Below are 72089 nucleotides of genomic sequence, written 5' to 3'. Positions count from 1 at the left end.
AAAGTTTAGTTCGATCCTTTCTTTTTGATAGTTTGCTTAGTGATATATATTTTTAATCTTGTGCGAGATATATAATAAAGTTTAGTTTGAATTTTGTTTTCTTTACTTTCTTGTTGCAATAAAAAGAAAGGAAATAAATGAAAAAGATCATATGCTAATCTTATGGTAAGTAATGACATCACATAAGGAAAAGTATAAGTAGAAAATTTTATTCTAGATTGACAAACATAGCATTGGTCAATGATGCAATTCATGAAAGAATTAATAAGGGAAGAGAAGATTCACATGCAAATACACTATCTTGGAAATCTTCTGTGAATGTGAGCCCCCATCAAAATATTATATGCCAAAACTGTGAAGACAACGTAATAATTTATGTTTGTTCATATTCACATAGAAGTTATATTGTCATAGATCCTTCAACATGTGGTGTTAGCCCCCCATCTTTGCTAGCCAAAAATTCCGCACCAAGTAGAGATACTACTTGTGCATCCAAAAACCATCAAAACCCAAATTTTATTTTCAAGAGACCACCATACCTACCTAAGGATTGAGTAAGATCCTTCAAGTAAGTTGTCATCGGTGCAATAAGGCAATAAAAATTGCTTCTAAAAGTGCTAGATCAATTAGTGTAAGAGAAAATTGAGCATTGTACGAAGTTGTGATCGCAAAGAATAAAAGCGACAGACTGCATAATAAAGGTTGCCATCATAAGGGGCAATATAACGTGACGTTCTTTTGCACTAAGGGATTGAGCATATAAACAAAAAGCGCATGGCAACCTTTGCTTCCCTCTGCGAAGGGCCTATCTTTTACTTTTATGTATTTACTTTCATGCAAGAGTCAAAGTTTTTCTCTCCATTCCTTTTTATTTTTCTCTTTTGGCAAGCATCATGTGGTGAGGAAAGATCTAGGCACATATATCCAGTTGGATGTGGGTAGCATGAGTTATTATTGTTGACATCACCCTCGACGTGAGTATGTTGGGAGGCGAAACTATAAGCCCCTATCTTTCTATGTGTCCGGTTGAAACGTTTTGCTCATGTGTATGCGGTGAGTCTTAGCAATCATAGAAGACTATATGATGGTTGAGTATGTGGACTTGCCTAAAGGCTCCGATACGTGACCCTTCCTGAAAAGATGATGAATTGTAGTTGCAAAGTTGACTGAGAACATAGTTTATTGGTTCCTAATAGAGTTTATACTTTATACTTCAATGTTGTGATGATTTGTTACTTATTCATGAGAAGTCTATGATAGAAGTTCTATGATAAAAGTTTTATGTTAAAGTTTGTTGTTGTTATAATAAATTACATGATGCTGCTATGTCCGTATTTTGTTTTTATCGACACCTCTCTCTCTAAGCATGTGGACATGTTTATCGATTTCGGTTTTCGCTTGAGGACGAGCGAGGTCTAAGCTTGGGGGAGCTGATACGTCCATTTTGCATCATGTTTACCTAATGTTATTTATGATGTTTTTATCCATAATAACAATTTTTGGAGTAATTATAATGCCTTTTCTCTCATAATATGCAAGGTACACACAAAGAGGGAGAATTCCGGCAGCTGGAAATCTGGACCTGGAAAAGCTACGTCAGGCCACCTATTCTGCACAACTCCAAATGAGCTGAAACTTCATGAGGAATTTCTATGGAATAAATAAGAAACACTGGAGCAAATAACTACCGGAGGGGGGCACCTGGTGAGCACAAGACACCAGGGCGCGCCTGCCCCCCCAGGCGCGCCCTGGTGGGTTGTGCTCAGCTCGGTCCACCTTCGGTGCCCATCTTCTGGTATATAAGTCATTTAGACCTAGAAAAAATAAGGGGAGGGCTTTTGGGATGGAGCACCGCCGTCTCGAGGCGGAACCTGGGCAGGAGCACTTTTCCCTCCGGTGGAGCGATTTTGCCTAGGGAACTTCCCTCCCGAAGGGGGGAATCATCATCATCATCATCACCAACAACTCTCCCATCTTGGGGTGGCAATCTCCATCAACATCTTCAACAACACCGTCTCATCTCAAACCCTAGTTCATCTCTTGTGTTCAATCTTTGTACCAGAACTATAGATTGGTGCTTGTGGGTGACTAGTAGTGTTGATTACATCTTGTAGTTGATTACTATATGGTTTATGTCACGACCGGTTTTTGGGATATTAATTTCCCAGAAAATGGCCTTTGTGCTCACCAGCCCTAGGATTACTGTTAGCTGATGAGGCACCAACTTGATACAGGAATTCCAAGCAAATTACAAAAAATATGTAGTACAAGACCATTGTGGCCTATGAGTACAACACTTGGTTTCTACTGGTTGATGGCGGAAGCGGTTTGTGGTTCATCTGCGTCTATGGGACTCCATTTCCCACAGGAACAGCTGACCAGGATAACTCCTATCTTCGCGAGGCTGCTATCATCACTGCGTAGGTTCCGGGGCTGTCATCACAACGCTCCTCTCCGAGCAAGAAATCTGGCCAAGACAATAGCCAGGGACAAGCCAGTGAGTACTTTGAATGTACTCGCAAACATTATGAACACGGGTATAATATAATAGTGGATAATCATGCTCCGAAAGATTCTACGATCATGACGTCTGTCACGAAATAAACGAAAACCATGATACACGCATGCGGGTAAAATATGAATATGCAATTACGGGAGTAGAAATATAGAATGCACCGATCGAGTGTCTGAAGCGACGCCTCGAAAGGATAATAAGATAAAGCATGCCTCATTCGGGCGTCTGAGCGACACCACATAAAGGGCTTATAAAGAATAAATAAATGGCAAGCATGCCGCAGTCGGGCGTCTGAGCGACACCACATAAAGGGCTTATAAATAAAAGAAATAACAAGCATGCCACAGTCGGGCGTCTATGCGACACCACATAAAGGGCTTATAAATAATAGTAATAACAAGCATGCCACAGTCGGGCGTCTGAGCGACACCACATAAAGGGCTTATAAATAAAAGGAATAACAAGCATGCCACAGTCGGGCGTCTGAGCGACACCACATAAAGGGCTTATAAGAGAATAGTCACAGTGAGTATCCAGGAGGTAGCACCGTCCCAGGGATACTCAATAATTCAAACAATGTAAATGGTTAGTCCACAATAATAATAATCAAAATCCTCATATGTCACAGGTCATAATCAAAGTTCTAGTTTAGCCATTTGTCCATCCGAAGACCGTCACTAAACCCATCTCAGATTGTAGTCCTTACCCATGGACATGGCTATCCGAATAGATTTAACCTCTGCAGAGGGTGTACTCCTTACCCACGAGTAACGGATTTATTTAGTCCATCGGGACTAATTCCGCCTACGGTCTTTTAATTGAAAACACACCTGACCCGCACACACCAGCTTAACTTACCGGTGTATGGAATCACCCACGACACCTGTCAAGCAAAACTCTAAGTGGGGAGGCTACAACCTCGACGTAGCATGGGATCAAATTTATATCGCGCGCTCTAAGGGGTGCCCCCCTCTCGGTCCCAACCGGAAACACCCATGCCCCCGGACCAGGTGGCATGCCTACCGGATGCATCCGGTATCTTCCACCATGGCCTCTCTGTACGGTGTGTGCTAGGAAGGGGTTGACAACCTACTGAACCGTACCCTACCTGCGGCAGGGACAAGTGGTAGTACGAAACAAGTATGGGGGTTTACTGGAACAAGACTCGATCTATGGCCGACTCAGGAGGTTCAAGTATTCCCTGTAAGATTAGCATAACAAATATATTTCAACTAACAGACAGAATCACCGCTCATCATACCTCATCATGCCATACCGGACACACTCGTCTCGACGAGGAACTAGGGACAAGCTCGTGTCTACCCAAGACCACGACTTTCCCGGCTTCCTGCCGGTATGCATGAAAAGCTCACGAGGATGATCACTATCACCAGCATATCCATTTCTAATGGCAAAGAATCTCATTGTGCACTCATGCGTATGATCGTATCGTCACGTAAAATAACGAATACTCCATGTCATGGTGGTGTTGTAACCGTATCAACAACACCCAAAAATATTATGCCAGGGTTCAGAATGCTTGCCTTCAGGCTGTGGAGAGGAAGTGTGCATTCCAAAACTTTTTGAAAGTTTTCTTCTCTCTCCATTTCCTATTTTGAAAAAAAATATTCAAATAACACATATTTCAAAAACAGTACAAAAGTTGTCCTAAATATTTTTGAAATAAATCTTAAAATAAACTAGATGAAATTTGAGAGAGGTAGGAAAAATAATCAACTCATTTGGAGTTTTATTTTAAAAGATATAGCCAGTCAAAGTTCTGTTTTTAATAAAATCAGAAAAAGAAAACGTTTCGGGGGAGAATACGCTTTCGAAGCAGAGGAAACGTACTTCAGGGGTTTACGCGACCACTTAAACACGTGGTGGCGGGGCTGGGTCACTGACAGTGGGTCCAGGGGGCCCACTGGTCAGGTTTGACTAGTCTCTTCTCCCTCCTCTTCCTCTGCCCGAACGGAGGCAGGACTCCGGCGATTGCCGTCGACGAACGGCGCCTCCCCACGGGGTCCTGAGGGCGGGGATGGATCCGCCAGTCTAGGGCGGTCCTCCCGGTGGGCGCTAGGCAGGTGGGGACGGAGGAAGTCGCCGGCGGTGAGCTCCGCGGCGGAGGAGGCTTCGGGTGGTTTGGGGGTTTCGAGCTATGGTGGTCCTTGGTCGCGTTTGAGAGTCTGGGCGACTCCGCGAGGTCGAGGGGAAACGGGTGGTGGTGTTGGATGAACGGGGGAGGGTCTGGTTGCGATGAACGGCCCCGGAAGGTGGCGGCGGCCGAACCGACCGGAGTCGAGGAAGACGACTATCATCCGCCGATTGCTGGCTGAGGGGGTGCTATGGGGGTGGCCTGGGGTCGCCTGAGTGCTCGGAGGAGCTCGGGGGCCTCCTTTTATAGCGCGACGGGGCTGGTTCCGCGGTGGTGGATAAGAACGACGGCGAGTCGCCGTTCTGTAGTGGCCAGGGCGACGTGGCGGCGACGAGCACTAGCAGACGGGCTTGAGGATAGGCTCGGGCTGTACAAGGGGGCAGCTGGCGCGCTGCTGCGGCTCGGGCGGCACCGTCCATGGCAGAGCCTGCTCTGGCCGGCCGCTAGCCGCCGTGGCCGACCTGACGGCGGCACTGTGGGGCTCCAGGGGTGGCTCTGCGGCGAGGGAAGGGGCGAGCGTGCTGGCTGCGGGTGGCCAAGGGCCAGAACGGGCGCGGGGAGGGCGGCAGTGCGACGCGGCGACTCGGTGCACGCGCGTGCAAAACGTGCGCTCTGGGCGCACCCAGAGCACGCACGGGACGTGCTCGACATAATGCCAGGGCAGCCTAGAGTGCTAGAGCGAGGCTGGCAATTAACAAGACTAGGTTAGAGCTAGCAAGGGGGTTAATGGACATGGTGGTTAGGTCAGGGGATCAAGTTCACAATGCAAGCTAATAACCATGCCAAATCTGCCCATGCACACCAAGCGTTCGACAGAATGCTAAGTGCATCTGGGCAACTTTTGGAGTGGCCAAAAACTCCAGATCAAGGTCTCCCTAGATGTAGGTGATGATGGCAAGATCATTTGGACAAAACCAGAAACTTGCTAGTGCAAGTTTTGCAAACCTTCAGTTTTGGACAGAAAGAAGAAGGTCTTATTGCATGCAATAAAAATCCTCCAATGGGTCCACTCTCCTGGGCTTAAGGGTTTTGTAGGGAGGACTACAAGCAGGAAAAAGCTCATGGGCACTAGAGCAAAATAAATCAGGGTTGCGGTACAAATCACTAAGCTGGACCAGAATGAAAATGAGGTTGATTCACTCAAATATTTCAAAGAACATCACTGGGTTTTTGCATAAAGTTGAATTATATGCATCTACTGACATCTCCAAACACTTGGAAGAATTTTTAGGGAAATATTTAATTAGGTTGTAGTGCAAATATACCTACTGGACCAGTTTTGAAAAGTTGATGTAGAGCTCAAAATCTCCAATGGCCAAAAGATGTTTTTGCATAAAAGTGATGTGGAAACATCACATGACATCCCCAAATTTTGGTGAAAATTTTAAATGCATTTATCAAATGGTTGCAGTGCAACAGAGGCTCCAAATTTATGAAAAATCATTTTAAAAGAATAAAGCTCGGGAAAAGCAATTAGGCAATTAAATCCACTGATGAAGAATTGTTTTATAGAGAGAGTATACAAGTCCAATAATACTTTTGGAAAGTTTCCACTTGAGGTAAAAACCCACAACATTAAAGAGAAGAGAGGTTCTGAAATCAAAGATAAATCCAGACAAATGGAAAAGTTTAATTTCCTGGCAAAAACTTAATTAATAAAACAAGGTCAAAATTTTGGGGTGTCACCGTTTATTTGGTGGAAGATTATATGTTCAGATCCATTATGCTATTTAATACCCCTCTGATCTATAGCATGTTCATTACTTGTGAGTAGTTACTTTTGTTCTTGAGGTCACGGGAGAAATCTTGTTGCAAGTAATCATGTGAACTTGATATGTGTTCGATATTTTGATAGTATGTATGTTGTGATTCCCTTAGTGGTGTCATGTGAACGTCGACTACATGACACTTCACAATATTTGAGCCTAAGGGAATGCATTGTGGAGTAGTTATTAGATGATGGGTTGCGAGAGTGACATAAGCTTAAACCCTACTTTATGCGCTATTCCGTAAGGGACCGATTGGATCCAAAAGTTTAATGATATGGTTAGAATTTATTCTTAATACTTTTCTCGTAGTTGCGGATGCTTGTGAGGGGGTTAATCATAAGTAGGAGGTTTGTTCAAGTAAGAACAGCACCTAAGCACCGGTCCACCCACATATCAAATTATCAAAGTAGCGAACACGGATCGAACCAACATGATGAAAGTGACTAGATGAAATTCCCGTGTACCCTCAAGAATGCTTTGCTTATTATAAGAGACCATTTTGGCCTATCCTTTGCCTCAAAAGGATTGGGCTACCTTGCTGCACCTTTGCTACTATTATTGTTACTTGCTCTTTACAAATTATCTTGCTATCAAACTACTCTGTTACTTACAATTTCAGCGCTTGCAGACATTACCTTGCTGAAAACCACTTGCCATTTCCTTCTGCTCCTTGTTGGGTTTGACACTCTTACTTATTGAAAAGACTACAGTTGATCCCATATACTTATGGGTCATCACCACATCACAATCACTTTAAAGCAATGTTGATATCCAAGATAAATCATTATCCACTCCTAGCTACTTAAGCATGGCATGAGAAACTATAATATCTAATTGTCATTGCAAGCATGTTTGATCATAATATGCTGAATCATGGATACTAGGTTAAACATATTTACAAAAACAGTACAAGTTGAGTTCTTACCCGTTTCTCTCTGCCATAGCCAGTTCACCAAATATCGTCATTATTGCCTTTCACTTGCATGACCGAACAATTTGAAAATAATAATAGTGCAAGAATGTTGTGGACTAAGCTGGAACCTACAAACATTTTATTCAAAGGAGAAGACAAGATAATTTGGGCTCTTTGTTAGATCAACAATAATGCATATGAGATCGACTCAACATTTTCATCATGGTCTTCTCCTTGGTATGACTCAATAAAAAGAAAAGAATTTCAGAGAAACACACTGAAATATTTTTGGAGTTTTTAGTTTTTCTTGAAGAAGGCAAATCAAAAGGAAGAAAAACAAAAACGAGAAAAACTATTTACACGGGAAAACTCCCAACAAGCAAAACAAGAATCAAGAAATCTTTTTGGGTTTTCTTAAAGTTTTTCAAACACACGAGAATAAAGCGAGAAAAACAAATCTAAAATGGATAGTACAGTGAAAAAGTGTGGACACCGACAAATGGAATGAAACGTGTGAACATGAATATAATGTCGGTGGAAACACGTACTCCCCCAAGCTTAGGCTTCTGGCCTAGCTTGCTAATCACCACTCGTAGTAGCCATGTGGTCCCATGTTGAAGTGTTGTGGAGCAGGCACTTGAGCGTCCCACTCTTGAGGCTCCTCCTCAGCTACTGCTGCGATGAAGTCGGCAAGGCCAGCATTAGCAGCAAATTGTGCGAACTCTTGACGGATTCCAGCTCCATCCATGAAGGGGTTGTTCGGCCATTCGCACGGACGCACTTCCACCATTCTCCGAGTATGGAGGTATCTATATGATGATTCCCCAATGACTCCCTTAGAGTTCTTCTTGGAAGCAAACTTCCCAAAGAAACTCATCTATTCCTATAAATAAAATTCTGAAATTTTTAGTCCACAAAATTTTTGTCAACAAAACTTCACAAAAGATTGATAGCAACTACTCATAGAGATGCATAGAGGCCGTTTCAAGCATTCAAACTACTTAGAGCTCTAAGAATTCAACATGCAAGCTCATCTACAGTAGCACCATGAGTAGCTAATTATTCAAAATATTAACCACTAAAGCAAAAAAACTAATTGGACCAATGGAGGAGTCACATACCAAGTAGCAATCCCCCAAAACAGTTTCAGAAACGGAGCTTCGAGTAAGGAGATCGAAATCCGCGGTTTTGAGAGCAAGAACACGGGAGAGAGAGACAGCAATGGTGAATTTTCTCTGGAGGTAGGTGATCACATGGGCTAAAGAGATAAGTGAGGGGGGCCACGTGGGGACCACAACCCACCAGGGCACGCCTGGGGCTACTGGCGCGCCCAGGTGGGTTGTGCCCACCTGGTGCACCCCCCTCTGATGTTATTTGCACTAAAAATTCAGAAATATTCAGAAAAAATCATATTAAATTTTCATGGCATTCTGAGAACTTTTATTTTTGGGTCATTTTTTTATTGCACGGAAAATCCAGAAAATAGGATAAACATGGCATTTTATTTTATTAACTAAGAAAATCAAAAAACAAAAGGAAAGGACATAAGATAGAATTCATCAACTTCATACCTCTCAAAAGTGCTCCATTAATAAGGTTGATCAAGTCTTATTAACAACTACCTCTGATTAGCATGAAACCGAAGAACTTCCGTAAAACAATAAGTTACCTCAACGGGGATATGCATATCTCCAACAATAAGTATATCGTATTTCCTTTTAACATAAGGTAGAGGTAGCTGAAAACTTCCAATAGTGAGTGTCGGAGATTTTTCAATAACATTTATACCATTCACTTGGAATTGTTTCTTCAAAAAATGCACTGTATGCTCATTACCATTGATATGAAAAGTGGCCTTGTTTTATTGTAATCAATAACAACCCCTGCAGTATTTAAAAAGGGTCTACAAAGGATAATCGACATGTTGTCGTCCTCGGGCATCTCAAGTATAACAAAGTCAGTTAAGATGGTAACATTTGCAACAACAATGGGCACATCCTCAAAAATACTGATAGGTATAGCAGTTGATTTATCAGCCATTTGCAAAGATATTTCAGTAGGTGTGAGTTTATTCAAATCAAGTCTTTTGTATAAAGAGAAAGGCATAACACTAACACCAGCTCCTAAATCACACAAAGCAGTTTTAACATAGTTTCTTTTGATGCAGCAAGGTATAGTTGGTATTCCCGGATCTCCAAGTTTTTAGGTACTCCATCCTTAAAAGAATAATTAGCTAGCATGGTGGAGATTTTAGCTTTTAGTATTTTTCTCTTATTAGTGATGATGTCTTTCATATACTTTGCATAAGGGGCCATCCTTAATATATCAGTCAAGCGAGTGTGCAAAAAGACTGGCCTAAGCATTTCAGCAAAGCATTCAAATTCTTCATCATCTTTTTTCTTAGTTGATTTAGGTGGAAAGGGCATGGGTTTTTGAACCCATGGTTCTCTTTCTTTACGATGTTTTCTTGCCACATAGTCTCTTTTATCATATCTTTTATTTTTAGGTTGTGGGTTATCAAGATCAACAACTGGTTCTATCTCAACATCATTATCTGGTTCTTTATCATTGTTTGGTTGAGTGTCTTCATGAACATCATCATTATCTTTTTCATTATCACTAGGTGAATGTTCATTACCAAATTGAGTTTCATCATCAGAGATAGAAACATCATTAGTATGTTCAGGAGGTTTTTCTACTTTAGGTTCACTAGAGGTATGCAAAGTCCTATCATTTTTCTTTTTGTTTTTAGAAGGACTAGGTGCATCAGTGTTGATTCTCTGGGTGTCTTGTTCAATTCTTTTAGGGTGTCCCTCAGGAAAAGTGGTTCCTGAGTCATTTTACCTCCTCTAGTCATTACTCTAACAGCATGATCATTGATATTTTTGTTCATTTCATCAAGCAATTCTCTTTGAGATTTAGCAACTTGTTCTAGCCGAGTTTGAACCATAGAAGAATGTTTTCCAACACCTCTAACATCATTAGAGATTCTAAATAACAAGTCACTCAAATGAGCAATCATATCAGAGTTGTATTTCAATTGTTTCATAACATTTTCATTGAAGTGATCTTGTTTCCTAATGTAGTTATTGAACTCATAAAGGCATTGACTAGGATGCATATTATAACGGTTGTCCCTTTCATTAAATTTCATTAAAGAGTTTACCTCTACCACCTTGGGTGGTGGTGTATCAAGTCCATGTATCTCTTCAATAGGCGGTAAAATTTTAACATCCTCTGCTTTAATACATTTTTCCTTCATACATTTCTTTGCCTCTTGCAATTCTTCAGGACTGAGATATAAGATACCCCTCTTTTTCGGAGTGGGTTTAGGTGGTGGTTCAGGAAGAGTCCAATCATCATAATTTTTCAATATGTTATTCAATAATTCCTTAGCTTGCTCAACAGTTCGTTCCCTGAAAACACAACCAGCACAACTATCTAGGAAGTCCCTAGAAGCATCGTTTAGTCCATTATAGAAGACATCAGGCAAAGCATTAAGCAGTTGGAGAAGCCTCCCCCAAGCTTGTGGGAGACTCTCTTCTTCAATTTGAACAAAGTTAAATATTTCCTGTAAGGCGGCTTGTTTCTTATGAGCAGGAAAATATTTTTCAGAGAAGTAGTAAATCATATCCTGGGGACTATGCACACAACCAGGAGCAAGAGTATTATGCCATATCTTAGCATCACCCTTTAATGAGAACTGAAATAATTTGATGATATAATAAAAGTGAATCTTCTCATCATGAGCAAAAAGGGTGGCTATATCATTTAATTTGGTAAGGTGTGCTACAACAGTTTCTTTTTCATAACCATGGAAAGGATCAGATTCAACCAAAGTAATCAACTCTGGGTCGACAGAGAATTCATAATCCTTATCATCAATAGAGATAGGTGAAGTAGCAAACTTAGGATCGCATTTAATTCTAGCATTCAAAGATTTTTCCTTCAATTTGCATAATAATTTTTTTTTAGATCATCTCTATCGTTGCAAGCAAGAAATTCTCTAGTTGTCTCCTGATCCATAACATAACCTTCAGGTATCTTAGGCATTTCATATCTAGGAGGGCTAGGTCTAATAGGTGTTTTTCAAGATTTTCAGTTTCAAGTACTTCATCAGTTTCCATAATTTCATCGGTTTCCGTAATTTCATTCTCTTTAGCTTTAGCAATTTGTTCATCAAGAAAATCACCTAGTGGTACACCATCATCAAGCAAGGTACTAGCATCATCATGAGTAGCATTCATAAAAGTAGCATCATGAATAACTTGGGACATATCAGGATAAATAGCATGTGGTGGTGTTGCAAGTCTACTCAAAACATAAGGTGAATCAAGTGCAGAGTGTAATGGCAGTTCCTTACCTCCCCTCGTCCTAGAGGGAATGATCTTGGTTTTTGTATCCTTCAGATTCCTCATAGTGATAAGTTGATAATAATCCCAAGTGACTCAACAAATATAGCTATGCTCCCCGGCAATGGCGCCAGAAAAAGGTCTTGATAACCCTCAAGTATAGGGGATCGTAATAGTTTTCGAGGGTAGAGTATTCAACCCAAATTTATTGATTCGACACAAGGGGAGCCAAAGAATATTTGCAAGTATTAGCAGATGAGTTGTCAATTCAACCACACCTGGAGATTAATTATTTGCAGCAAAGTGATCAGTAGAAAAAGTAGTATGATAGTTTTGATAGTAGTACCAATAGCAATAGTAATGATAACAGTGGTAGCAATGATTTTGTAGCAAGTGAAACAGTAACAGCAGCAGTAGTAACTTAACAAGATCAATATATAGGAAAATCGTAGGCATTGGATCGGTGGATTCATTGGATGATATTCATCATATAACAGTCATAACCTAGGGCGATACAAAACTATCTCCAGTTCATAAATATAATGTAGGCATGTATTCCGTAAATAGTCATACGTGCTTATGGAAAGAACTTGCATGACATCTTTTGTCCTACCCTCCCGTGGCAGCGGGGTCCATAAGGAAACTAAGGCATATTAAGGCCTCCTTTTAATAGAGAACCGGAACATAGCATTAGCACATAGTGAATACATGAACTCCTCAAACTACGGTCATCACCGGAAAGTATCCTGAATACTGTCACTCCAGGTTTTACGGATCATAACACGAAATAGGTGAATATAACTTGCAAGATCAGATCTAGAACATAGATATAATGGTGATAACATAAATGGTTCAAATCTGAAATCATGGCACCCGGGCCCAAAGTGACAAGCATTAAGCATGGAAAAGTCATATCAACATCAATCTCATAACATAGTGGATACTAGGGATCAAGCCCTAACAAAACTAAGTCGATTACATGATGAATCTCATGCAACTCCTCATCGACCGGCGAGCCTACGAAGGAATTACTCACTCCTGGTGGGGAGCATCATGGAATTGGCGATGAGGAAGGGTTGGTGATGACGAAGATCGAAGATCCCCCTCTCTAGAGCCCCAAACGCACTCCAGATCTGGCCTCCCGATGAAGAACAGGAGGTGGCGACAGCTCCGTATTGCGAAACGAGATAATTCTTCCTCCCTGATTTTTTTCTGGAAAAATAGGTATTTATGGAGTTGGACTCAGGGTCTGTGGGGCCGCCAGGTGGGCACAACCCACCTGGGTGCGCCTGAGGGGGGGCGCCCTGGTGGATTGTGCTCACCCATGGGCCCCCCTCCGGTGGTTCTTGGCTCCAGTATTTTTCTTTTATTGTATAAAAATTCTCCACAAAGTTTCATTCCAATCCGAGAACTTTTATTTTTGCACAAAAACAACACCATGGTAGTTCTACTGAAAACAATGTCAGTCCGAGTTAGTTTCAGTCAAATCATGCAAATTAGAGTCCAAAACAAGAGGGAAACCGTTAGGAAAAGTAGATACGACAGAGACCTATCAAGTACAGAGTTGATCTACCTCGAGATCGTCGGATGTGGTCTAACTCTAGGGCTAGGTGATGGTGATTGTGTTGACGTCCCCTCTACGGGCTAAACCCTTTGGCTTATATACATGCCAGGTTGGGTATCTAGGGTTACAAGGTTGGTATTTAGGCACGGAGGCAGCATGAGAAGTCTTGGAGTATATGTCAAGTCTTCAGCATATGCGATCTTGATCACTGATAACCCACAAGTATAGGGGATCGTTTGTAGCCTTTTTCGATAATTAAGAGTGTCGAACCCAACGAGGAGCGAAAGGTAGAACAAATATTCCCTCAAGTTCTATCAACCACCGATACAACTCTATGCACACCTTAACGTTTGCTTTACCTAGAACAAGTATGAAACTATTTTCTAGGTGTGATGCTAGAACTACTTTACAAGAATAAAACTACGAGTACTTTGAAGAGAAACAGGCAATCCAAACTTCAAATGATATAAGTGAAGCACATGAAGCATTCAATAAAGCCATACTCAAAATATATGAGTGAAGTGCAATGAGCATTCTATAAATCAACCAAGGACTATCTCATACTAGCATGGTGCTTTATTAAAATAAAAATAAAAATCACACGATGCTCCAAGATTTACGCATATAACGTGAACAAAACAAAAACCAAGGACCGATACTTGTTGAAGAAAGATGGGATGTCTTCCGGGGCATCCCCAAGCTTAGACGGTTGAGTCTCCTTGAATATTTACTTGGGTTGCCTTGGGCATCCCCAAGCTTGAACTCTTGCCTCTCCTCCTTCCCCTCGCATCGAGACCTCCTCGATCTTTGAAAACTTCATCCACACAAAACTTAACAGAAAACTCTATGAGATTCGTTAGTATAATAATGCAAATCACTACTTTAAGTACTGTTGCAACCCATTCATATTTTGCTTTTGCATTATAGCTATTGTATTATAACTTCTCAATAGCTTATACCACCGATACAATTGATAGTTCCATCAAAACAAGCAAAACAATGGATCAAAATCAGAATTTGCCAAAAATAGGATAGTCTGTAGTAATCTGAACATTGACTATACTTCTGTTACTCCAAAAATTCTGAAAAATTAGGACAAAATAAAAATTGTGTAGCAGTACGATGTAAAAAATTCACGCACTACAGCCAAAGTTTCTGTTTTTGCACCGCACATACCAACAAGCGATCTAATCATCCTAGAGGCAAATCTTGCCACATTATTTTTATAATACAATGGATTTGTACAAGGGGATAATTATTTTTGTTGAAAAGTTTTGGTAATTCAAGATTCACAAAGTTTCCATGGGCATGAACAAAGTTCAAGGCATGCTCCGGCTTCCACGGTGCTCGTCTTTCTCACTTCCACTTTTCCTTTTGTAAAGTTTTAAGTTCCCCTCTATGTTTTTGTTTTTAAACTTTATAAAAGCACACAACAGAATAAAATGACACTCTAAAACTTCCGGGTTGTCTCCCTGGGAGCGCTTTCTTTAAATCCATTAAGCCAGGCATAAAGTGCTCAAGTGATTGATTCACCCGGATCCCAAGTTATATCAAAGCCAGTTTTAATTAACAATGCTTTGTAATTTAGTAGTGAGCACAAAGCAACATATATCATGCAATGACGAAGTCTAACTCTCTTCCTATGCCTTGGCATGTCATAAAAGAGCAATTCATGCACATCAAGTAAGGGCCAACACATAGCATATGCAGTTTCTTGCAATTTTATCGTATTGGAAACATAGAGAGGTGGAGATGTAGTTTCTCTCTCATAATAATTGCAAGTAGGAGCAGCAAGCACATGCATATTGTATTCGTCAAAAATTATCATGTGTAGTATTAAAATGCAACCCATGAATATAATCCTTAATAAGAGAAAACTTCTCTGATATAGTGTAGTTGGGAGAATTCAAAAAGATAATAGGACTATCATGTGTGCGTGAAATAGCAACAATTCCATTCTTAACATAAGGAACTATATATAGCATGTTCATCTCCATAAGCATAATTCATATTGGCATCTTGGCCACAAGCATAGCAAGCATCAAGTTCATCAAAAAGGGACATTTCAAATGAATCCAAGGGATCATAGCAATCATCATTGCATTCATTCTTCGATAAGCACGGAGGGAAATTAAATGATGTATAAGTTGAAGAGTTACTCTCATTAGAAGGTGGGCACGGGTAAGTAATCCGCTCTTCCTCCTTTTGTTCTTCGCTCTCCTCCTCGTCTTTTTCATCTAATGAGCTCACAATTTCATCAATTTCTTCTTCCATAGTTTCCTGCAAAATATTAATCTCTTCTTGGACAGCGGAGACTTTCTCAAGAAATACATCAATATCGAAGTTTTATTTATAATTTTCATAGCAATATTTAAGTATATCAAAATTTTCAGGTCTATAAATAGCATCATCAAAATCTTCATACTTTTCAAACAAAGATTCAATTTCATAAGCACCCTTAAAAGCAACAAATTCTTCTATTCGTTCCACATCGTAGTAATCATATCTATCATTAGCATAAGAAGACAAGGTTTCATCATCGTTAAATTTGCATAAAAAGGGAATGTGTGGAGCCTTCATCCTAGAGCAACAAGTATAATCATATCTCAAGCATAGATCCTGAGCATACCAATGCAACGTATGAATTCGATCCCATAACAGTTTCCCTTTTTGAGTCAAGCGATAATCCCTAAAGTATTCACATTGATCCAACGTGTCTCCCATTATCAAGTTGAATGGGGTTTTCTCCGGATTATCAAAGTAGTGTTTAACATTTTTCACATAACGAGCATCCAGTGTTTTAGGAGGTTCCCCATCTCCATGAGTAGCAAGTATAACTATTTTTTTGGTATTTCGTGTTCTATATCCATAACTAAAGATAGAGAACAACTTAGAACAAAAAAAATAAATACTACTTAGTGATAAAGCAAACAAGCACACACGAGAATATTCACCCCACGCTATTGCTCCCCAGCGATGGCGCCAGAAAAAGGTCTTGATAACCCACAAGTATAGGGGATTGTTTGTAGCCTCTTTCGATAAATAAGAGTGTCGAACCCAATGAGGAGCTAAAGGTAGAACAGATATTCCCTCAAGTTCTATCGACCACCGATACAACTCTACACACACTTTAATGTTTGCTTTACCTAGAACAAGTATGAAACTATTTTTTAGGTGTAAGCCACAGATATACATATCACATAAATGTGACGCATTACTGTGGGTGCTGTCGGGGTTGGTCTTGGTAGTTGCGCCCGAAATTTAAAAAAGCGACTGTACGCCAACGTACACATGCATAGCTACTACTCCAAAAAATAGGGGCGTGCAAGCAGACAGCGATTAATAAAAGCGATACAGGACCACACAGTTACAAAGCGCAGGAATACTAAGGCTCGACACTACTCAAGCGACTTAGTCTACTTCGTCAATGTCTAAGTGGGCTGGCCTGGTGGACGTTGGGGTTTCTCCACGGGTTTCACCGTCGGGATTTGCTGGTTGAGGTTGAGGGGCCGCAGGGTCGGGGTAGTGGTGATGACCATCGCGGGGGTTGCTGGCCACCGTCCCGTTGGAACGGCTTCCCAAAAGGCGACGAAGCGCTTCTGGGGATACCAAAGCACTCTGGTTGATGGCTGGGGCAGACCTCAAAGGCTCGATCGGGTGTCCGAACAGCACGACTGGGTTGTCGGCGTCGGGCTCCATTTCTCCTCTCGCCGGGGCTCGGCGAACCAGCTCTCCTCGAGCTGCGATCAGATCAAGGGTGACTTGATCGAACAGTTGCTCTAGTGCACTTACATAGCGCACCAGATGCAATAGTGCAGGGTCTGTCTTGTGATCCCCGTTGGCAACCTGGGGCGGCCTACCATACCCGTCACGACTGGGGTAGTAGTAGAACGAGCGACAGTTAACTCTGGGCGACAAGTGCCGGAGTTGAACTATAGCTTCTCGAGCTGCCAGTTGGATGGCTTGTGGCTCAAAGGAAGTTGTCCTTCCAGTGAACCTGTAGGGGCGTTCTGGCGACAGACCCCTACCATAGACGTGCACCGTGGCCCAGTACTGACGGCTCTCACCGTACATGGGTCCTTGGTACACAACATATTCTGGGGGCTCTTCTAATGCATAGGCACGGCGGGTGAGGTTTGCGAGCACGGTCACAAAACCTCCCAGGTTGGTTGTTGTGGTCTCATTGTGAACAATGGGGCCAGGCATCGTGGCTTGGTTTGGGAAAAGGGTTGTGCTGTGTTGAGGCTAGCGTGCCCTTTTTATAGGAAAAGGGGACGGAGTCTTCCTCCGCACGCTTGCGATTGAGACGTGTTAGGTGCCGGTCTCTGGCGCGCGATCGACGGGCTAAGCTGATAGGTTGGGCACCGTCTGCCGAAAGGCGTCGAGTCACTGTGGGGCTATCTTACGCGAGAAGCTTGGCCGGGACTAGGTTAAGGTCTGGTGGTTTGGTTAACCTAGGTTTATTGACCTGGCTAAGATAGGATTAGCCAATGGTCAGCCTGGCTCTGATACCAAGTCTGTCACAACCGGATTTTCGGGATATTAATTTCCCAGAAAGCGGCCTTTGTGCTCACCAGCCCCAGGATTACTGTTAGTTGATGAGGCACCAACTTGATACAAGAAATTCCAAGAAAAGTACAAAATATGAAGTACAAGACCATTGTGGCCTAGGAGTACAACACTTGGTTTCTAGTGGTTGATGGCGGAAGCGGTTTGTGGTACATCTGTGTCTATGGGACTCCATTTCCCACAAGAACAGCTGACCAGGATAACTCCTATCTTCGCGAGGCTGCTATCGTCATTGCGTAGGTTCCAGGGCTGTCATCGCAATGCTTATCTCCAAGCAAGGAATCTGGCCAAGACAATAGCCAGGGACAAGCCAGTGAGTACGTTTGAATGTACTCGCAAACATTAAGAACACGGGTATAATATAACAAGGGGTAATCATACTCCGAAATATTTTATGATGATAACGTCTACCATGAAGTAAACGAAAAATCTGTTATGCACGCATGTAGGTAAAATAGGAGCATGCAATACGGGAGTAGAAATAGAATGCGCTGATCGAGTGTCTGAAATGACTCCTCGAAAGGGTGCAAATAAATTAACAATGCCGCAGTCGGGCGTCTGAGCGACGCCACATAAAGGGCTTATAAAGGATAATTAAATAACAAACATGCCGCAGTCGGGCGTCTGAGCGACACCACATAAAGGGCTTATAAAGGATGAATAAATAACAGACATGCCGCAGTCGGGCGTCTGAGCGACGCCACATAAAGGGCTTATAAAGGATAAATAAATAACAGGCATGCCGCAGTCGGGCGTCTGAGCGACACCACATAAAGGGCTTATAAAGGATGAATAAATAACAGACATGCCGCAGTCGGGCGTCTGAGCGACGCCACATAAAGGGCTTATATAAGAATAATCACAGTGAATATCCAGGAGGTAGAACCGTCCCAGGGATACTCAATAATTCAAATAATGTAAATGGTTAGTCCATAATAATAATAAACATAATCCTCATGTGTCACAGGACATAAACAATATTTAGTCTAGCCGTTTCTCCATCCGAAGACCGTCGCTAGATTCTAGTTTAGCCGTTTCTCCATCCGAATACCGTTACTATGATCCAGTTTATCCGTTTCTCCATCCGAAAACCGTCACTAGACCCATCTCAGACTGAAGCCCTTACTCATGAACATGGCTATCCAAATAGATATGACCTCTGCAGAGGGTGTACTCTTTTCCCACGAGTAACGGATTTATTTAGTCCATCGGGACTAATTCCGCCTACGGCCTTTTAATTGAAAACACGCCTGACCTGCACACACCAGCTTAACTTACCGGTGTCTGGAATCACCCACAACACCTGTCAAGCCAAACTCTAAGTGGGGAGGCTACAACCTCGACGTAGCATGGGATCAAATTTATATACGCGCGCTCTAAGGGGTGCCCCCCTCTCGGTCCCAACCGGAAACACCCATGCCCCCGGACCAGGTGGCATGCCTACCGGAGGCCTCCGGTATCTTCCACCATGGCCTCTCTGTACGGTGTGTGCTTTGGTAAGGGGTTGACAACTTACTGAACCGTACCCTACCTGCGGCAGGGACAAGTGGTAGAAAAAAAAAGAAGGGGAAGTCACTGAACCAGACTCGACTTACGGCCGACTCAGGAGGTCCAAGCATTCTCCATAAGACAAATATATTCCCATTAACAGATAAAGTCACCACCCATCAAACCTCACCATGCCATACCGGACACACTCGTCTCGACGAGGAACTAGGGACAACTCGTGTCTACCCAAGACAGCGACCTTCCCGGCTTCCTTCCGGTATGCATGAAAAGCTCACGAGGATGACTACTATCATCAGCATGACCATTACTACCAGCAAAGAATCTCCATTGTGCATTCATGCGAATGATTTTTATCGGCACGCAAAAATAACGTATGCTCCAAGTCAAGTGGTGTTGTAACCGTATCAAAACACCACACAAAGATATTATGCCAGAGTTCAGAATGCTTGCCTTCAAGAGTGTGCAAGGGGTGCACTTTTTGAAAGTTTTCTTCACTCTCCATTTCCTATTTTGAAAAATATTCAAATAACAAATATTTTAAACACAGTACAAAAATTTGTCTCAAATATTTTTGAAATAAATCTTAAAATAAACTAGATGAAATTTGGGAGAGGTAGGAAAAAATCAACTCATTTGGAGTTTTATTTTAAAAGATATAGCCAGTCAAAGTTTGGTCAAATCTTTGTTTTTAATAAAAACCAGAAAAGGAAAACGTTTCGGGGGAGAATACGCTTTCGCAGCATAGGAGACGTACTCCGGGGTTTTACGCGACCACTTAAGCCAGCGTGGATGGTGCGGGGGTCACTGACAGTGGGTCCAGGGGGCCCGCTGGTCAGGTTTGACTATTCCCCCCCCCCTCTCCCTCCTCTCCGCTGCCCGAACGGGAGCGGGTCTCCGGCGATCGCCGTCGACGAACGGCGGCTCCTCAAGTGCACCTGAGGGCAGGGATGGACCCGCCAGACCGGGGCGGTCCTCTCGGTGGTCGTTGGGTCGATGGTGGTGGGAGGAGTCGCCGGCGGCGAGCTCCGCGGCGGAGGGGGCTACGGGAGTGAAGTGGGTTTTGGGCTCCAGTGGTTTTCGATCGAGGCTGAGGCGCTGGGCAGCTCCGCAAGAGCAAGGGGAAGTGAGTGGTGGCGCTGGATGGGCGAGGGAGTGCCTGGTTGTGACGAATGGCACCGGAAGGCAGCGGCGGCCGAACCGGCCGGAGTTGGGGGAGATGGACTCTTCCAGTCAATCCACTGCTTGGGGAGCTCTAGGGGGAAGGCTTGAGGTCGCCTGAGCGCTCAGAGGGGCTCGGGGCCTCCTTTTATAGGCGTTTGAGGCTGGTCCCGCGGCGGCCGTGGATAAGAACGCCGGCGACCGCGGTGCTGTAGCTGCAGGGCGACGTGGCGGCGACGAGCGCGTGCCGACGAGCTTCAGGATAAGATCGAGCTGTTCACAGGGGCAGCTGGCGCGCGCGGGTGGCTTGGGCGGCGCCGTCCATAGCAGGAGCTCGCTGCCGACGCCGGCGTGCCGCCAAAAGCTCTGACGGCGGCGCTGTAGGGCGCCAGAGGTGGCGTGGAGAGTGGGCGAGTGTAGTGCGTGGTTCAGCAGGCGAACAGGGGCCAGGGACGGGACGCGACGAGGGCGGTAGTGCGACGCGGCGGCTCAGTGCGCGCGCGTGCAAAACGTGCGCTCTGGGCGCACCCAGAGCACGCACGGGACATGCTCGACGAAATGCCAGGGCAGCCTAGATTGCAGGAGTGAGGCTGGCAATTAACAGGACTAGGATAGGGATAGCTAGGAGCTTAGTGGACAAGGTTGCTGGGTCAGTGGAACAAGATCATAGTGCAAACTAGGAAACATGCCCAAAACTGACTGTGCACACCAAGTGTTCGACAGAATGCCAAGTGCATTTAGGCAACTCTTGGAGTGGCCAAAATCTCCAGATCAGGGTCTCTCTAGATGTAGGTGATGATGGCAAGGTCATTTGGGCAAAACTAGAAACTAGCTAGTGCAAGTTTTGCAAAACTACAGTTCTGGACAGAAAGAAAAAGGTCTCATTGCATGCACTTAAAATCCTCCAATGGGTCCACTCTCCTGGACTTAAGGGTTTTGTAGGGGGGGCTACCAGCAGGAAAAAGCTCAGGGGTACTAGAGCAAAACAAAATAGGGTTGCAGTATAAATCATCAAATTGGACCAGAATGAAAAAGAGGTTGATTCACTCAAATGTTTCAAAGAACAACACTGGGTTTTTGCATGGAGTTGAATTGTATGCATCTACTGACATCTCCAAACACTTGGAAGAATTTTTAAAGAAAAATTTAAATAGGTTGTAGTGCAAAAATGCCTACTGGACCAGATTTGAGAAGTTGATGTAGAGCTCAAAATCTCCAATAACCAAAAGATATTTTTGCATAAAAGTGATGTGGAAACATCACATGACATCCCCAAATTTTGGTGGAAATTTTAATTGCATTTGTCAAATGGTTGTAGTGCAAAACAGGCTCCAAATTTGTGAAAGATCATTTTAAAAGATTAAAGCTCAAGAAAAATCAATTATGCCATTAAATCCACTGATAAAGGATTGTTTCATAGAGAGAGTGTATAAGTCCAAATAATACTTTTGGAAAGTTTCTACTAGAGGTAAAAATCCACAATATCAAAAGGGCAAATCTAGACAAATGGAAAAGTTTTATTTCCTGGCAAAATTTTAATTAATAAAACAAGGTCAAAATTTTGGGGTGTCACACTATTAGTGACTTTGGACTGACTCTTTGTTGCATGTTGAGGGATAGTTATATAATCCAATTATGTTATTATTGTTGAGAGAACTTGCACTAGTGAAAGTATGAACCCTAGGCCTTGTTTCCTAGCATTGCAATACCATTTGTGCTCACTTTTATCATTACTTACCTTGCTGTTTTTATATTTTCAGATTACAAAAACCTATATCTACCATCCATATTGCACTTGTATCACCATCTCTTCGCCGAACTAGTGCACCTATACAATTTACCATTGTATTGGGTGTGTTGGGGACACAAGAGACTCTTTGTTATTTGGTTGCAGGGTTGTTTGAGAGAGTTCATCTTCAACCTACGCCTCCCACGGATTGATAAACCTTAGGTCATCCACTTGACGGAAATTTGCTACTGTCCTATAAACCTCTACACTTGGAGGCCCAACAACGTCTACAAGAAGAAGGTTGCGTAGTAGACATCAAGCTCTTTTCTGGCGCCGTTGCCGGGGAGGTTAGTGCTTGAAGGTATATCTTTAGATCTTTCAATCGAATCTTTTAGTTTCTAGTTTTATCACTAGTTTAGTCTATAAAAGAAAACTACAAACAAATGGAATTGAGGGTGCCTCATATGCTTCATCTTTTTAATGTCTTCCGTGAAAATAAGGATTCCGATAATTGTGCTCAATTGCTAGAGGAAGAATGCATTAGAATGTTTGGCACTAAATATTTGAATGATGAGTGTGATTGCAATGTTGTTAGTATGAATTCCTTGAATATCCATGATGCTAATGATATGCAAAGCCACAAGCTTGGGGATGCTATGTTTGATGAAGATGATATGTTTAGTCCCCCAAGTTTTGATGAGCAAATTTATTATGATGAAAGCATGCCTCCTATTTATGATGATTATATTGATGAAAGTGGGTTTGGAAGAGTGTCAACTTTAGGAAGTAATGATCCCACTATTCTGGAGGATGTTGAATATTATTGTGATAATTATGAAAGTGGATTTGGAGAGGTCATGACTTTATTTAGTGATGAATCCACGGAAGAGGTTGCAATTGATTATGAGCACAAAGTTGCTATCTATGATGATTATTGTGATGACTTGTATGCTATTAAGAATAATGATAACCATGAAACTTGTCATCATGATTTTAATTTTCAATTGGATTATGCCTCACATTATAGTTATTTTGTTGAGTTTTCTCCCACTACTATTCCGAATGAGAAGAATTTTGCTTATGTGGAGAGTAATAAAATTTCTATGCTTGTGGATCATGAAAAGAATGCTTTATGTGATGGTTATATTGTTGAATTCATTCATGATGCTACTGAAAATTATTATGAGGGAGGAATATATGCTTGTAGGAATTGCAATAATATCAAGTTTCCTCTCTATGTGCTTAAAGTTTTGAAGTTATGCTTGTTTTGCCTTCCTATGCTAGTTGATTATTGTTCCCATAAGTTGTTTGCTCACAAAATCCCTATGCATAGGAAGTGGATTAGACTTAAATGTGCTAGTCATATTCTTCATGATGCCCTCTTTATGTTTCAATTCTTATCTTTTATGTGAGCATCATTGAAATCATCATGCCTAGCTAGGGGCGTTAAACGTTAGCGCTTGTTGGGAGGCAACCCAATTTTATTTTTGTCCTTTGCTTTTGCTACTGTTTAGTAATAAATCTTTCATCTAGCCTATGGTTAGATGTGTTTTTATGTTTTAATTAGTGTTTGTGCCAAGTAGAACATTTGGGAAGACTTGGGTGAAGTCTTTTTGATCTTGCTGTAAAAAACAGAAACTTTAGCGCTCACGAGATTAGCTGCCATTTTTTACTGGAGAGTGATTTTAGGTTGATTCCTTTTTCAGATGATTAATAGACAAATTCCTCAGGTCCACCAATTTATTTCAAAAAATTTGGAGTTCCAGAAGTATACGTTTGATACAGATTACTACAGACTGTTCTGTTTTTGACAGATTCTGTTTTCTATGTGTTGTTTGCTTATTTTGATGAATCTATGAGTAGTATCGGAGGGTATGAACCATAGAGAAGTTGTAATAAAGTAGATATTACACCAATATTAATTTATAATGAGTTCACAACATTACCAAAAGTGGTGATTTATTTTCTTATACTAATGGAGCTTACGAGTTTTCTGTTGAGTTTTGTGTTGTGAAGTTTTCAAGTTTTGGGTAGAGATTAGATGGACTATGGAATAAGGAGTGGAAAGATCCTAATCTTGGGGATTCCCAAGGCACCCCAAGGTAATATTTAAGGACAACGAAGAGCCTAAGCTTTGGGATGCCCCGGAAGGCATCCCCTCTTTCGTCTTCGTTCATCGGTAACTTTACTTGGAGCTATATTTTTATTCACCACATGATATGTGTTTTGCTTGGAGTGCCAAATTATTTTGTTAGGATTTGCTTGCTGTTATTTAGAACAATGTTTTGCATCTTTTATTTCAATAAAAGTGTCAAGGATAGCCTTTACCATGCTTATTTTGCAAGTATACATGTTGCTGTTTCAAAACAGAAAGTTTATCGTTGTTGCAAAAATTCCCTAGAAAAGCCAGAGTATGATAAAATGTTGAAACTTTTTGCATAATAATCTCTGATAAATTTTCTACAGTGTGGTAGAATTTCATAATGTTTGGAGTTAGGGAAGTATGATGAATCTTGCATTCTTTACATACTGTACTATTTTGGCAGATTGCTGTTATGTTTGCATTGTTTGCATATGTTTGCTTGTTTAATGATTCTATTTGAGGATAGGAGTATTACATATGCAGAGGCATTTAGTATGCAATGTTGAATAATAATTTTAGTGATTCGTTATAGTAGAAAATGATAAGGTTTTTGCATTGGTTTATACTAACTTATCTCACGAGTCCTTGTTGAGTTTTGTGTGGATGAAGCTTTTGAGATTTAGGGAGACCGTGATATGAGAGGAATTAAGGAGACACAAAAGCTCAAGCTTGGGGATGCCCAAGGCATCCCAAGATAATATTTCAAGAAGTCTCAAGCATCTAAGCTTCGGGATGCCCACCTTTCTTCTTCGACAACTATCGGTTAGTATCGGTTGATCCTAAGTTTTTGCTTCTTCACGTGATGTTTGCTATTCTTAGAATGTCATTTTATTTTGTTTTGCTTGCTTTTTGAATAAAGTATCAAGATCTAAAATTATTAAATGGGAGAGTCTTAACATAGCTAAATAATTATTTAACTACTCATTGATCTTCACTTATATCTTTTTGGAGTAGTTTGTCATTTACTCGTGTGCTTCACTTATATCCTATGAGTAAATGGTTGAATGAATTGAATATAATAAATCTGAAATTATATATGTTTCATATGCTTATCCCATGGGGAGTAATGACTTCACATATAAGAAGTAGAGGTGGTAAATTTATTGAAGGTTAGCAAACATTGTATCGGTCACTTGAACAATTCATGAAAGAATATTGAGGGAAGAGAGATTTCACATATAAATATACTATCTTGGACATCTTTTATGATTGTGAGCACTCATTAAAATATGACATGCTAAAAGGTTGATGTTGGACAAGGAAGACAACGTAATGGGTTATGTTTTCTTATATCCGAAATAAAGTATATTGTCATGGATCATTCAACATGCTGAGCTTGCCTTTCTCCCTCATGCTAGCCAATTCTTTGCACCAAGTAGAGATACTACTTGTGCTTCCAAACATCCCTTAAACCAGTATTGCCATGAGAGTCCACCATACCTACCTATGGATTGAGTAAGATCCTTCAAGTAAGTTGTCATCGGTGCATGCAATAAAAATTGCTCTCTAAATATGTATGATCTATTAGTGTGGAGAAAATAAGCTTTATACGATCTTGTGATGTGGAAGCAATAAAAGCGACGGACTACATAATAAAGGTCCCTATCACAAGTGGCAATATAAAGTGACGTTCTTTCGCATTAAGATTTTGTGCATCCAACTATAAAAGCGCATGACAACCTCTGCTTCCCTCTGCGAAGGGCCTATCTTTTATTCTTGTCTTATGCCTTATGCAAGAGTCATGGTGATCTTCACCTTTCCTTTTTACATTTTATCCTTTGGCAAGCACATTGTGTTGGAAAGATCCTGATATATATATATATATATATATATATATATATATATATATATATATATATATATATATATATATATCCAATTGGATGTACGGCATCATGAACTATTATTGTTGACATTACCCTTGAGGTAAAAGGTTGGGAGGCGAATCTATAAGCCCCTATATTTCTCTGTGTCTGATTAAAACTTTGAACCCATAAATATCACGTGAGTGTTAGCAATTGTGACAGACTAAATGATAGTTGAGTATGTGAAGTTTGCTGAATCAAAGCTCTGACATAGACTCTTCCTGAAAATAAGATGTATTGTAATTGTTTGATGACTAATAACACGGTTTGTTAGTTTTCAAGAAAGTTTATGATCTATACTTTAACATGTGAATAGTTTGTTACTTGATCATGAAAAAATTTATGAGATGAGCTACTGTTATGACATATGATGATGCTAGAAAAGGTGATTGAAATTATCATTGATCAAACTTGTGCACCTGCTAGCATTCACACCTCATAAATTATCTCTTTTATCATTTACCTACTCGAGGACGAGCAGGAATTAAGCTTGGGGATGCTGATACGTCTCCAACGTATCTATAATTTATGAAGTATTCATACTATTATATTATCTCTTTTGGATGTTTATGGGCTTTACTAAACACTTTTATATTATTTTTGGGACTAACCTATTAACCGGAGGCCCAGCCCAAATTGTTGTTTTCTTGCCTATTTCAGTGTTTCGAAGAAAAGGAATATCAAACGGAGTCCAAACTGAATGAAACCTTCGGGAGAGTTATTTTTGGAACGGAAGCAATCCAGGAGACTTGTAGTAGACGTCAGGGAAGCTTCGAGGAAGCCATGAGGCAGGGAGGCGCGCCCCACCCTCGTGGGCCCCTCATGGCTCCCCTGACCGACTTCTTTCGCCTATATATCCATATACCCTTAAAACATCGGAGAGTAGAATAGATCGGGAGTTCCGCCGCCGCAAGCCTCTGTAGGCACCAAAAACCAATCGGGACCCTGTTCCTGCACCCTGCCGGAGGGGGGATCCCTCACCGGTGGCCATCTTCATCATCCCGGTGCTCTCCATGACGAGGAGGGAGTAGTTCACCCTCGGGGCTGAGGGTATGTACCAGTAGCAATGTGTTTGATCTCTCTCTCTCTCTTGTGTTCTTGAGGTGGTACGATCTTGATGTATCGCGAGCTTTGCTATTATAGTTGGATCTTATGATGTTTCTCCCCCTCTACTCTCTTGTGATGGATTGAGTTTTCCCTTTGAAGTTATCTCATCGGATTGAGTCTTTAAGGATTTGAGAACACTTGATGTATGTCTTGCATGTGCTTATCTGTGGTGACAATGGGATATCACGTGATCTACTTGATGTATGTTTTGGTGATCAACTTGCGGGTTCCGTGGCCTCGTGAACTTATGCATAGGGGTTGGCACACGTTTTCGTCTTGACTCTCCGGTAGAAACTTTGGGGTACTCTTTGAATTACTTTGTGTTGGTTTGAATAGATGAATCTGAGATTGTGTGATGCATATCGTATAATCATACCCATGGATACCTGAGGTGACATTGGAGTATCTAGGTGACATTAGGGTTTTGGTTTATTTGTGTCTTAAGGTGTTATTCTAGTACGAACTCTTGAATAGATTGATCCGAAAGAATAACTTTGAGGTGGTTTCGTACCCTACCATAATCTCTTCGTTTGTTCTCCGCTATTAGTGACTTTGGAGTGACTCTTTGTTGCATGTTGAGGGATAGTTATATGATCCAATTATGTTATTATTGTTGAGAGAACTTGCACTAGTGAAAGTATGAACCCTAGGCCTTGTTTCCTAGCATTGCAATACCGTTTGTGCTCACTTTTATCATTAGTTACCTTGTTGTTTTTATATTTTCAGATTACAAAAACCTATATCTACCATCCATATTGCACTTGTATCACCATCTCTTCGCCGAACTAGTGCACCTATACAATTTACCATTGTATTGGGTGTGTTGGGGACACAAGAGACTCTTTGTTATTTGGTTGCAGGGTTGTTTGAGAGAGTTCATCTTCAACCTACGCCTCCCACAGATTGATAAACCTTAGGTCATCCACTTGAGGGAAATTTGCTACTGTCCTACAAACCTCTACACTTGGAGGCCCAACAAAGTCTACAAGAAGAAGGTTGCGTAGTAGAGTCCTACCCGCCCCCGCCATGTGTCGCCCGGTATGCCGGTTCTCACCGCCCCGCTTCAGCTATAAAGCCGATCTCCCCGCCTGTCGTGGAATTGTCACGGAAGATGTCCTAGCAGAAGGACTTAGTCGTGGAGCCGTCGCAACTAGGTTAGCTTAAAGGGGTTAACGGGACAAATGACACAGGGAGTTTATACTGGTTCGGCCCCTTGCGGTGAAGGTAAAGGCCTAATCCAGTTTGAGGTGGTATTGCTTATGTTTCGATTACCAGGGAGCGAATACGCTTGACCTAGCTTTCGATCGCTTGTTTCTTGCCCTAAGCTGCCGCCGGGTCGTCCCTTTATATACACAGGTTGATGCCCGGCGGTTCACAGAGTCTCGGTCGGCTCATACACAACGTGTCCGGCTTGGTGACTATCTATACTTGCCTTACAATACTAGTTATATATTAATGACGGTTTACACTCGTGGGCCTCAAGTCGCCTTTGGGTCTTGGGCCTTCAGTGAGCCTCCTTCATGAACCGCCATCCTCAATATCTTCATGGGCCTTGTCATTATGAACGGCCAGTGGCATGACCCGGCCCCTCCTGGGCGGGTCTTACCCAATAGTTATATCCCCAACATTAGGCCCCAAGTTGATGTGAACTTGTTCATATCAATCTTCAATACTTAGAAAAAATGTTTCCTCATATACTCTTGCGAGAACTTGTAACCCGCCATGACATCATCCCCTAGGATTGTGGTAACCCGTCGTGACACCATCTGTCATTAATATTACGCAAGGCCCAAATTTTAATGTATCTTCTCTTTTAATGATCCTCCGAAAATCGAGGCATCTGCGCTGTCACATATCCATTTTTTAGCCTCCTTGATTCCCGCGCATGCCACTTATCTTTCCAGCCTTATAAATAGGGCCAGGGGTCCCTTTCCACTTTCCCCCCTTGCCTCCTCGTCTCTGTCTTCCACCTCACGTTGCTCCAGCACCCGAGCTCCGCCGCCGCCATCGACCTTTGCCACCGCCTCGACAACGGCCGCTGCATCAACCTAATTTGACCAGAGTTCGTTCGTGCGCCTCCGCCGTTCAACAGCTCTGTTGAGTTTTCCTCCTTCCCTTTCCCATAGATCCCATTAGGGTTTCCACGAGTTCATCGGAGTTCATCTTCGCTCTTCACTGTAGCTTGTGATTTTTGATGCAAACTTGGTACCCCTCTTGCGCGGTGGTAGTCGTGGTGCTCAATTTTGCTATTAGAGCATCTCCTTTTGCATAAGAAAACCAATTTGGACATATGAACTGCTCAAGTACTGCAATTTAGGTCTAAATATTTTCCTTTATTTGAAGTGTCGTAGATCGAAAATCATAGCATCAGCCTGTGAAATCTGTTTTTCCAACACTTAGAAATTTTCCCATTCTCAGATCTATAAATCAATAATTGTGTGGGTGGCTTAACTCAGAAACCGTAACCCGCCAGGTACCATTAGTCCCCACTTAAGCCGCCGATAGCTCATCTTTTATAACTTTAATGCCATCCTGCGTTTTAACACCTATGCATACTTCATGATTATTTGCCTTTTAATCTGACAGCTGGCTTAACCATATAATCTTGAACCGGCATAATCTTTCTTTCAGATCATCGGAAAATGGCTAAGACATATACTGCTTGCAACTGGGTCCAATCCCGGGTTATTGAAGAAGACCTAAACAACCACGTCGCAACTGGCGCCTTAGCCAAAAAAGAGGTCATTCACTGGAGGGCCCCTGGTGAAGAAAATCCTCCTAAACCCAAGGACGGAGAATTGATTGTTTTCACTGACCACCTGAGTCGAAGATTTAGCCCACCTGGCTCAAAGTTTTTCCGCGATGTGCTTCATTTTTTCCAACTTCACCCTCAAGATATCGGACCCAATCCGTGTCCAACATTTGCAATTTCCAAGTGTTCTGTGAAGCTTATCTTCAAGAGGAGCCCACAGTGATTTATTCAGAGAGTTCTACTATTTAAACCTTCAGACAGAGTTTGTTGATGGACCCAACACCAAACTCGGTGGGGTTTCAATTCAAAGGAGGAAAGAAGTCAGCTTTCCCTATGCTAAGCCACCAAGTCATCCCAAAGACTGGAACCAAACTTGGTTCTACTGTCAAGACACATCTCCAGCCGACGAGAATCCTCTACCGGGTTACCGTGATCACCGGCTTAGCAGCACACATCCACTTCCCTCACGGATCAGTGCGAAGGAGCAGGCTAAATATGCGCCATCATTTTCAAAGCTCAGAGCCTTTATGGCCAATGGCTTAACCGGCGTCGACCATGTCCGGTGCTAGGTGTCCTGGAGTATCTTACCATTAAGCCGTCGTCTCGGCTTAATGTGCGGATATACTGGCGATTTAAAATATCCCCAGCGCCACTACGACATTCAACTATCTGATGCAGAAATTACTGAAGCCACCAAGAAATTGTTGAATGAATCCTTAAAGGAATGCAGTAAAACAGGGCTTAGTCCTTTCAGCACCTTCAACAAGACGCCAACCGTAAGTGTTGCACTCCTTCCGTTTGATCAACATTTTCAGTAACTATGCCCACTTATGATCTTTTTGACCTCAACAGGCTGATACTCCATTTTGGAAGAAGAAACCGCAAGATAAACCGGCCAAACCGGCTCGTACCAAAACCAAGGCCACCAAGAGGCCTGCCAAGAAGAAAACCATTGAGTCTGCTGATTTAAACTTGGACGATGACAAAGATGATGGCAAGGATGATGATGAGTCAGAGGTAGAACTTGACTCTCTTGGCTCATTTTTATACACCTTATTGACAATGACTATGATCAGGATGACGCAGAAGCCAGCCGTGCAGATGACGTAGAGGTAATTATTCTTTCCTCCGGCTCAGAACCTCTACCAACATAGAAAACCCGACAAGCAAGCCGGAAAGTAAGCTTTTCTCACCCTTTAGCTCACTTGGATCCCAACTTTCTTTTGCAAAAACAGCAATACGAAGCTCGCCGCACCACCCGACACAGTGGTGGTGTAATCACTTCTTCCGGCTTACCCAACACGCCGGTTCGCAAACGCCGCCCAGAGGTCTTTCATATTTCTGATATACTTTATCCCAAGGCAGGTCATTTCTGACAACCTCTTAACCCGTCTGATTCAAACTATCAGGGGACTTCTCATTCCTCCTCTGGCGAGTAAACGGGAACTCAAATCCCGACTTTCAAGACTGTACCTAGGTAAGGGTATGTTTAATCATTCAAACCTTATGCCTGATCATTATACTAACCTCTTTATGCTTCTTATTTCCAGGGGCCAGGCCAAACCCAGCAAGAAGGCAAAACTGAATAAGCCGCTCGACGACTCCAACCCGTCTGAACCGGAAAAACAACAATTAGAACCTTCTAACCCAATTGTTGAGGCCACCCTTGATGATCCACCACCACAAGATCATGAAGCCTCCATAGATCATATGGACGTTGAACCGGCTATTTCTAAGCCGCCAAGCCCGATTAAGCCTGCTGAGGAGAAGACTGATGATGTTGTTGTCACTGGGTTTGGATTCACAGCTCCGGGTCAACCTATTGTCTTATCTAAGCACAGCGCCAAATAAGAAATTTCTGCTAAAGATAAAGGCAAGTGGAAGGTAGATTTGGAGAGCTACGCCCATTTCAGCGCGACATCCACTCTGGTTACTTGAACCGTCTGTACACCAGCCATGACTTTGAAGCTGGCTTGGTCAATTTGATGAAGGAATGCTATGAGGTAATTTACTCACCATTCTCTTTCATAATTATCTGTCTATCAGCCGCCAAGTCTATAGGATATGATAGAATTTGAATATGCTGTAGACTTTCCAGTTGCCACTACAAACCGCACAACATCACTAGTAGCCCCCAAGGGCCGGCTTAAATCATCATGTTAAGCCGGGACTTTAAATAGTAAGAATGAACTTTGCATCTGTAGTCCCCAAGGGTCGGCTTAACAAGTATGTTAAGTCGAGACTTTAAGTAACAAAAAGCAACTTTGCATCCGTAGCCCCCAAGGGCCGGCTTAAGCAGTCATGAATAAATCGGGACTAATCATCCTATTTGAAAACGGTAATCCAATATGTAGTCTTCATAAACCAGATCACATCATTTGTCCGGGTCAGCAAACAATCTTGTCTTGAACAAAGAGCAATATGCATTAGCCCCAAGTGCCAAGTATAATACTTGTTTTGTGCTTGGGACTTCAAAAAAATTCTTAAGAACAATGTACATTAGCCCCCAAGTGCCAAGTATAATACTTGTATTGTGCGAGGGACTCTGCAAGTAATCATGATCATAATACCTTCCCTGTTTGCTTATGTCACAGGCTGAACTTTCTGAGAAGGACTCACAGCTCAAAGATCTGAAGGCCAACATAAAAACTTAACAGGCTGAAACATCCAAGGCCAAATCAGAATTGAAGACTGCTTTAGAGAACATTGAGCAGCTCAAGCAAAACTTCAATATTGAAATAGATGGTTGGGAAACTGAGAAGGCAGCTCTATTGAAGAGAGCGGAAGATGCTGAAGCCGCACTTAAACCGGTGACTGAGGAATTATCCGGCTTAAAGCATCAGATCAATATCATGTCAGCAGCCATCTTCAGTAAGAACATGTCTCCCTTGCATCTTAATAACCATATTATAAACGGCTGCCGACTTACCTATAACTTTCCTGATATAGGTTCTCAGAGCACTAATTTGGGCTCGGATATGCGCGTCCAGCTTAAAGTTGTCTACACTCTTTAGAACAATTATATACTGGCGCGCAACGAACCATTGCTGCTGTACTGCACAAGAAATCTCCCACAACACTCATCAAAGACACACTGGAGAAGCTATCCATGCTGCCTCAAAGGATTGACGACTTAAAACGGGGAGCTGCCAGAGCCGGCGCCTTGACTGCCTTAAGCCGGGCAAAGGCATGGCAAGAAGATCTTGATCCTGAGGACTTGGCCAATGGCTTCCCCAGCATTAAAGAAGACGGATCTGCCTTCAGTGTTGATGACTTTACAGCAATAGCAAGAGCAATGCATCCTTTAGCAAGTAAGCTGGCTGACGAAACCAATCTATCCTCATACCAGGCGGCTTATGATGCCGAAAACAAGAAAGTAAACACGCCGGTTCACGAGCCAAAGGATCTCATCCCGCCGATTCGTAAGCATACCTTCGCTCCTGATATTGATCCGTCAAATCTTATTGATGATGAAGCTGTGTTTAGAGCGTTGACCGGTATCAACTGGGCTACGCCTGACTTCCAGCTGATGGATAACCAAGGAGCTGAAGATGAAGAAGAGGCGCAAGATGACCCGGAGGCATCAACCCGCTAATAGCCATAAGCCGATTTAAGATACTTTGCTGTGTTGATATCTCAAAACACTTATCGTTGCTGGTCCATCAGATGCCTTGTAATAGGCTAGTTTAAACTCTTGATCTGCCATGCCATCGTGCATGTTTTGTTTTGCATGACACTGCTGATCTGCCAATGGAAGATTTGCCACTTATGCTCATGATTTCATCAACTATGTGCACCACATTTATTATTTTACCTGCACACAAATAGATCACAAGTACCCTGGTGATTTACCCCAGGGCGGGTCATAATACCCTATAAAAACCACTGGTGACTACAAGCAGTCCATAACCAGGGCTGGTTCAATCATAATCTTATATAGACATAACAAAATATCATACCTGTGATATGTGCTCACACTGCCAGCTTATCATACCTGTGCAGTAAGGGCTACAACCCAAAAGATTGACCACACAATGCTATGTTCAATTGACATATACCGCCGGCTTACAACACCGTATGTAGTAAGGGGTAATATCCCAAAACTTAGAGCACAACGCTTCCAAGTATGTAAGATCATCATACACTGGCGACTTATAGTCCAAAGCCAGACCGGTTTAATAAACTCCGGATAGATTCATATATGAACTATAAGGCATCATAGCCCTCATTGGTCTTCAACCATGTGTTAACATGTCACAAAAGATGAACCTCAAAAAATATGTAAATCGAATATAAATCAAAAGACAAAAACAAGGCTTTCACAGGCTGCCAAACCTTCAAATCAAGTGCTTTCAAAGGGCCGCACAGCTACTGAGTTAAACCTTCATGCAACCTTGTAAGCCAGGCCTCACATGACCAATCGTCATTTTAACTTTGACAAGTTCAGGGTCTGTATAAGATTGACTTGTCAAAAGTACGGCAAGTCATTCCAGTCAATCTGGGCGGAGTGGCAGACTTAAAAAGGCAGGATAACCTAGGTTTTTAGGTGAATACACCTGGCTTCCAAGCCTATTACAAGGGTCATAAAAACTCTTGTCCGTTGAACAAAGAGCCCCCAAGTAATATTTTATTCCAGACGTACAAGCCGGATTAATAGGGTAATCATAGCTATGCTCAATGAGCAGGAAGCCCCCAAGTATTTAGTAATCATGGCGTATAAGCCGGATCAAGAGGGTAGTCATAGCTATGCTCGATGAGCAAGAAGCCCCCAAGTGACCATATGAAGTGACGATAAAGACTCATTATTCTCAAAAATGAAACGACAAAGGCCCTGAATTATCAGGGATGCCAGCTTTATTATATTCATCATAATATATACAGTGTCAAGATATATACATCACAAGAGCCAGTGGCTCAGGTGTAACAAGGCCGAAGATGAGCAATGTTCCACGACCGGCGGGTCTCCTCCTCCGACGTGTGTGAGTCCTTGTGGCCTCGAAAGTCGATAAGGTAGTACGACCCATTGTTCAGATTTTTTCTAACCACAAAAGGCCCTTCCCAAGGTGGGGATAGTTTATGCATATCAGTCTGATCCTGGATAAGCCGGAGCACCAAGTCGCCTTCTTGGAAGGTTCTGGTTTTAACCCGGCGGCTGTGATAATGGCGTAAGTCTTGCTGGTAAATCGCTGATCGAGCCGCCGCAAGGTCACGCTCCTCATCCAACAGGTCAAGTGCATCCTGACGTGCTTTTTCATTATCAGCTTCAACATAAGCCGCCACACGGGGCGAGTCGTGACGGATGTCACTAGGGAGGACCGCCTCTGCTCCGTAAACCATGAAGAAAGGCGTATAACCCATAGATCTGTTGGGGTAGTATTGATACTCCATAACACTAAGGGCAACTCTTCTACCCAACAACCCGGCGTCCTCTGCAAAGGAACCATAAGCCGGGGCTTCATGCCTCTCAAAATCTCTTGATTGGCTCGCTCAGCTTGACCATTGGACTGGCGGTGAGCCACTGATGATACATCAAGTCGGATATGCTCACGTTGACAAAATTCTTTCATAGCACCCTTGGAAAGATTAGTACCATTATAAGTTATAATGCTATGGGGAAAGCCAAAATGGAAAATCACCTTTTTGATGAATTGCACCGCCGTCGTCGCGTCGCACTTACTAACCGGCTCTGCTTCAACCCACTTCGTAAATTTGTCAACCGCCACCAAAAGGTGGGTCTTTTTATCTTTCGACCTTTTGAAAGGCCCAACCATATCAAGCCCTCAGACTGGAAACGACCAAGCAATTGGAATCATCCTCAATTCTTGAGCCGGCACATGAGCTCGTCGTGAAAATTTCTGACAACCATCACATTTACTAACCAAATCCTCTGCGTCAGCATGAGCCGTCATCCAATAAAACCCATGATGGAAAGCCTTGGCTACAAGAGACTTAGAGCCGGCATGATGACCACAATCTCCTTCATGAATCTCTCGTAGAATCTCACAGCCTTCCTCAGGAGAAACACAATGTTGAAACGCCCCTGTGACACTACGATGATGCATCTCTCCATTGACAATAGTCATTGACTTAGACTACCGGGTTATCTGCCTGGCCAAAGTTTCATCCTCAGGTAACTCACCTGGGGTCATATAAGCCAAATATGGAACTGTCCAATCAGGAATAACATGAAGAGCCGCCACCAATTGTGCTTCTGGGTCAGGAATAGCTAGATCTTCCTCTGTAGGCAATTTGACTGAAGGGTTATGCAGAATATCTAGGAAAGTGTTAGGTGGCACCGGCTTACGTTGGGACCCTAACCGGCTCAAAGCATCAGCCGCCTCATTTTTCCTGCGATCAACATGTTCAGCTTGATAACCTTTGAAGTGACCAGCGATAGCATCAACCTCTCGGCGATAAGCCGCCATGAGTGGATCCTTGGAATCCCAAGTGCCAGAAACTTGCTGAGATACCAGATCTGAGTCACCAAAATACCTCACCCTGCTTAAGTTCATCTCCTTAGCCATTCGAAGACCATGGAGCAAGGCCTCATACTCAGCTGCATTGTTAGACAAGGGAACATCAACCGGAGAACGTAAGAAATTTTATCACCTCGTGGGGAAGCCAAAACAACTCCAGCCCCCGAGCCCTCCACTGCCTGGATCCATCAAAGTGAATAGTCCAATATGTGTTATCCAGCTTCTCCTCAGGTATTTGCAACTCCGTCCAATCATTAATGAAATCCACAAGTGCTTGAGACTTGATGGTTGTGCGAGGCATATATTTCAAACCATGAGGTCTGAGCTCAATGGCCCACTTGGCTATCCGACCTGTGGCTTCTCTGTTTTGAATGATATCCCCCAAAGGAGCAGAACTAACCACAGTGATGGGATGACCCAGAAAATATTGCTTGCGCTTTCGGCTAGCCATGAACACTCCATATACAAGCTTCTACCAATGTGGATACCTCTTCTTGGACTCAATAAGCACCTCACTGATGTAGTAAACCGGCCGCTGAACCGGATGCTCCTTGCCTGATTCCTTCCTTTCCACCACAATGGCTACACTGACAGCTTGGCTATTGGCAGCCACATATAACAACAAAGGCTCTTTATCAATGGGAGCAGCAAGAACCGGCGGCTCAGCCAACTGTTTCTTCAAGGCCTCAAACGCCTGATCAGCAGCATCACTCCAAACAAAGTGATCTGTCTTCTTCATCATCTGGTGAAGAGGGATAGCCTTCTCACCCAACTAGCTTATGAACCGGCTTAAGGCTGCAATATGACCTGCCAAATGCTGAACATCATTGATACACGCCGGTTTAGCCAGAGAGGTGATAGCCTTTATTTTCTCCGGGTTAACTTCAATACCTTGTTCTGAAACCAGAAAACCCAAGAGCTTGCCTGCTGGCACACCAAAGACACACTTGGCCGGGTTAAGCATCATCTTGTAAACCCGGAGATTGTCGAAGATCTCCTTCAAATCATCTATCAGGGTCTCCTTCTTCCTGGACTTCACCAAAATATCATCCACATAAGCATGAACATTACGCCCGATTTGATTATGAAGGAAATTCTGCACACATCGCTGGTAAGTTGCCTGGGCACTCTTAGGGCTAAAAGTCATAGATACATAACAGAAGGCTCCAAAAGGAGTGATGAAAGCCGTCTTCTCCTGGTCCTTGACTGCCATCTTGATCTGATGATAACCAGAATAAGCATCCAAAAAACTCAAACATTCACAACCCACCGTAGCATCAATGATCTGATCAATATGGGAGAGAGCAAAGGATTAGTGGGACAGGCCTTATTAAGGTCTGTGTAATCCACAGACATGTGCCAAGTGTCGTTTTTCTTAAGCACTAGCACCGGGTTAGCCAACCACTCAGGATGAAAAACTTCAACAATGAACCCAGCCGCCAAGAGCCGGGCTACTTCTTCACCAATAGCCTTGCGCCTCTCTTCATTGAAACGGTGAACGAATTTCTTGACTGGTCTAAACTTTGGATCAATATTGAGAGTGTGCTCAGCGAGTTCCCTTGGTACACCTGGCATGTCTGAAGGCTTCCATGCAAAGATGTCCTGGTTCTCACGGATGAACTCGATGAGCGTGCTTTCCTATTCGGATTCAGATTTGCACTGATGATGAACTGCTTGGACGAATCACCAGGAATGAAGGCAACTAGCTTAGTGTCATCCGCCGACTTAAACTTCAACAAGGGGTTGTGCTCTGTGGTTGGTTTCTTCAAAGACGTCATATCTGCCGGGTCAACATTGTCCTTATAAAATTTCAATTCCTCTATTGCGCAAACAGACTCAGTGTAAGCAGCATCGCCTTCTTCACACTCCAAGGCTATCTTACGACTTCCATGTACTGTGATAGTGCCCTTGTGACCCGGCATCTTAAGCTGCAAATAAACATAACAAGGCCTTGCCATGAACTTAGCATAAGCTGGCCGCCCAAACAGAGCGTGATACAGGCTCTGGATCTTGACCACTTCGAAGGCCAACGTCTCAGATCTGGAATCATACTCATCTCCAAAGGCCACCTCCAAAGATATCTTGCCCACTAGATATGCCGACTTACCAGGCACCACACCGTGAAAAACAGTGTTCGACGGCTTAAGATTTTTATCAGTTAATCCCATGCGACGGAAAGTATCATAATAAAGGATATTAATGCTAGTGCCTCCATCCATGGGCACCTTAGTGAATTTGTATCCTCCAACCTGAGGTGCCACCACCAAAGCCAAGTGACCCGGGTTATCAACCCGGGGCGGGTGATCTTCACGGCTCCACAGAATAGGGTGTTCAGACCATCGCAAGTAACGGGGAATTGCCGGCTCAACCGCGTTTACTGCTCTTTTATGGAGCTTTTGATCCCGCTTACACAGACTCATGGTGAAAACGTGGTACTACCCACTATTCAACTGCTTCAGATTACTTTGATAACTAGACTGCTGCTGTTGATTCCCCTGACCTAACTGTTGATTATAACCACCCTGATTGCCTTGGCCTTGAAAACCGGCATTTCAACCGCCACCACCATAACCCAGACTATGAGAACCGGAACCTGAACTGCCGTTCGGCCCATGATTGTCCCTGAAATTTTTTGACTTTCTGTACTCCTTCATAATGAAACAATCCTTCCAGAGGTGAGCGGCTGGCCTTTCCCCTGTACCATGCTTCGGGCAGGGTTGATTCATCAGCTCCTCAAGATTGAAATTTGGCCCTCCAAACTGAGGAGGTGGCTTTCCCTTACGACACTGACCATTGTTCTGTGTATTGGTGTTAGCCACAAAATCCAAATTACTGTCAGCTTTGCGCTTACCATTGCCCCCCTGACTCATCGGGTTATGCTGCTGCCCCTTGGTGTTGCTACTCTTATTTCCCTTACCCGGATTTTCATCATCAGACTCGGGGTCCTTGGTACTATCAGATTCGGCATACTTGACTAGAGCCGCCATTAGCTCCCCCATGTCACTGTAGTGGTGTTTGAGCCGTCCTAATTTCAGCTTAAGGGGCATGAAACGATAGTTCTTTTCTAACATCGAGACTGCTGAATCGGCATTGATGCGATCCGACGAGTGCAGGATAGCTGAGACCCGGCGCACCCAATGGGTTGTTGACTCGCCCTCTTCCTGGACACAGGAGTCCAAATCCACAATTGACATGGGCTGCTTTCATGTGTCTTTGAAATTCTGGATAAACCGGGCTTTCAACTCGGCCCATGATCCAATGGAGTTGGCAGGCAGCCCTTTCAACCAAGTACGGGCCGTCCATCCAAGATCAAAGTGAAATACTTAGCACATGCAGCACCAACATCCAGCAGCTCCATTGCCATTTCATAACTCTCAACCCAAGCCTCAGGGGGTTGATTTGCCGTGTAGTTAGGCACCTTACGAGGACCCTTGAAATCCTTGGGTAAATGCTCGTTATGCCGAGCCGGCACTAAACATGGTGGTTCTAAAGGTTACGCCTGCCTCCACCGAAGCTGTCGGATAAACTGGAGCGTGTTGATGAGCCGTTTGCTGAGCCGCCAGCTAGGCCTCCCGACGCGCTCTGCCCTGATCACCAGAGTCTGAGCATTAGCACCACCGTGCGCCGGGTCATATCCACGAGGCTGGTTGCGGCGCTGCTCACTGCTTGAAACCGCTGGTGAGTCAATGTGCCTGCTGTAACTCCGGCTTGGATGAGGAGTTGAGTGAATCCGCTCGCGACTATAAGAATAAGCCGCTTGCTGCTCTAATGCTGTCTGAAGAAGTTCTCTGGCCCGCCGTGTCTCTATCGCCGTGGGAGACTCACCTTCAACTAGTAAAGCCGCCAATCGCATTGCCGTAGCAATCATATTATCCAAAGGGTTAGAATAATGATCCGGTGGTGTCGGTACATACTGAGGCGGAGCAGTATTCAAACAGAGCGGATCTGTCGTGCGCGGCTGAGCCGAGGCTCCAGCCCCAGGCGCTTCGACCGCCCGGTTCACCTCCGGCATGTTACTGGTGTTGGGGAACGTAGTAATTTCAACAAAATTTCCTACGCACTCGCAAGATCATGGTGATGCATAGCAACGAGAGGGGAGAGTGTTGTCCACGTACCCTTGTAGACCGAAAGCGGAAGCGTTAGCACAACGCGGTTGATGTAGTCGTACGTCTTCACGATCCGACCGATCCAAGTACCGAACGCACGGCACCTTCGAGTTCAGCACACGTTCAGCTCGATGACGTCCCGCGAACTCCGATCCAGCAGAGCTTCACGGGAGAGTTCCATCAGAACGACGGCGTGATGACGGTGATGATGTTGCTACCGGCGCAGGGCTTCGCCTAAGCACTGCTACGATATGACCGAGGTGGAATATGGTGGAGGGGGCACCGCACACGGCTGGGAGAGATCAATAGATCAACTTGTGTGTCTAGAGGTGCCCCCTGCCCCCGTATATAAGGGAGCAAGGGGGGAGAGGCGGCCGGCCAAGGAGGGCGCGCCAAGGGGGGAGTCCTACTCCCACCGGGAGTAGGACTCCTCCTTTTCCTTGTTGGAGTAGGAGAAGGGAAGGAAGGGAGAGAGGAGGAGAAGGAAAAAGGGGGGCGCCACCCCCCTCCTTGTCCAATTCGGACTAGAGGGGGAGGGGGCGCGCGGCTGCCCTGGCCGCCCCTCCTCTTCTCCCACTAAGGCCCATTAGGCCCAATATACTCCCCGGGGGGTTCCGGTAACCCCCTGGTACTCCGGTAAATGTCCGAAACCTCCCGAAACACTTCCGGTGTCTGAACATAGTCATCCAATATATCGATCTTTACATCTCGACCATTTCGAGACTCCTTATCATGTCCGTGATGAAATCCGGGACTCCGAACTACCTTCGGTACATCAAAACACAAAAACTCATAATACCGATCGTCACCAAACTTTAAGCGTGCGGACCCTACGGGTTCGAGAACTATGTCGACATGACCGAGACACGTCTCCGGTCAATAACCAATAGTGGAACCTGGATGCTCATATTGGCTCCCACATATTCTACGAAGATCTTTATCAGTCAAACCGCATAACAACATACGTTGTTCCCTTTGTCATCGGTATGTTACTTGCCCGAGATTCGATCGTCGGTATCTCAACACCTAGTTCAATCTCGTTACCGGCAAGTCTCTTTACTCGTTATGTAATGCATCATCCCGCAACTAACTCATTAGTCACATTTCTTGTAAGGCTTATAGTGATGTGCATTACCGAGAGGGCACAGAGATACCTCTCTGACAATCGGAGTGACAAATCCTTATCTCGAAATACGCCAACTCAACAAGTACCTTCAGAGACACCTGTAGAGCACCTTTATAATCACCCAGTTACGTTGTTATGTTTGGTAGCACACGAAGTGTTCCTCTGGTAATCGGGAGTTGCATAATCTCATAGTTATAGGAACATGTATAAGTCATGAAGAAAGCAATAGCAGTAAACTAAACGATCAAGTGCTAAGCTAACGGAATGGGTCAAGTCAATCACATCATTCTCCTAATGATGTGATCCCGTTTATCAAATGACAACTCATGTCTATGGCTAGGAAACTTAACCATCTTTGATCAACGAGCTAGTCAAGTAGAGGCATACTATTGACACTCTGGTTTGTCTATGTATTCACACATGTATTATGTTTCTAGTTAATACAATTCTAGCATGAATAATAAACATTTATCATGAAATAAGGAAATAAATAATAACTTTATTATTGCCTCTAGGGCATATTTCCTTCAGTCTCCCACTTGCACTAGAGTCAATAATCTAGTTCATATCGCCATGTGATTTATCACCAATAGTTCACATCATCATGTGATTAACACCCATAGTTCACATCATCATGTGACCAACACCAAAAGGGTTTACTAGAGTCAATAATCTAGTTCACATCGCTATGTGATTAACACCCAAAGAGTACTAAGGTGTGATCATGTTTTGCTTGTGAGAGAAGTTTTGTCAACGGGTCTGCCACATTCAGATCCGTATGTATTTTGCAAATTTCTATGTCAACAATGCTCTGCATGGAGCTACTCTAGCTAATTGCTCCCACTTTCAATATGTATCCAGATTGAGACTTAGAGTCATCTGGATCAGTGTCAAAACTTGCATCGACGTAACCCTTTACGACGAACTTTTTGTCACCTCCATAATCGAGAAAATAATTTTGACCGATGTCCAGTGATCTACTCCTAGATCACTATTGTACTCCCTTGTTAAACTCAGTGTAGGGTATACAATAGATCTAGTACACAGCATGGCATACTTTATAGAACCTATGGCTGAGGCATAGGGATCACTTTCATTCTCTTCATATCTCCTGGCGTGGTCGGGTTTTGAGTCTTACTCAATTTCACACCTTGTAACACAGGCAAGAACTATTTCTTTGACTGTTCTATTTTGAACTACTTCAAAATCTTGTCAAGGTATGTACTCATTGAAAGAACTTATCAAGCGTCTTGATCTATCTCTATAGATCTTAATGCTCAATATGTAAGAAGCTTCACCGAGGTCTTTCTTTGAAAAACTCCTTTCAAATACTCCTTTATGCTTTCCAGAAAATTCTACATTGTTTTCGATCAACAATATGTCATTCACATATATTTATCAGAAATGTTGTAGTGCTCCCACTCACTTTCTTGTAAATACAGGCTTCACCGTAAGTCTGTATAAAACTATATGCTTTGATCAACTCATCAAAACGTATATTCCAACTCCGAGATGCTTGCACCAGTCCATAGATGGATCGCTGGAGCTTGCACATTTTGTTAGCACCTTTAGGATCGACAAAACCTTCTGGTTGCATCATATACAACTCTTCTTTAAGAAATCCATTAAGGAATGTGTTTTTGACATCCATTTGCCAGATTTCATAAAATGTGGCAATTTGCTAACATGATTCGGATAGACTTTAAGCATCACTACGAGTGAGAAAATCTCATCGTAGTCAACACCTTGAACTTTGTCAAAACCTTTTTCGACAAGTCTAGCTTTGTAGATAGTAACACTACTATCAGCATCCGTCTTCCTCTTGAAGATCCATTTATTTTCTATGGCTTGCCGATCATCGGGCAAGTCAACCAAAGTCCACACTTTGTTCTCATACATGGATCCCATCTCAGATTTCATGGCCTCAAGCCATTTCGCGGAATCTGGGCTCATCATCGCTTCCTCATAGTTCGTAGGTTCGTCATGGTCAAGTAACATGACCTCCAGAACAGGATTACCGTACCACTCTGGTGCGGATCTCACTCTGGTTGACCTACGAGGTTCGATAGTAACTTGATCTGAAATTATATGATCATCATTAGCTTCCTCACTAATTGGTGTAGGAGTCACAGGAACATATTTCTGTGATGAACTACTTTCCAATAAGGGAGCTGGTACAGTTACCTCATCAAGTTCTACTTTCCTCCGACTCACTTCTTTCGAGAGAAACTCCTTCTCTAGAAAGGATCCATTCTTAGCAACGAATGTCTTGCCTTCGGATCTGTGATAGAAAGTGTACCCAACTGTCTCCTTTGGGTATCCTATGAAGACACATTTCTCCGATTTGGGTTTGAGCTTATCAGGATGAAACTTTTTCACATAAGCATCGCAACCCCAAACTTTAAGAAATGACAGCTTTGGTTCTTGCCAAACCATAGTTCATACGGTGTCGTCTCAACGGATTTAGATGGTGCCCTATTTAACGTGAATGCAGCTGTCTCTAATGCATAACCCCAAAACGATAGTGGTAAATCGGTAAGAGACATCATAGATTGCACCATATCTAATAAAGTACGGTTACGATGTTCAGACACACCATTACGCTGTGGTGTTCCAGGTGGCGTGAGTTGCGAAACTATTCCGCAATGTTTCAAATGAAGACCAAACTCGTAACTCAAATATTGTCCTCTACGATCAGATCATAGAAACTTTTTTTCTTGTTACGATGATTTTCCACTTCACTCTGAAATTCTTTGAACTTTTCAACTGTTTCAGACTTATGTTTCATCAAGTAGATATACCCATATCTGCTCAAATCATCTGTGAAGGTCAGAAAACAATGATACCCGCCGTGAGCCTCAACACTCATTGAACCGAATACATCGGAATGTATTATTTCCAACAAGTCAATGGCTCGCTCCATTGTTCCGGAGAACGGAGTCTTAGTCATCTTGCCCATGAGGCATGGTTCGTAAGCATCAGGTGATTCATAATCAAGTGATTCCAAAAGCCCATCAGCATGGAGTTTCTTCATGCGCTTTACACCAATATGACCTAAACGGCAGTGCCACAAATAAGTTGCACTATCATTATTAACTTTGCATCTTTTGGCTTCAATATTATGAATATGTGTATCACTACAATCGAGATCCAACAAACCATTTTCATTGGCTGTATGACCATAGAAGGTTTTATTCATGTAAATAGAACAACAATTATTCTCTAATTTAAATGAATAACCGTATTGCAATAAACATGATAAAATCATATTCATGCTCAACGCAAACACCAAATAACATTTATTTAGGTTCAACACTAATCCCGAAAGTATAGGGAGTGTGCGATGATGATCATATCAATCTTGGAACTGCTTCCAACACACATCATCACTTCACCCTTAACTAGTTTTTGTTCATTCTGCAACTCCCGTTTCAAGTTACTACTCTTAGCAACTGAACTAGTATCAAATACCGCGGGGTTCCTATAAACACTAGTAAAGTACACATCAATAACATGTATATCAAATATACCTTTGTTCACTTTGCCATCCTTCTTATCCGCCAAATACTTGGGGCAGTTCCGCTTCCAGTGACCAGTCCCTTTGCAGTAGAAGCACTTAGTCTCAGGCTTAGGTCCAGACTTGGGCTTCTTCACTTGAGCAGCAACTTTCTTGTCATTCTTCTTGAAGTTCCCCTTCTTCCCTTTCCCCTTTTCTTGAAACTAGTGGTCTTGTTAACCATCAACACTTGATGCTTTTCTTGATTTCTACCTTCGTCGATTTCAGCATCACGAAGAGCTTGGGAATCGTTTTCGTTATCCCTTGCATATTATAGTTCATCACAAAGTTCTAGAAACTTGGTGATAATGACTAGAGAACTCTGTCAATCACTATCTTATCTGGAAGATTACCTCCCACTTGATTCAAGTGATTGTAGTACTCAGACAATCTGAGCACATGCTTACTGGTTGAGCTATTCTCCTCCATCTTGTAGGCAAAGTAATGTCAGAGGTCTCATACCTCTCGACACGGGCATGAGTATGAAATACCAATTTCAACTCTTGGGACATCTTATATGCTCCGTGGCGTTCAAAACATTTTTGAAGTCCCGGTTCTAAGCCGTAAATCATGGTGCACTAAACTATCAAGCAGTCATCATACCGAGCTTTTGTCAAAACGTTCAAAACGTCTGCATCTGCTCTTGCAGTAGTTCTGTCACCTAGCGGTGCATCAAGGACATAATACTTCTGTGCAGCAATGAGGATAATCCTCAGATCACGGAGCTAGTCCGCATCTTTGCTACTAACATCTTTCAACTTATTTTTCTCTAGGAACATATCAAAAAATAAAACAGGGGAGCTAAACGCGAGCTATTAATCTTCAACATAGATATGCTAATACTACCAGGACTAAGTTCATGATAAATTTAAGTTCAATTAATCATATTACTTAAGAACTCCCACTTAGATAGACATCCCTCTAATTATCTAAGTAATCACGTGATCCAAATCAACTAAACCATGTCCGATCATCACGTGAGATGGAGTAGTTTTCAATGGTGAACATCACTATGTTGATCATATCTACTATATGATTCACACTCGACCTTTCGGTCTTAGTGTTCCGAGGCCATATCTGCATATGCTAGGCTCGTCAAGTTTAACCCGAGTATTCTGCGTGTGCAAAACTGGCTTGAACCCGTTGTAGATGAACGTGGAGCTTATCACACCCGATCATCACGTGGTGTCTCGGCACGACGAACTTTGGCAACGGTGCATACTTAGGGAGAACACTTTTATCTTGAAATTTAGTGAGAGATCATCTTATAATGCTACCGTCAATCAAAGCAAAATAAGATGCATAAAGGACAAACATCACATGCAATCAATATAAATGATATGATATGGCCATCATCATCTTGTGCTTGTGATCTCCATCTCCGAAGCACCGTCATGATCACCATCGTCACCGGTGCGACACCTTGATCTCCATCGTAGCATCGTTGTCGTCTCGCCAACTATTGCTTCTACGACTATCGCTACCGCTTAGTGATAAAGTAAAGCAATTGCAGGGCGATTGCATTGCATACAATAAAGCGACAACCATATGGCTCCTGCCAGTTGCCGATAACTCGGTTACAAAACATGATCATCTCATACAATAAAATATAGCATCATGCCTTGACCATATCACGTCACAACATGCCCTGCAAAAACAAGTTAGACGTCCTCTACTTTGTTGTTGCAAGTTTTACGTGGCTGAGCAAGAACCGTTCTTACCTACGCATCAAAACCACAACGATAGTTCGTCAAGTTAGTGTTGTTTTAACCTTCTCAAAGATCGGGCGTAGTCACACTCGGTTCAACTAAAGTTGGAGAAACTGACACCCGCTAGCCACCTGTGTGCAAAGCACATCAGTAGAACCAGTCTCGCGTAAGCGTACGCGTAATGTCGGTCTGGGCCGCTTCATCCAACAATACCGCCGAACCAAAGTATGACATGTTGGTAAGCAGTATGACTTGTATCGCCCACAACTCACTTGTGTTCATTCGTGCATATAACATCTACGCATAAACCTGGCTTGGATGCCACTGTTGGGGAACGTAGTAATTTCAAAAAAATTCCTACGCACTCGCAAGATCATGGTGATGCATAGCAACGAGATCGGAGAGTGTTGTCCACGTACCCTTGTAGACTGAAAGCGGAAGCGTTAGCACAACGCGGTTGATGTAGTCGTACGTCTTCACGATTCGACCGATCCAAGTACCGAACGCACGGCACCTCCGAGTTCAGCACACGTTTAGCTCGATGACGTCCCGCGAACTCCGATCCAGCAGAGCTTCACGGGAGAGTTCCATCAGCACGACGGCGTGATGACAGTGATGATGTTGCTACCAACGCAGGGCTTCGCCTAAGCACTACTACGATATGACCGAGGTGGAATATGGTGGAGGGGGGCACCGCACACGGCTGGAGAGATCAATAGATCAACTTGTGTGTCTAGAGGTGCCCCCCTGCCCCCGTATATAAAGGAGCAAGGGGGGAGAGGCGGCCGGCCAAGGAGGGCGCGCCAAGGGGGGAATCCTACTCCCACCGGGAGTAGGACTCCTCCTTTTCCTTGTTGGAGTAGGAGAAGGGAAGGAAGGGAGAGAGGTGGAGAAGGAAAAAGGGGGGCGCCCCCCCCCCTCCTTGTCCAATTCGGACTAGAGGGGGAGGGGACGCGCGGCTGCCCTGGCCGCCCCTCCTCTTCTCCCACTAAGGCCCATTAGGCCCAATATACTCCCCGGGGGGTTCCGGTAACCCCCCGATACTCCGGTAAATGTTTGAAACCTCCCGAAACACTTCCGATGTCCGAACATAGTGATCCAATATATCGATCTTTACGTCTCGACCATTTCGAGACTCCTTGTCATGTCCGTGATTAAATCTAGGACTCCGAACTACCTTCGGTACATCAAAACACAAAAACTCATAATACCGATCGTCACCAAACTTTAAGCGTACGGACCCTACGGGTTCGAGAACTATGTAGACATGACCGAGACACGTCTCCAGTCAATAACCAATAGCGGAACCTGGATGCTCATATTGGCTCCCACATATTCTACGAAGATCTTTATCGGTCAAACCGCATAACAACATACGTTGTTCCCTTTGTCATCGGTATGTTACTTGCCCGAGATTCGATCGTCGGTATCTCAATACCTAGTTCAATATCGTTACCGGCAAGTCTCTTTACTCGTTATGTAATGCATCATCCTGCAACTAACTCATTAGTCACATTGCTTGCAAGGCTTATAGTGATGTGCATTACCAAGAGGGCCCAAAGATACCTCTTTGACAATCGGAGTGACAAATCCTAATCTCAAAATACGCAAACTCAACAAGTACCTTCGGAGACACCTGTAGAGCACCTTTATAATCACCCAGTTACGTTGTGATGTTTGGTAGCACACAAAGTGTTCCTCCGGTAATCGGGAGTTGCATAATCTCATAGTTATAGGAACATGTATAAGTCATGAAGAAAGCAATAGCAGTAAACTAAACGATCAAGTGCTAAGCTAACGGAATGTATCAAGTCAATCACATCATTCTCCTAATGATGTGATCCCATTTATCAAATGACAACTCATGTCTATGGCTAGGAAACTTAACCATCTTTGATCAACGAGCTAGTCAAGTAGAGGCATACTAGTGACACTCTGGCTTGTCTATGTATTCACACATGTATTATGTTTCTGGTTAATACAATTCTAGCATGAATAATAAACATTTATAATGAAATAAGGAAATAAATAATAACTTTATTATTGCCTCTAGGGCATATTTCCTTCAACTGGTCCCTGTTCCAAGCGTGTTGAAGAGGTTTCTCGCCTCATAAACTGAAGGTAAACGAGTCTTATGCCTCCTTCTCATGACCTCATTTGAAGCGTTCTGATCCAACGTGAGCCGGAAGGAATCTGCTTGAATCCGTTGTGCCTGGGCGTCCAAAACAGCCCGCTCTGCAGTCATCCTGGCGTTCTCAGCCGCCAGCTCCTCCTTGGCTTGAGCTATCCCATCTCGTAGCTTAGCCACATCCACCTTGTGCTACTCTTGGTTATCCGGGGTTACCTCCTCCCCCATCAGAGTCGCCAAAGCTTCTAACAATTCTATGAGAACTTGAGCCGGCGGGCGTGCAGAGCCGCTAGGACCAGCCGCCGCCGCAGCCATTGAACTGGAGGTCATAGCCGTGGCGGTTGTTGAACCAACCGTCGGCTGTGTGCTGGCCATGAAGATTGCAACCCTGTTCGGCGGCTCATAGGGGTCCGGAATAGTGTCACCATCGGAATAGCCCCCAAGCCGGCCGTCTTGCAGTTGATACAATGAATCGGTCTCGCCCATGGACGACTCACCATCAGAATAGATGACCGTCTCACCGCCAGACACAGATCTGTCCTCAAATTCCGCCCCATGGATAAACCCAACGAAGGCGCGTTTCATGGCGGGCTGAACTCGGGCGGGTCGTGCACGCTGAGCCATCTTGATGATGTCGGTGCAGATGTCCAGCTCAGGGGCCGGTTCACCGATCTTGCCGATGAAGACATGGATTCCGCCGAAGGGGACCCGGTACCCGTACTCGATTGAGACGGCCTCGGGGCCCCAGCCTGCATCGTCGATGTATAGCTTGCCGCGACGACTCATGGTCATCCGGCCCACAACGTATCCCTTGATCCCTTCGAAGCTGCCCTGTAAGAACTCGAAACCACCATGCACTGGCCCCACGGTGGGCGCCAACTGTCATGGAATTGTCACGGCAGATGTCCTAGCAGAAGGACTTAGCCGTGGAGCCATCACAACTACGTTATCTTAAAGGGGTTAAACGGGACAAAGGACAAAGGGAGATTATACTGGTTCAGCCCCTTGCAATGAAGGTAAAGGCCTAATCCAATTTGAGGTGGTATTGCTTATGTTTCGATTACCACGGAGCGAATACGCTTGACCTAGCTTTCGATCTCTTGTTTCTTGCCCTAAGCCGCCGCCGGGTCGTCCCTTTATATACACAAGTTGACGCCCGGCGGTTCACAGAGTCCCGGCCGGCTCATACACAACGTGTCCGGCTCGGTGACTACCTATACTTGCCTTACAATACAAGTTATATATTAATGACGGTTTACACTCGTGGGCCTAAAGTCGCCTTTGGGTCTTGGGCCTTCAGTGAGCCTCCTTCATGAACCGCCATCCTCAATATCTTCATGGGCCTTGTCATTATGAACCGCCAGTGGCATGACCCGGCCCCTCCTGGGTGGGTCATACCCAATCGTTATATCCCCAACACCGTCGGTGAACGCCACAGCCGCCACAACTCTCAACTCGTCTCACCCATAGAAGCCACTTCTCCCCCCTCTTCCCCGCCGACGAGCAATGGCTGAGCAGTACCCCGGCGACTCCGTGGCGGCGAACGGCTTCGGCCGATGCCATCTCCACGAGGACGAGGCGCGCCTCCTCTACGAGGCTGACTATCCGGCGCCCCAGACATGCGGGTGCCGGGCACGTGGAAGTTGAGCGCCGGCGGCGTCCTGGTACCACCGGTGCCCACCGGGGCTGAACGGCGGGCCGAGATCGCCCGCATCCGCTCGTCGCTGACCGAGGCGCAGCGGAACGAGCCGAGGTACTTCGCCGACAGCAACACACTATGGACGATGTACTTCGAGTGCCGCTGCGAGGACCATATCGCCTCCTCCAATGGCATCATCCCCCGCGGCCGCTACAACGCCGACGGGTGGCGCGAGTGGTGGGGCATGCCCGGCCGCACCCTCGAGGCCATCCTTGACCATATCGAGACCAGCAACACGCCACGCCTCGGGTACCCGCCACGCCCGTCATTCTCTCGCCACTGTGGCAGCTCCTGGACGCCGCGGCGAATGGAGACCGGACCTCCTCGTCGTCGGGCTCCAGCTTCCTCTTCTCCGGCTCGCCGGTGCTCCGCCCCGTCAAGCCGGAGCCGGAGGAGACACCGCTTCGGCGCCGCACTCGCAGCGGCACCCTCGTCATCAACAAGGGCGGCCGCCCCTCCCTGCGTTCCCACCGCCTAGTCCGGCCGAAAACCGAGCCGGGGCTGCTCCCCGTGAAGCCGGAGCACGCGGAGATGGCCGTCGACGACGAGACCGCCCTCAAGTGGGGAAAGGAGGACTACGTCCGCGAGCAGGTGGCGCGCCAGCGCCGGGCGTACGAGGAGATCAAGGCCCAGCGCCGCGGACGCGAGGAGGGCAGCATCGCTGTCCTCGACAGCGACGAGGAGGACGAGCCCGGGCCGTCCAACCCCCCGTGCGTCGGCGACCCTGGTCAGGGATGTAGTAGGGACGGCGGCGGCCCCAGCGGGGTGCAGGGCAGTGACGACGACGGCGGCGGCGGCAGCGACTACACCCGCTTCTACATGCTCCTCGGCATGTAGAATGCGGGGGCGGTCGCGGCGTAGCTAGGCGTAGTTCGTTTGTTTCTCCGTTTTTGTACAAATTTTAATGAAAACTCGCCGAGTTTGTGCCATATTCATATCAGATCGCCGAGTTTGAGCGATTTTGGGGGCGACCTGGGGGCGACGACTGGTAACACAATCGCCCTCACGCCGAAAGCAAACGCCGGTTCGGCCCCAGACAGCGCTTTTTCGGCGTTCTGGGGGCCCAAACGGCTGGAGATGCTCTTAGCAAGAATAAAACTATGAGTACTTTGTGAGATAATGAAAGTTAGTTGTTTAGTAAATACTCCCTCCGTCCCATAATATAAGAACGTTTTTGACATAGTGCAAAAACGTTCTTATATTATGGGACGGAGGGAGTAGCTTTTTGTCACTCAAGAAAGATTTGTCCCTAGGTGATTGATAACTAGACCGGTGATCATTATTGCAAATTTATATGAGGGAGAGGCATGAGCTAACATACTCTCCGTACTTGGAACATATGCACTTATGGTTGGAACTCTAGCAAGCATCCACAACTACCAAAGATCATTAAGGTAAAACCCAACCATCGCATTAAGTATCAAGTCCTCTTTACTCCCATACGCAACAACCCACTTACTCGGGTCTGTGCTTTTGTCACTCACGCCACCCACCATAAGCGAATCATGAACGTACTGCAACACCCTACAGTGGGGATCCCTCACGTTTGCGCGACACGGAGGGCACCATAGGACAACACCAAAATAAAACATACAACTCAAACCAATCACGATCATCAATCAACCCATAGGACAAAACGAATCTACTCAAACATCATAAGATAGCCATAGATACGATCATTGGGAAATAGTATACAGCGTTGAGCACCATGTTTAGGTAGAGATTACAGCGGGTAGAAGAGAGGTTACACTGCTGCATAGAGGGGGAGAGAGTTGGTGTTGACAGCGGCGAAGTTGTTGAGTAGATCGCCGTCACGATGATTGCCTCGGCGGCGCTCCGGCGCCACCGGGAGAAAGGGGGAGAGAGCCCCCTCCTTCTTCTTCCTTGCCCCCCCCCCCTAGATGGGAGGAGAGTTCCTCCTCTAGTCCATGGCCTCCACGATGGCGGAGGGGCGGGAGCCCCTCCGAGATTGGATCTCCCTCTCTGTTCTCTTCTGTTTCGCATTCCTGTTTTCTGGCCTGTCACCGTTTCTTAAATTCCCGGAGATCCGTAACTCCGATTGCGCTGAAATTTTTACACAAATTTTTCCATAAATTATCTTTCTTGCACATGAAGTCGAGCCCCAACCGACTTACGGGGTGCCCACTAGGCACCACCGTGCGCCAGCGGGGGCCAGGCGCGCCCTGGTGGGTAGTGGAGGCCGTGGGCCTCCGTTTGCATTGTTTCCACCTCCCAAAAATCACATATATTCCAAAATAATTCTCCGTAGATACTTATCGCGTTTGGACCTCGTTTGATATGTTAGTCCCAAAAAATCATATAAATTGTTGCCAACATATGTAAAAGTTGTATAATATTGGCATGGAACAATAAAAAATTATAGATACGACGGAGACGTATCGATCATGCACTCAACGTATGGCTTCTGGAGTCCATCTTGAGGAGAATGAGAGCCCACTGTGGCCCGAGGAACACGGGCCGACTAGGTTAGCACCCCCTAGTCCAGGACACCGTCACTACTCATGCTAGTATTCAATGTTAATTATTCGCAATGCATGATTATGACCGTTGTCGCTCTCTAGTTGGTTGCTTCTCAATCTATTTGCTAGCCTTCGCATGTACTAAGTGGAAATATAAATTGCTTGTGTATCCAAATCCTTAAACCAAAGTTGTTCCAGATGAGTCCACTATATCTACCTATATGTTGTATTACTCTGCTATTCCAAGTAAAATTGCATGTGCCACCTCAAATCATTCAAATAATCATATGTTTTGTGTGCGTGTACCGCTCATGGAGTAACGGGGGGCGGTCAGTATCTTCCATGCTAAGCGGCTTATTCTCACGATGGTTGTTTATTCACTTTTTATTGCGCAAGAGAGGCTGGTAATTAGGGTGCCCAGTCCTATAATCAAAATGAAGAAGAAAAATAAAACAAACTCCCCCGGAAAGTTGATTATTTGGAGGGCCCCCGTGATTTCGGCTAGCCATGGCTAGTGTTTGTATGGTTGAGGGGGAGTAAACCTTTACCTTTTCGCTTGGGAACCACTGATAATGTGTTAGCATGGAAGATATTGAAAATCCTTTATCGCGATGTTGATAGGAAAAGCACACCTCTCACCTTCAAGCTCTGGCGCCTATGCAAATCTCTGCTTCCCTCTGCGAAGGGCCTATCTATTTACTATCATGTTATTTACTTGTATTGTTGATTCATCACCTTCTCATTTTAAATACCAATCCTGAGAGCGCTATTGTCATTCTTATGCATTGAGTCTAGTTAATGTTGGGTATACCGTGACTGGATCTCTTCTACCCTGAGTTATAATGTTTAGTCATTGCTTTAACTTCAAAGGTGCTCGGCATTTATGTTTTGAGGTCTCGGTAAGGGCTAGCGAGATACCATGTTATCATGTTATCTCAGGACGCGGCACTGCATTTAGTCACATTGGAGAAACTCGCTTAGAGAAATTTCATAGTGATGGATTTTAAAGTCATATGATTGTGAATCATCTGACACTTGCAACTTTTATCCAAATGGTGAAGTAAACTAAAATATCGTTCGCAGGCCATAAAGAACGAGCAATAAAATAATTGGAAACATGCATGTTGATGTGTGTAGACCAATAACTGTTGTTGCAAGAAGTTGATTTATCTGTTTGCAATGATGGCTCAAGTAGATATTTATATTTACTTATTGAACCATAATCTGGATCCTTTGAAATGTTTCAAAAGGATTTTCGGATGAAGTAGAAATTATTGTAACAAGAAAATTATGTTTCTGCAATTGGATTGCAGAAAGGAATATTTGAGTTACAAATTTAGCGATTGTCTGATGAGTTGTGAAAAGAGTTTCTTAACTTGCACCTCGTGGAACATCATTGTGAGTGGTGTGTCTGAGTAGATGTAATCGAACCATGGATGACATGGTGAGATCAAAGATGACATTAAATCAATTTGCCAAAAATAAGAATGTGAAGCTTTAGAGACTGTGAATTTTACATTGAGAAAGAGTTCCATCAAATATGTTGAAAATGATGCCATATAAGATATGGTATGGTATGCTAAACCATTTGGTTTTTCTTAACATTTGGGAATATAATACATAAGTAAAATGTTTACAAATTTATTTCCCAAGTCAGATAAGTGCTACTTTGTAGGTTATCCCAAATAGTTGGGTATTCCTCTATCACTATGTCAAGGCAAAGTGTTTTGCCACATAGTGCAGTAAATTTTGAAGAAAATGTTTTCTACAAAAGAGTGAGTGGGAGGACAGTCCAACTCGACGAGATTATAGATTCTTCGTCACCAGGTCAAAGAAAATATACACTAGACTGGAAGTAGTTCCAGGATTTCCTATCACGGCTGATATAGAAGCCCCTATATGAGATAAAGAGACTTTGGTCAAAATTGCAGCTGAACTATATATTTTGGGAAAACTCGTGAAAACCTTCATGGTATGCATACGAGATATCGTTGGACAAACAATGAACCTATAAGTAATGCTTAAAGTCAGTTCGGGTTAAACTAGCAATTACTATATATTTCAATTATGAGATATAATAGATGGATGTCACAAGGATTCACATGAGATGGGAATAGAATTACGGTTGTATATGATACGGTCCAAGGTAATTTTGTCGGACCAGAGGATGCTAGTAAGTGTGCGAACTTTAAGAGATCCTATAATGGACTGAAGGAAGTATAGCAGAGTTGGAATCTTCGTTCTAATGAAATGGTCAAAAATTGATTTCATCGACGAAAGTGAAGATACTTGTATTTATAAGAAAGTAAGTGGGAGCATGGTAATATTTCTAAACAATGTGTGTACATGACACATTGTTGATTGAAAGTATAAATTCCTTGACACGAATTAGGACTTTATTTAAACTAATTTTTCAGTGAAGTGCTTAGGCAATATAGCCTTGGTATTAGGCATAATAATCTATGTAGATAGTAGTGCCTAATCGATGTTAGCCAAATACATATTGACAAGATACTAAAATAGTTTACTATAAAAACTTCAAGAAGAGTTTCTTGCCGAGGTCACATGGAAAGAGTTTTTAAGCAAAAAAAACAGTATTTGGAATACTGATGAGCAAAGTACATGATTGAGATTTCACTCACAGTTGTGTTGTGAATAAACCATGTATTCCATGGTACGTAAACAAATCAGATATGTCCAATACTCCAAGTAAGTTGGGAGTAAAGTTACCAGCATGATCAAATAGTTGGTCATTGATAATCCCCAAGTGCAGGGAATCATCGTAGCAATTCCCAATGGTGGAAGTGATAAGTATGGAGTGTCGAACCCACAAGGAGCTAAAGGTAAGATCAATATTCTCTCAATTCCTATCTGCCACTGATACGACTCTACGTACACCGAACGTTTGCTTCCAACTAGAAACGAGAAATAAAACAACGTTGTGGGTATGAAGAGGATAACTTTGCATGGTATCGGAGAGCTAAAATATAAAAGTAGGTGATGTTATCATAAAGTTAGAATATATTATAAATAGCGAGTGTGGAATAATGGTGGATCGGTGTGCGGAATTGTCCTAGGCAATTGTTAACAAGACTGGTAGTCGTCATTGCAATTTCATATGAGGGAGAGGCATAAGCTAACATACTTTCTCTACTTGGATCATATGCACTTATGATTGGAACTCTAGCAAGCATCCGCAACTACTAAAGATCATTAAGGTAAAACCCAACCATAGCATTACAGCATCAAGTCCTCTTTATTTCCATACGCAACAACCCCCTTACTCGGGTTTGTGTTTCAGTCACTCACCAACCCACTATAAGCGAATCATGAACGTATTGCAACACCCTACAGCGGGAATCCCTCATGCTTGCGCGACACGGAGGGCACCATAGGACAGCACCAAAATAAAACATACAACTCCTACCAATCTAGATCATCAATCAACCCAAAGACAAAGGATATCTACTCAAAACATCATAGGATGGCAACACATCATTGGATCATAATATGTGGCATAAAGCACCATGTTCAAGTAGGGATTACAGCGGGGTGTGGGAGAGTGGACCGCGTAAAAGAGATGAGGATGGTGATGATGGTGGTGATGTTGATGAAGACGATCACCGCGGCGATGATTCCCCTCTCGATGGCACTCCGGTGCCACCAAGAGAGAGGAGGAGAGGTTCTCCCCCTTGTGCTTCCTCCAAGAGAGAGGAGGAGAGGTTAGTATGATAAAGAGTAAACCATTCACTTTGGTACTGTCAAAGACAAGGTTCATAATTGTTCCCACACAATGTCTACTGTACCAAATCATTTATACAATTTATATTGAGAAATATAAGCCATAGAAACTAGAAAACAAGCAAACTATGCAATGAAAACAGAATCTGTCAGAAACAGAACAGTCTGTAATGATCTGAACAGCAACCATACTTCTGCTACTCCAAAAATTATGAAATAAATTGGCGTACGTGAGGTATTTGTCTATTAATCTTCTGCAAAAAGAATCAACTCAAAATCACTCTTCTGTAAAAAAAATGGTAGCTAATCTCGTGAGCGCAAAGTTTCTGTTTTTTTACAGCAAGATCACATTAACTTTCACCCAAGTCTTCCCAAAGGTCTTACTTGGCACTTTATTGAAACAAAAACTATAAAACATGATTACTACAGTATCTTAATCATGTAAACACACAAAAACAGTCAGGGTAAATATAGGTTGTCTCCCAACAAGCGCTTTTCTTTAATGCCTTTTAGCTAGGCATGATGATTTCAATGATGCTCACATAAAAGATAAGAATTGAAACATAAAGAGAGCATCATGAAGAATATGACTAGCACATTTGAATCTAACCAACTTCCTATGCCTAGGGATTTTGTGAACACATAATGTAAGGGCATATTTATACCTAACGTGTTTTGGTGATTGACGACAATGCTTTTGCGGACTAATCGTGTGCCTTGAGTTTCTCAGACGTTTCAGCGCTAGGCACAAGACGGTTTGGTGCCCCTCGAAGACTATTGAAGACGGCGTTCTTTTTACGTTTCTTTTCGATGGAATTGAGTCGTAGGAAAGCCGTACTATCAAGAGGGGGTCCGCTTCGGAAAGGTTTGGGTGGAATCATCACGTACACGTTTTCTTCCTTGTCTCCACCTTTCCCCCCTGCGCTTTGGAGCATCCTCCGTTTATCCTCTATGCAATATGTCTTGGTTGCTGATATTGGGCTTGCGTAGTACTGCTCCCTGGAGCGGTAGTACCGCAGGCACCTGCGGTAGTACCGGACCTCGGCGCGGTAGTACCGCAGGAGCCCACGGTAGTACCGCTCCTCTGGAGTTGTAGTACCGTGGCCCCCAGGCCAAGTGCCGCTGCATTGCGGTAGTAGGGACGGATGTAATTTTTTACATCCGCGCCTCCACGGTAGTACCGCACCTTGTGTGTGGTAGTACCGCGCGGGGTCTGGCTCAGCTGCCACGCGGTAGTACCGCTCCTCCAGCTGTAGTACCGTGTCGGATTTTTGCATCGTTTGATTTTCAGCGGAAGTAGGCACGGATGTATTTTTATTCATCCGCGTCTTTCCCAGGCTAGGCCATTCCTGCCTTGCGGTAGTACCGCAAGGGGGAGCGGTAGTACCGCTCCTGCGGAAGTACTGCTCTCAGCCTCTGTGCTTCCGGCTTGACCTAGCTCTTGACGTAGCAGCGGTAGTACCGTGTGGCGTGCGGTAGTACCGCTTGTCAGGGGCGGTAGTACCGCGAGTCGCAGGCTGGTTAGGTGGATAACGGTTGGATTTAGTTCTCGACTATAAAAGGGGTGTCTTCTTCCTCTAGTTGACCACCTCTTCCAACCCTAAGCTCCATTGTTGCTCCAAGCTCCTTTTTTGCCCGATCTCACTCCCTAGCCAATCAAACTTGTTGATTTGCTCGGGAGTGGTTGAGAAGGCCCCGATCTACACTTCCACCAAGAGAAATTTGATATCCCCCCACTAATCCCTTGCGGATCTTGTTACTCTTGGGTGTTTGAGCACCCTAGACGGTTGAGGTCATCGCGGAGCCATAGTCCATTGTGGTGAAGCTTCGTGGTGTCGTTGGGAGCCTCCAATTAAGTTGTGGAGATTGCCCCAACCTTGTTTGTAAAGATTCGGTCGCCGCCTCCAAGGGCACCAATAGTGGAATCACGGCATCTCGCATTGTGTGAGGGCATGAGGAGAATACGGTGACCGTAGTGGCTTCTTGGGGAGCATTGTGCCTCCACACCGCTCCAACGGAGACGTACTTCCCTTCAAAGGGAAGGAACTTCGGTAACACATCCTCGTCTTCACCGGCTCCACTCTTGGTTATCTCATGCCTTTACTTGTGCAAGCTTATTTGTGCTATATCTCTTGCTTGCTTGTGTGCTTATTTTTGTTGCATCATATTGGTTGCTCACCTAGTTGCATATCTAGACAACCTAATTTGATGCAAACTTTAAATTGGTAAAGAAAAGCTAAAAATTGTTAGTTGCCTATTCACCCCCCCCCCTCTAGTCAACTATATCGATCCTTTCAATTGGTATCAGAGCCTCGTCTCTTTATTAAGGACTTTACCGTCCGAAGATTATGGTTGACATCGTAGACGGTGTGGAGGAGCACTCCGGTGCGAATCCGGTCTCGTCCACGGGAGATGGGGGAACCGCGGTCTCTCGTGAGGAATTCAATGTGGCGTTGGACACATTGAAAACCTCCATGACGACCGAGGTCGAAAGCATGTTTAATAAATTCTTAGAAGGGCTTAAACTTTCCACCGCACAGCTGAAAGTTGGTGATCCCGCTAACAAGGTGACGGATGCTACCTCCGACAAGGGGGAAGCTACTAGCGAGAAAGCTCCTTCTTCTAGTGGTAAAAATGGCACCGGCATCTTTGCCCATGTGGAACCTCCACTTGTCTATGGTGGACTGCTTCCTTCCACTCATTTTAATCATGCCAGCCCGGCCCCTAAGATTGAGAAGAATGTAGAATTTGATTCTTGGGTCTATCGTTTTAAGCGTCATTTAAATCATGTGAACACTAACCTTTGGAGAATCATTGAAGAAGGTTTCTATCCGCATGACCGAAGTAACTTCACTCCTAGAGAAGCCGTGGATAACCAATTCAATGAGAATGCTCTCTTCATCATCCAAGAAGCAATCCCACCCGAAGATCTTCCTCATCTCCGGCCCTACTCCATGGCCAAATATGCTTGGCACCAAGTGGTTTCCCTCTATCGGGGAAGCGCAAGCATTCAACGCTCCAACTATGAAGTGGTGCAAGATGAAGCCGATGACTTTGCAATGAAAGAAGATGAAGAACCTCGTGAGCTTTATCGAAGAGTAACCAAACTCGCGGTCTCTCTCTGAGATCATGGAAGTTAGGACATGGATGACAATTGGATCAAGCGCAAATTCCTCAAGGCAATGATGCCCTACCACAAAGCCATGTCCTCCGTCATTCGTCAAAGGCCGGACTTCCACACCTTGTCCTCAAGTGAAGTGTTGGATGAGTTCGTTGCTATGAGAATCTTGGACAAGACCGCCGACAATGCGGTTCTACGCTCTCAAAGAGTAAAGAAGCCCAACCTTTCTCTAAAGGCCAAGGTTAGTATGGAGGAAGAGGATGAAGAGGAAGAAGAGGAGAGAAACCTCGAAGATACGAAGTATGCCTATCATGAACACATGGCCCTTGCTTCAAGGCAATTTTGGAGCAAGAAGAACTCAAGGCCCAACTTCAACAAGAACAATTCAAGTGGCGCAAAGGGCAAGCAACGAGTGAGGACTTGCTTCAATTGTGGCAATGTGAGCCACTTTGTTGCGGAGTGCCCTTATGAGAAGAGGGAAGACAATGGTGGCAAGCTCATCCGAAAGGACAAGGCCAAGTCGTTCCCCCACAAGAGCAACTTCACCAAGAAGACTCCTCCCAAGGCATTGGTGGTACAAGAAGAGTACAATAAGGATGATGACGATGATGAAGATGGTGAGTCAGTTTCCGTGGCCTCCGTTGCCATTGCGACGACTCCACGGGTGTCTCTCTTCGACTCACCCAATGAGAGCATCACCGCCAAGTGCCTCATGGCTAAAGCCACCAACAAGGTAACCCCCAACATCAAAACTACCATCATTAATCATCCTTCTTCGGATAGCATTGATGAACATGAGGGGACAAATGTGGAGGAGAATGAGTTTGAGACCTTTATGGGTAAACTCAAGGGTAAATCCAAGAAGCACTTCGTTGCTCTCTTGGAACAACTTGGTGAAGCCAATGACATGATCGAGGCTCACGAAGATACCATCTCTAAGATGGAGGGGCATAGTCGCGACTATGTCGATGAGATTTCGGATCTTTCCAATGCTCTTGACGAAGAGCGTGGACTTCGTTTGGCTCTTGAGGAGTCACACAACAATGATCATGCTAAGTTAAAGAAAGACCTTGATCATGCTCTTGTTGTTTCTCGTGTGCTAAACTCCGAGAAGGCAAAGCTTGGGGTTGATCTTGCTAGACTCAAAGAGGAGTTTGACATTCTCGACAAGGCTCACAAAGTCTTGAAGGGTGTTCATGCTAGCCTCAAGGAGTCTCATGATCAACTCCAAGTGAAGCTAACCAAGGAGAAAGCCACCTTTCCTCATATGGTGTTAATTGATAATGCAAATGCTACTAACCCTTGTTGTGAGCATGTGAATCTTGTTGAGGAGAATGCTAAGTTGAAGGAGCAACTTGAGAAAGGCCTTGTGTCATGCATACAAGGTGAGAAGAACCTCAACGACCTTTTGAGCAATCAAAAGGAAGTTGTGGCCAAGGAGGGGATTGGGTTCGCACCCAAGCCCAAGAACAAGAAGAAGAATGACAAGACCAAACGACCTCCTCATCTCAAGCAAACTTTTGTGAAGGAGGGAGAGGGTGCTTCCAAGGAGAAGAAGAACAATGTGAAGGGTGGCGGTGTCAAGAAGGGCAATGCCACCCCTCCCAACAAAGTCGGCGACTTTAACCCTTCTTATGTGTTATGTCGTGCTAGTGATGGGCATGTTAATGCCAAATTTGTTGGTTCTCCTCATGAGTATATTGAATGGTCTATTGGGGTTCCTAGGACCCTTGTTACTAACATCAAAGGACCCATTACAAAATGGGTACCTAAAACCAAGCATTGATCTCTTGTAGGTGTTTGCTTCTGGTGGGGGATCATGGTTGCTCGATAGTGGAGCTACAAATCATATGACCGGAAGCAAGGACTTGGTGGTGGACGTGCACAAGATTCCATCTATGCCCACCAATGTCGAGTGTGGTGATGCCTCGTCTTCTAAGGTATTGGGACTCGGCAAGGTTGTCATTTCTCATGATCTCACGATCGAGAAGGTCATGCTTGTTGAGTCCCTTGCATACAATTTACTTTCCGTTCGTCAACTTGCAATCATGGGCTTTGCCACTTTCTTTGATATTGATACCATGGCCCTCTTGTGGAGCAAGACTCTTAAAGTAGCCTTTGTTGGGCATGTCGAGAACGGTCTATATGTGATTAACTTTTCGGAGCGACCCACTAAGACCGCGACATGCCTAATGGCTAAAGTTGATGTGGGATGGCTTTGGCATCGCTGTTTAGCCCATGTCAATATGAGATCTTTGCAAAGTCTTCTCAAGGGGGACCATGTCCGTGGACTAACGAATGTTAGTTTTGCTAAAGATCGTGCTTGCAGTGCTTGTATCGAAGAAAAGCTACATGAGAAGGCTCGCCCTCCCACGACTATCATTTACTCGAAGAGGCCTTTGGAGCTCCTTCATTTGGATCTCTTTGGGCCTCCATCCTTTGATAGTCTTGGGGGTAGGAAGTATTGCTTGGTGATTGTGGATGACTATTCAAGATACACTTGGGTGTATTTCTTCAAGAGGAAGAGTGAGACCCAACAAACCGTCATTGACTTTGCAAATGAAGCCCAACGTCAACACAATGCAAAGATCTTGACAATAAGAAGTGACAACGGCACCGAGTTCAATAACTAAACCTTGGATGAGTTTCTTAGTGATGAGGGGATCAAGCATCAATATTCCGCACCTTACACCCCTCAACAAAACGGTGTTGCAGAGAGGAAGAACCGGGCGTTGATGGATGCGGCAAGGACCATGATGGCGGAGTTCAAGTCTCCATACAACTTTTGGGCCGAAGCCATCAACACCGCGTGTCATGCATCCAATCGGCTCTACCTCCGCAAGGGCTTGAACAAGACTCCATATGAGATACTCACCGGTAACAAGCCCAACCTCAAGTACTTTCGGGTGTTCGGGTGTAAGTGTTTCATTCTCAAGAAAGGTGTTCGGTTGTCTAAATTTGAGGCTAGAGCTTATGAGGGCATATTTGTTGGTTATGCTACAAACTCTCATGCTTACCGTGTCCTCAATAAATCCACGGGACTTATTGAGGAGACGTGTAACGTGGAGTTTGATGAGAATAACGGCTCCCAAGTGGAGAAAAGTGGCACTTGTGATGTAGGTGATGAAATTCCTCCTCAAGCCATAAGAAGAATGGTTGTTGGTTTTATCCTACCCATTGAGGAACCCCTTGTGGCCGAAGGAGAAGGACAATGCTCCACTCAAGTGGAGCCATCACCAACCCAAGGCCCACACGCTTCCGAAGAACAAAGTGAAGGACCTCAACCTCATGAACAAGACCAAGGGCAAGATCATGCTCAAGACGGTGTTGACACACCAAGTGATGCCCAAGGTCAAGTTCTCTCCTCCGAGCAAGTTCAAGATCAAGAACAAGCTCAAGACGGCGCTCAAGATGATCAAGTGACCGCTCCTCAACTCACCACCGAGGAGGAATTGGAGCGTCGTGCCGCCAAGATTGCATCGAAGCTCTCCACCAAGGGTCATCTCATTAAGAATGTGCTAGGAAGCATTCAAAAGGGGGTAAGCACTCGTAGACAATTGGCAAACTATTGTGAACATCATGCGTTTGTCTCTTGTGTTGAACCCCAAAGGTATAGGAAGCACTCGAAGATCCGGATTGGCTTAATGCCATGCATGAAGAACTCAACAACTTCGAGTACAACAAGGTGTGGAGATTAGTGCCAAGGCCAACGGGGAACCACAATGTCATTGGAACCAAGTGGATATTCAAGAACAAGCAAGATGCTCATGGGACCATCATTCGCAACAAGGCACGATTGGTGGCACAAGGCTACTACCAAGTCGAGGGTATCGACTACTGTGAAACCTTTGCTCCCATTGCTCGCCTTGAATCCATTCGTTTGTTGATTGCTTATGCTTCTCATCACAACTTTAAGTTGCAACAAATGGATGTGAAGAGTGCTTTTCTTAATGGTCCTATTAATGAGTTGGTTTATGTCAAGCAACCCCCCGGGTTCGAGGATCCCTACTTTCCCGATCATGTGTATCAACTCGATAAGGCACTCTATGGCCTTAAACAAGCCCCACGTGCGTGGTATGACCACCTTACCGAGTTGTTACAAGATCGTGGGTTTGAAGTTGGGCTAATCGACCCCACTCTTTTTACTAAGAAGGTCAAAGGGGAGTTGTTTGTGTGCCAACTATATGTTGATGACATTATCTTTGGTTCCCCTAACAAAGCTTTCAATGAGGAATTTGTCGCACTCATGACCTCAAAGTTGAAGATGTCTTCCATGGGAGAGTTGAAGTTCTTTCTCGGTTTCGAAGTGAAGCAAAGAAAAGAAGGAACCTTCATCAACCAAGCCAAATACACTCAAGACATGCTCAAGAGATTCAAGCTAAGTGATGTCAAGCCGGCTTCCACTCCAATGCCCACCAAGTGCCAACTTGACATTGATCCCAATGGTAAAGCGGTGGATCAAAAGGTATATCGTTCCATGATTGGATCCTTGCTTTACCTTTGTGCATCTAGACCGGATATCATGTTGAGTGTGGGAATTTGTGTACGGTTTCAAGCCGCACCTAAGGAAAGCCACTTTGTGGCGGTCAAGCAAATCTTTCGATATTTGGCTCATACCCCAAACTTTGGCTTATGGTACCCAAGAGGAGCAAACTTCAAGCTTGTAGGGTATTCGGACTCCGATTGGGCGGGAGACAAAGTGGATAGGAAGTCCACTTCCAGAGGGTGCCAATTCCTTGGTTGCTCTTTGGTAAGTTGGTCTTCTAAAAAGCAAAGTTGTGTGTCTCTCTCGTCCACCGAAGCGGAGTATGTGGCGGCCGGCAATTGTTGTGCACAACTCTTATGGATGAGGCGAACTTTAAAGGATTACGGTGTCATTTGTGACAAAGTGCCTCTTTGGTGTGACAATGAAAGTGACATCAAGATTTCTCTCAACCCGGTGCAACACTTCAAGACGAAGCATATTGAGATTCGGTATCACTTCATCCGGGATCACATTAGGCGAGGGGAGATCGAGCTCAACTACGTCAACACTCATGATAACCTTGCAGATATTTTCACGAAGCCGTTGGATGAAGCAAGATTTCGCGAGTTAAGGCATGAGCTAAATATCATTGATTCGAGCAATGTTGCTTGAACCCTTGCACACCCCACCATACTCAACTTGTTGTCTTGTTTAGATGTAGGCATGGACATAGGGGGAGTGTTGTTTTCTCAATGAACTCTCCCTCCCCCCATTATGCATAAATTGATCAACTCTTTCACATTAGCCATTTTTTATGGTACTTGTGCTTCAAAGACGAGTTTTGGTCATGGGCCCAAGGATAATTCTTCGCAGTACCATACCAATTGACTCAAACATAGGTGGCTCCGGCCACCGCTCTCTCTTTGGAGAGGTTGTGTCTCGAGGTTGTTTCTTGTTGTCCTTTGCCTTTCTCTCTTCGTGTTGAGCGTGTTCTTGTCGTGTCTTGTTGACTTGAAGATTCCGTGCGAAGACCTTTTTTTCTTGTGTTTGAAACGTGCATCTTCTTGAGCTCGCGGTACTACCGCGGCCAGCCACGGTACTACCGCGTGTGGTGTGCACGGTACTACCACACCTAGCGCGGCAGTAATTTTTTACTGCCGCCTGGGAGAGCGGTACTACCGCTTCGGTGCGGTACTTCCGCCCGAGCGGTACTACCGCGATGAAGCGCGGCACTACCGTGCTGACGAGTGCGCGTGGGGGGTTATGACTCGGGCAGGGGGAGTTTCAACTCCCCATACCCATTCACTTGTCTCTCTCCATGCCGCCTCTCTCTCTCTCTCTCTTGCTCAAGAACGGCGCCGGAGACCCTCGCCGAATCTCCTTCTCCGGCCACTCTCCTCGGATTCCGACCGGTGGGATCGTTCCCCACCACTTCCTCTTGCCATGGACCAAGGTTTCTCCCCAAATCCCTCTCTCTCTTGGTTGTTCTTTTGCCTCTAGGTTTTTGGGGAGATGCATGTGTTCTTGAGATTTTAGGCCAAATCTTTGCAAGAGTAGGATGTAGGAGAGTTGCGTAGAAATTATACTTGATATGTTGTCCTGTGGTAGATTTGATCAACCGTAGTACCGTCGTGTTTTCGCGGTTTTTCTCAGATTCAAAGTGGTTTGGATCCGCCGCCGTGCGGTACTACCGCATCTTCTGTGCGGTACTACCGCAGGTGCGGTACTACCGCACGAGCTGTGGTACTAAGGTCCTACTACCGCTCCAAGTCCCGGTACTACCGTGTCTTCACACGGTACTACCGCGACTAGGAGCGGTACTAAGATTTTAGTACCGCGCGACCTGGCAGTACTACCGTTGTTGTCCAATCTTCTTCTTGGCAATTACCACGTATGCTTTCTACTTGTTTCCCTTGTCTTGCTAAGGTATTTGCATTGATTATTCTCGCTCTTTGTGTGTGCTTTTGCTTTGTGTCTTAGGTGGTGGCTCCGGTGCCCCTGCTCGCCGTTCCAATCCCAGTCGTGACACTGGCTCCAAGCGACTGCGCAATCAAGATGAAGCTCCAGAGGGCTCCAGTGCCCCCAAGCGCAATGTCAAGTCCTCCTCTAGCAAGTACAAGGAACCCGCCAAGGGCATGGACGAGATTCCACTTTCTGAGTTTATCCCCCGAAGGCAGATCAACCCATATGTGAATGCTCGGGCTATCTTCAGAGGCAATGACTTGTTTTGGACCAAGCAGCAGACTCTCATTTATCTGGATGTGATCAAGGCCAAGCAAAACACCTACATGGATGTCAAGTGGATTGACATGAATCACATGAGGAAGGACAAGCATCGTGAGTACTTTGGAGAGGCTCTGGATTTGGTGGAGCAGTTTGGTATTGAACATGTGATCTCCTTCCACCTGGACAAGGTGCATGCCTATCTGGTGGATATGATGCTCCTGTGCGAGGAGGCGCGTGTGTCTCAGACCCAACCACTTGATGTCTCACACATCATGTGGTGTGAGCTTCGGTTCGCGGTGTTCAACCGCAAGGTACCTATCTATGGACCGTACCTGTTTCTGTTGATCTCCAAGACTTGGGAGAAGCTGTTCCCTAGTGATGAGTTCCTTGCTCCAGACTGGATTCGGCATGAGTCCATCAGTCTCCGTGTCAAGCCCAAGTGGGCCAACACTACGACTCATGCTGAGGCGTCTGCTGCTAGGAGGGCCGTTGATGAGGAGGAGGCTGAGGCAGAGGATGTTGCTGAGGACCGTGCTGCTGGGTATACCCATCGTTCCTCTGAGCCCTCGTGGGCCAAGAAGCCGAAGGACAAGATGAAGACTCTGTTCTGCATGCAGGCAAAAGGGCAGTACAGGACTCACGTTGCTTCCAAGGAGAGTCGCCGCCGTGACAAGAGGATCATGAAGGTCTTTGGTGAGGCAGAATCCAGCGGGTCAGAGAGGCACATCACCCTGGAGGCCGAATGGATGGCGAAGCAAGGCTACAAGTGGACTGATTCTGAGGAGGACATCGAGGAGACCGTCCCCGCCGCTGAGTCTGACGGGGAGCGTTGGAGCGATTTCTCTGCGTGAGCCACCCCTTGTGTGTAGGTGTCCTCTCTGCCTTTTTGGCGTCTCGATGCCAAAGGGGGAGAGAGTGTAGGGATTTGCGTGCTTGCGAGTCGTGTGTCGTGTCTGGTGTGTTTGCTTTATCATTTGAACCTCGTTTGCTTTGGTTTGGTTTGCACCTTTGAGACTTATCCTTCATATGGTGTAAGACATATGCACTCTATCCTATCTTAGTGAGCTTATGATATAATTGTGCTACTTATGTTATGCTCTTGTTTGCTATCTTGTCTAGTGTTAGCCTTACTTTTGCAAGATATGCCTTGTCTATAAAATATAGGGGGAGTGTTGATCCTAGTATGTGTGTCGTGCAGTCCAAAGCACCCATCTAGATTGCACACATCTAGGGGGAGCCCGTCTATATTTTAGAGAGGAGGGGTTTGCGTTTGCTCAATATTATTTTCCTTTGTGCAAATCCCGTATTGTCATCAATCCACCAAAAAGGGGGAGATTGTAAGGGCATATTTATCCCTAAGGTGTTTTGGTGATTGATGACAATGCTTTTGCGGACTAATCGTGTGCCTTGAGTTTCTCAGACGTTTCATCGCTAGGCACAAGACGGTTTGGTGCCCCTCGAAGACTATTGAAGACGGTGTTCTTTTTACGTTTCTTTTCGGTGGAATTAAGTCGTAGGAAAGCCGTACTATCAAGAGGGGGTCCGCTTCGGAAAGGTTTGGGTGGAATCATCACGTACACGTTTTCTTCGTTGTCTCCACCTTTCCCCCTGCGCTTTGGAGCATCCTCCGTTTATCCTCTATGCAATATGTCTTGGTTGCTGATATTGGGCTTGCGGTAGTACTGCTCCCTGGAGCGGTAGTACCGCAGGCACCTGCGGTAGTACCGGACCTCGGCGTGGTAGTACCGCAGGAGCCCACGGTAGAACCGCTCCTCTGGAGTTGTAGTATCGTGGCCCCCAGGCCAAGTGCCGCTGCATTGCGGTAGTAGGGGCGGATGTAATTTTTTACATCCGCGCCTCCGCGGTAGTACCGCACCTTGTGCGCGGTAGTACCGCGCGTGGCCTGGCTCATCCGCCACGCGGTAGTACCGCTCCTCCAGCTGTAGTACCGTGTCGGATTTTTGCATCGTTTGATTTTCAGCGGAAGTAGGTACGGATGTATTTTTATTCATCCGCGTCTTTCCCAGGCTAGGCCATTCCTGCCTTGCGGTAGTACCGCAAGGGGGAGCGGTAGTACCGCTCCTGCGGAAGTACTGCTCTCAGCCTCTGTGCTTCAGGCTTGACCTAGTTCCTGCCGTAGCAGCGGTAGTACCGCGGTCACCCGCGGTAGTACCGTGTGGCCGTGCGGTAGTACCGCTTGTCAGGGGCGGTAGTACCGCGAGTCGCGGGCTGGTTAGGTGGATAACGGTTGGATTTAGTTCTCGACTATAAAAGGGGTGTCTTCTTCCTCTAGTTGACCACCTCTTCTAACCCTAAGCTCCATTGTTGCTCCGAGCTCCTTTTTCGCCCGATCTCACTCCCTAGCCAATCAAACTTGTTGATTTGCTCGGGAGTGGTTGAGAAGGCCCCGATCTACACTTCCACCAAGAGAAATTTGATTTCCCCCCACTAATCCCTTGCGGATCTTGTTACTCTTGGGTGTTTGAGCACCCTAGACGGTTGAGGTCACCGCGGAGCCATAGTCCATTGTGGTGAAGCTTCGTGGTGTCATTGGAAGCCTCCAATTAAGTTGTGGAGATTGCCCCAACCTTGTTTGTAAAGGTTCGGTCGCCGCCTCCAAGGGCACCAATAGTGGAATCACAGCATCTTGCATTGTGTGAGGGCGTGAGGAGAATACGGTGGCCCTAGTGGCTTCTTGGGGAGCATTGTGCCTCCACACCGCTTCAACGGAGACGTACTTCCCTTCAAAGGGAAGGAACTTCGGTAACACATCCTCGTCTTCACCGGCTCCACTCTTGGTTATCTCGTGCCTTTACTTGTGCAAGCTTATTTGTGTTATATCTCTTGCTTGCTTGTGTGCTTATTGTTGTTGCATCATATAGGTTGCTCACCTAGTTGCATATCTAGACAACCTACTTTGATGCAAACTTTAAATTGGTAAATAAAAGCTAAAAATTGTGAGTTGCCTATTCACCCCCCCCTAGTCAACTATATCGATCCTTTCACATAATTTATAGGAACAAGAATCAACTAGCATTGGAAGGCAAAACAAGTATAACTTCAAAACTTTAAGCACATAGAGAGGAAACTTGATATTATTGCAACTCCTACAGGCATATATTCCTCCCTCATCATAATTTTCAGTAGCATCATGAATGAATTCAACAATATAACCATCACATAGAGCATTCTTTTCATGATCTATAAGCATAGAAATTTTTCTACTCTTCACATAAGCAAAATTCTTCTCATTCAGAATAGTGGGATCACTAATTCCTAAAGTCGACACTCTTCCAAACCCACCTTAGATGATAGTATTATTCATACTCCAAAAGATATAAGTGAAGTTCATGGAGCATTCCACAATTAATATAGACTAACCAATATCCAAGCTCAAAATATGTAAGTGAAGCACACGAAACATTCTATAAAACCATACTCAAAAGATTTAAGTGAAGCACAAAGGGCAATTCTATAAGATCATACTTAAAAGATATAAGTGAAGCACATGAAGTATTCTATAAATAAATGAAGGGCTATCTCATGCTAGCATGGTTCGTAAAGGAAAAACAAAAACACAAAGGACACAAGTCATGTGAACAAAACAAAAACCGAGGTATACCGATATTTGTTGAAGAAGAAAGATGGGATGCCAACCGGGGCATCCCCAAGCTTAGATGCTTGAGTATCCTTTGAAATATTTACTTGGGGTGCCTTGTTCATCCCCAAGCTTGAACTCTTGCCTCTCTTTATTCTTCTCATATTGATAGTTCCTCGATCTTCAAACACTTCATCCACACAAAACTTTAACAAAAACTTTGTGAGATCCATTAGTGTAATAAAGCAAACTACCACTTTAAGGTACTGTAATAAACTCATTCTTTATTTATATTGGTGTTAAACCTACTGTATTCCAACTTCTCTATGGTTCATACCCCCCGATACTAGCCATAGATTGATCAAAATAAGCAAACAACACACGCAAAACAGAATCTGTCAAAAACAGGACAGTCTGTAGTAATCTGGAGGTTTAGCAAACTTCTGTAACTCCAAAAATTATGAAATAAATTTGAAAAATTGAAAAATTTGTACAGAAGTAATGTGAAAAACGTTTCAGACCCATTTGACTTTCCAGTAAAAAATGTAAAATCATGCGCTACAGACAAAGTTTCTGTTTTTGTTCTGCACATAGTAAACAAGCGATCTAATCATCCTAAAACCAAAACTTGGCATATTATTTTTATACTACAATGGATATATACAAGGGGATAATTATTTATAGAGAAACTTCCATGAAAAATTCTACATTGTTTCCGTGAGCATGAACACAAGTGCTCAAGGTCGACCCTCACTTCTTCAATGCAAAACTTTCCAATCACTTCTCTTTTTGAAAAACTTTTTAGGCATGAGAGGCAAGTAAAAAAAAATTGGTATTTTCATTCTTAAATTTTTTTTGTATGTTTCACCCACAACTAAACATAAACAAAAAGGGAAAACAAAATCTACTTAGTGAAGAAAGCAAGCAAGCACACACGAGAATATCAACCCCACGCTATTACTCCCCGGCAACGGCGCCAGAAAAGAGCTTGATAATCCCCAAGTGCAGGGAATCATCGTAGCAATTCCCAATGGTGGAAGTGATAAGTATGGAGCGTCGAACCCACAAGGAGCTAAAGGTAAGATCAATATTCTCTCAAGTCCTATCTGCCACTGATACGACTCTATGTACACCGAACGTTTGCTTCCAACTAGAAACGAGAAATAAAACTATATTGTGGGTATGAAGAGGATAACTTTGCATGGTATCGGAGAGCTAAAATATAAAAGTAGGTGCTGTTATCATAAAGTTAGAATATATTATAAATAGCGAGTGTGGAATAATGGTGGATCAGTGTGCGGAATTGTCCTAGGCAATTGTTAACAAGACCGGTAGTCGTCATTGCAATTTCATATGAGGGAGAGGCATAAGCTAACATACTTTCTCTACTTGGATCATATGCACTTATGATTGGAACTCTAGCAAGCATCCGCAACTACTAAAGATCATTAAGGTAAAACCCAACCATAGCATTAAAGCATCAAGTCCTCTTTATTCCCATACGCAACAACCCCCTTACTCGGGTTTGTGTTTCAGGCACTCACCAACCCACTATAAG

The sequence above is a fragment of the Aegilops tauschii genome, chromosome 2 (assembly GCF_002575655.3).
Source record: "Aegilops tauschii subsp. strangulata cultivar AL8/78 chromosome 2, Aet v6.0, whole genome shotgun sequence".
Lineage (NCBI taxonomy): Eukaryota > Viridiplantae > Streptophyta > Magnoliopsida > Poales > Poaceae > Aegilops > Aegilops tauschii.
This window is presented reverse-complemented; position numbering follows the sequence as displayed.